General features: G+C 38.7%; 3 protein-coding genes across 10 annotated transcripts; 2 read left to right on the top strand and 1 right to left on the bottom strand.

Moving 5' to 3' along the window:
• Window positions 1–19,617: 19,617 nt before the first annotated feature.
• On the bottom strand, window positions 19,618–33,233 carry LOC306870440 (uncharacterized protein). Of its 8 annotated transcripts, none has more exons than XR_013784269.1 (20): window positions 33,120–33,233; window positions 29,678–29,704; window positions 29,255–29,563; window positions 28,814–28,878; window positions 27,991–28,051; window positions 27,587–27,847; window positions 26,988–27,188; window positions 26,687–26,880; window positions 26,564–26,600; window positions 26,429–26,451; window positions 26,238–26,304; window positions 25,330–25,527; window positions 25,007–25,200; window positions 24,871–24,907; window positions 24,679–24,722; window positions 24,510–24,543; window positions 21,317–21,535; window positions 20,821–21,005; window positions 19,837–20,703; window positions 19,618–19,716 (listed from the first exon to the last, which is right to left on the bottom strand). XR_013784269.1 is itself a non-coding variant. In XM_079417716.1 (19 exons), exons 2-19 carry the CDS (start codon window positions 29,694–29,696, stop codon window positions 20,689–20,691), a joined length of 2,163 nt encoding a protein of 720 aa, XP_079273842.1. In that variant the 5' UTR covers window positions 29,697–29,704; window positions 33,120–33,233; the 3' UTR covers window positions 19,626–20,688. The 8 variants fall into 8 exon arrangements, 4 of the variants coding, with proteins under 4 accessions (XP_079273842.1, XP_079273843.1, XP_079273841.1 ...); XR_013784270.1 differs by having other exon boundaries at window positions 27,991–28,102; window positions 33,120–33,226; XR_013784271.1 differs by lacking the exon at window positions 26,988–27,188 and having other exon boundaries at window positions 33,120–33,226.
• Window positions 33,234–37,195: 3,962 nt separating this feature from the next.
• On the top strand, window positions 37,196–40,800 carry LOC306869487 (uncharacterized protein; the record flags this gene model as incomplete). The annotated part of the gene is made up of 9 exons (XM_079416255.1): window positions 37,196–37,311; window positions 37,465–37,529; window positions 37,622–37,658; window positions 37,777–37,823; window positions 37,920–37,986; window positions 38,217–38,420; window positions 38,554–38,712; window positions 40,171–40,368; window positions 40,733–40,800. Exons 1-9 carry the CDS (start codon window positions 37,260–37,262, stop codon window positions 40,798–40,800), a joined length of 897 nt encoding a protein of 298 aa, XP_079272381.1. The 5' UTR covers window positions 37,196–37,259.
• An 11,317-nt stretch (window positions 40,801–52,117) lies between these two features.
• LOC306869753 (interferon-induced protein 44-like) lies at window positions 52,118–58,066 on the top strand. The gene is made up of 7 exons (XM_079416655.1): window positions 52,118–52,274; window positions 52,517–52,550; window positions 56,012–56,219; window positions 56,366–56,512; window positions 56,620–56,791; window positions 57,024–57,124; window positions 57,239–58,066. Exons 1-7 carry the CDS (start codon window positions 52,220–52,222, stop codon window positions 57,407–57,409), a joined length of 888 nt encoding a protein of 295 aa, XP_079272781.1. The 5' UTR covers window positions 52,118–52,219; the 3' UTR covers window positions 57,410–58,066.
• The last annotated feature ends 14,023 nt before the right edge of the window (window positions 58,067–72,089 follow it).

The raw sequence follows: 72,089 nt of genomic DNA, 5'->3' as shown, positions 1-72,089 counted from the left end.
GTTGAGTTCTGTGTTCTAAGTTAAGTTTTCCGCAAACTCCAGCTCCGACTGCACCCACTTCAAACTTCAACTAGCAACTGACTCCGAAACCATTCGTCAGCCAAAGACCAACCATTGGCTTCACAAGACATCACTTAAATGACTACTGAACTTCCAGCCAATCAGCAACTTGGGAAACCCCCTCTCTGCAAAGACCACAACAAAAGGGAATCCCTTAACGCAAAGGCAACGCAAGTACAAACTCCAGATTCTAGCTGAGCTGGTGCATTTAATATAAATTTTAGCCTCATTGAGAAACTCAATTTGAGGGTTAATTAAGTGATTGATGGTTGTTTAGGTCTATGCAATAGCACACATTGCTATAAACTTGGGATTTCACATTTTCATTCTCTTAAACTCATCCTCTCTTTCTGCAACTTGTGTGAATGTGTGCGTTCATGTGTTAGATTAGTTTACATGTCTTAGATTTATCCAATAAAGTCATATTTATATTGAAAAGAGAAGTATCTTGTGTTTTGTGCTTACAAGTTAATGTCTTAAACTGCCGATCTTGTTAAACTGCCGATCTTGTTACTGTGCTGTTACATACTGTTTTCACTATATTTTGGATTTAATATCCAGTGCAGAGTTGATGTTATACAGCTCGTTCAGTGAATCGCTAGCCGACTCAGTGATTAGCCGTAAAACAGTGATTCTGTCCAATTTCCTTATAAAATCATAAATGATTCCCTTTGAGCTAAATTGACCTGTTTACCTGACACAATGTAGGGTCAAATGCTTCAAATGTGCCCATCAAAATGTGCCTTTGTGAAACACACCATCCTAATCTAAAATGTTGCTGTGTAGTAATCTAATATTAATGTTAGAAAGCTAATGCACTTGGCAATCGTGATTTTTAAACAATTTTTTAAATGATGTTTATATCCATTAAAATCCCTTCTCACATTAATCGTGACTGAGGGGGCAGGATTGTTCGGTTGATGTGGTGCTGGCCCTGCATATAAATAACATAAAACTAAGAACTACAATATCTTTATCTCTCTTCTCCCTCTGCAGGCAGAGAAAATGAAGGAGGAACTGAACAAGCCACCTTCCACATCCTCTCTCCTCAGCAGGCAGATGTTCCCCCTCTCCTGTCTTGTGCCCAGCTCCTCTTCCTCATCTTCATCCTCCTCTCTCTTCCGTAACCCTCTTCAGGACTCACTTCTGGAGTCCAAGCCTGGGCTGGACCTCATGCACGCCACAGAACATACCATGGCGAACACGGTCGCTCAGCGACTCGGATCCACTCTGAACCCTTACTTGCCCATCATGAATGGCTCCTCATACCATGGGCTGAACCAGCCATCAGGGGGCGTGGCGGAGGGTCTTTCCTACCTTGGGCTAAAACAACAAGGTGTTTCAGGGTTGGATAATTCTAGCTATCAGGGGTTAAACCAACAAGTTGGTCTCTTGGGAGTGAACAGCTCCAGCTACACTGGACTAAACCAACAGGGTGTTTTAGGAGAAGACCGCTCCAGCTACCACAGCCTGAACCATTTAGGTGCTGTGGGGGTGGGATTGGAGCCCAAAATGGGATATGCTTGGCAGCACCTGAAAGCTGATTGCCTTCAGCCCAAAATCAACCACATTCACAAAGCTGTTCCACCTTTACTGGAGGCACACCGAGCACAGCTCGCCGGTAGAGCAGCAAACATGCCAGCTCCTCCTATGGGCCTGGACCCCTCCCTGGAAATGATCCATAGCCGGTTACAGAGAGACCCCCGCGGGAGCCGATCTGACCCGCAAATGGATCACTTGAGGCGGGAGAGAGAGTACCGGCTTGGCCGACAGACCTCCAGTGAGCAAGAGATCCAGGCACGACTTAACGAGCTCCCGCTGATCGTTAGGCAGGAACGCTACCGTCGAAGAATGGAGAGACAGTCGTCCAGTGAGCAGGAGGGCAGCGGTAAGCAGAGAGTACAGAAACATGACTCCAGCGATGCAGAATCTGGGAAAGAGCCATCTGACAAGAGATCATCTGGGTGAGTGTTTGTGTATGTGTATGTGTGTTTGCTTGGCTATATTTTGGGAACAAAACCTCCTTTCTGAGATGCCTTAAAAGTAAAAATTGGTTCTAAATTAGGTAAAGTAAATTTTATTCTAAAAACCAAAATGTTTGCTTTCAGGGGTACGCTTAGTGTACAGTGTTTGGGTAAGTGTTAAAGATCGACATGAGGAGAGTAAAACCTGAAATCAGCCAATAGTCTCAATGAAGCTTAATAAACAAAAGTAATGAAGTGTTGTTATTGTTAACTAAAACTTTTAACTAAAAGTGTTGCCGTTGCTTATTTAAAATGATAATATATAATTTTCATTAATTGAAATAAAGCTGGAAAAAAAATCTGAAAATTAGGGGAATGCTGCCGTGGCAACTAACTGAAATAAAATATGAAGTGCTAAAATTACAAAAACTAATTAAAAATAATAATAGCATATACAAACTAATAAAAAAAGTATAGAAAATAGAAATAGCCCAATATAAAAACATAGAAGTCAAAGTCCCCGACATGATAAAAAAACAAATGTGTGTGTGTGTGTGTGTTCTCATCTTTTTTGTTTTTTTTTAGGGAGAAGCGTTCCACTATGGCTGAGATTGTTGAGCAAGCGCAGGAGAGAGAAGCTTGTCAAGTATGTGTTGAGTCTGTACTGGAATTTAATATTTATCATAATTTAATTCACACCATGCATCATATTCCCCCTTACCATTTTAATGTATCATCTACACAATTAGTAATACTTTACTGCTCAAACGTTTTTTTTTTTTTTAGATTCAATTTTATTGTCATTGCACATGTAAGGTACAGGGCAACGAAATGCAGTAAAGTATTGGGGTCGGTATGATTTTTTAAAACGTTTGGGGTCGGTATGATTTTTTAAAAGGTTTTGAATGAATTTAACTCAATTCAATTCAACAATTGCATTTATTTAATCAAAAAACAGTAAAAACAGCAATAATAACTTTTAATAACATTTTTCTATTTAAATATATTTTGAAGAGCCACTACTCCAGTCACATGTTCCTTCAGAAATCATTCTAATATGCTAATTTAGTGCTTAAGAAAGTTAAGAAATATATATCTTTCTTTAAGATCTTAACTTTTTTTTTTTAAATAAACTTATTCATTTTCAAAAGAAAAGCAATCTTAATGACCCCAAACTTTTAAGCAAAAGTGTATGTTTAGGTGATTCTTGTTTTGAAGAAAATCAGTCCACACACCACTCAAGTTTAAAGGTTTTTTTTCTACCATTTGTGTCATGCAAAGAGAAATAAGAGTAGACTCACTGCAGGTACAGTGCCTCTGGAGTATCTTGGTTCGGTGTCTTGCTCAAGGGCACAATAGTGATAGAGCAGAATTGTGATCTCAGTATTTCTCCACTTTCTGGGTCACCTTGCATTCTCTGAAACTTGGGACTGATCCCCAAGCATTGTAGTCAGCAGCTCTGACTCTTAAGTATCTATGTACATTTTATTGTTAAGGTAAGACTGATCTTATGCAGACTTTGACTTTGCTGTATGCAGTTACAGTATTTATATACTTTTATTTGGAGATGGAAGATTTGACAATGTGATGTGCAACATGCTTAATTTCCATATACAACCATTTAGTATTTTTTTTATAGTTCACTTTTTTGTTTTCTTTAATGAACAATTCTGCTTCGTACATTCACAAAGAATATTTTTCAGGTGAGGGGAGAGGCGTACAGACCACCCAGCAGCCTCTCTGCCCCAGTGAGCCGTCTGGATCGTCCTCGAGCTCGAGACCGCCCCAAACCACGACGAAGACCTCGTCCAAAAGAGCCTGAGGAGCCACGGAGGTCCCGTTCTGCACCTGCTCAGAGCATCCCATCCACACCTCAGCCTCCTACCCACACTGTTCAACATGAGGGCTTTCTGTACAGGAAACACGAAGAGGAAGGGAAAGAGAGAAGCCCGAATAGGTGTGTTTCTTACCAACTGATAAAAAATTGCAATGTCCTGACATGATCTCTATTGACTTTTTTCCACGATTTTTCCGAAGTTCTTTTCGTCGCTGTTGATAATACACTAGAAATCCTGTTACCAAGCTAATAGCTAATTATGCTAATGTTAACACTGTGTTCAGAATAGCATGCATTGCTAGAAGATAATATATGTGACCCTGGACCACAAAACCAGTCTTAAGTCGCTGAGGTATATTTGTAGCAATAGCCAAAAATACAATGCATGTGTCAAAATGATTGATTTTTCTTTTATGCCAAAAATCATTAGGACATTAAAGAAAGATCATGTTCCATTAAGATATTTAGTAAATTTCTTACTGTAAATATATGAAAACTTAATTTTTGATAAGTAATATGCATTGCTAAGAACTTCATTTGGACAACTTTAAAGGCGATTTTCTCAATATTTAGATTTTTTTGCACCCTCAGATTCCAGATTTTCAAATAGTTGTCTCTCAGCCAAATATTGTCAGATCCTAACAAACCATACATCAATGGAAAGCTTATTTAATCAGCTTTCAGATCAGATGATGCACAGATCTCAATTTTGAAAAATTGACTGGTTTTGTTGTCCAGGGTCACATATGAACACAGTATGCAAGCATAAATTACATCAGTTGTTGTATATTAACTTGATGCTGCATGACCTACCCTGCCATTTTACAAGCTAGAGAAATATTACATTCTGTTAAAAGATTTAACTCGTGGTAAATAGCATGGTGAATAACCACTAACTTAAGAGGGATCTGGACATACTGAATTTATATTACATCCAGTATAGGGTTAGGCAGGGGCGGACTGGAACAAAATTTCAGGCCGGGAAATCTCACACTCATTCAGGCCATCCCATACACCCACAACAGATTTTGAAACCGGACAACAATATTTTGTATGGCCATCATCATTGCATAAAAAAAGTTTCAATTCCTAGGCTGGGGCCGTGCAAAATAATTAAAGGTTATCTTTTTAACGTCCATTTTCCTTTTTAGTCTCTTAATTTTCCCTGACATCTCTATGTCTCTCATGTGTATGTTTACTTTTTTCACTAATTTTCTTGCACCTGTCACTTTTCCATCAACACATCTCCATCTTTTTGCAAAACAGCCACCTCATTGTAATTAGTTTGCACATAGTATACATTTATTTTAGAAAACATTAAGTATTACATTATTGTTTATCTTGTCAAAATTAGCACAATAATAGCTACATCTTGAATATATCTTTATAGAAAAATCTTAAAATTGAATATGTTTTTGCATTATCATGGGTCATGTTTTGTCCTAAAGAAAATTAACCATATTATTAGACCTATGGTAAAAGTAACCATGTTTTTGGTGGATTTATTACTATTTGTATAACCAGAGTTTTCCACCATGGTGAAACTATATCGTGTAGCAAAACCATTATTAATTTGTGGTTACCATGGTCAGTGTTGGGGAGTAACTACATAATTTACGTAGGTAACTACGGAAGTACGTAATTTAATTACAAAATAAAAGTAATTGTAATTAGTTACAGTTACTAAGAAAAAATGTGTAATTAAATTACAGTTACTTATGAAAATGTTAAGGATTACAAAGGGGGTTACATCTGTTTTTTTTCACACACACTCCCACATACAGATTTAATTGATTTCTTTCATAAATTGTAGTGACTGCTCTAAAATATGAAACACCAGTGTTTCAGAAGTTTATAACATGCTTTATAACTCTTATTATTTCCTATATGGGTTTATGTATATGCTTTATTTTTTTAAGATTCTGTTTTTTCTAAGGCATTGTTAGATTCCAGTGTTTCCTGTCATAGCTATGCAAAGATTTGATAAAAAAAACATTATCATAGCTATTAAACTATTTCTTGTTATGATTTTAAATCTGTATTTAACCTCAGAATGATCTAAAAGTAAGTCTGATTTTGTGGTGGCTGTGCTTCAAAGGGGACATCGGATGCCCATTTTACACAAGTTGGTATGATTCTTTAGGGTCTTCTCGAAATGGTCTCAGTGGTCGTGAAAAACAACACCCTTTTTACCTTGTCAAAAACAGCTCTGTTCACAGCGACTCGTTTCGGTGCATATCTCTTTACATGCTAACGAGCTCTGCTCACCCCGCCCCTCTCTTCTGTGGAAGAGCAAATGCAAACAATGGGTACTGATCCATCCTTGAGTTTTAACTTTTTAACAAAACCTGCCTTGAATTGTCCCTCATTCAGAAAGCAGTCTGGAGTAAAATGATTTGCGCAGCCAGACATAAACGAATTTAGTGAAAGTGAAGTGAACTGACATGTGGCCAAGTATGGTGACACATACTCGGAATTTGTGCTCTGCATTTAACCCATCCAAGTGAACACACACAGTGCAGTGGGCAGCCATATTGCTGTGGCGCCCAGGGAACAGTTGGGGGTTCGGTTCTTGCTCAAGGGTCTCACCTCAGTCATGGTATTGAAGGTGGATATTCCACCTTCAATAACATGGTTATTCACTCCAAAATCAAAATGGCTTGATATTTGAGATTGTTTAGGTTTTTGGGTGGAGTGAATTTTTATCATTGTAGGGTGGTTGTGTCCACATACTGCTAAGACACATTTATATGCAAATGAAGATATTTTGCATCCAATGTCTCCTTCAAAATTAAAATATTATAATCTTAATTCAAGTGATAAGGGACTTTGAAAGTCTGACAGTTGTCAGTGTTGAGTACAACTGCAAGGTTAACTTGCCTGGTTTACATGTTTAAAAATGATTAACAGTTGAAAATATTAGAAATTTTAGAAAAGTAATCAAAAAGTAATCAAATGTAATCAGTTACATTACTTTAATAAAGTAATTGAAAAGTTACACTACTTATTACATTTTAAGTAGAGTAACTTGCAATCTGTAACCTATTACATTTCCAAAGTAGCCTTCCCAACACTGACCATGGTTTAACTATAACCATGGTTTCTGGTTTTATTTTTAGTAAAACCACGGTTAATGGTTAAAGGGGGGGGGAGAATTTAGGACAACTCTAAGGGCCCGACGAAGGGGGGGGGGTGATTTCTACCGAGGGGAACGCTAGAGCCCTGCATTTCAGCCCAGCCCCGACATTTTTACACCTCTAGGGCCAGGCTTCGGGGCAATTTTCACGTCATATTTATATAATTTAGACATCCATCAATTAGTGATGAAAAAAATTGGCGCGCTGGTGGAAACATCACGAGACCATGCCGCGACTGTCAAGAGCGGCTCGACTGTGTTTAAGGTCCCGCAGCAGCAGCGAGCCGTCAGCGCAGATGAAGAGTTCTGCGTTCAAATACACGCAATAGGCTGAAGCTTGCTGCAAAGCCCCAGCAAAAGTAATTACCATGAATGTGTGGGGGGGGGGAAATAGTAAAGAGATATTTGAATTATTTACTAATAAACTAGTGTCTGTGTGGATCCTGACTCACCATCACCCTAGCCACAACAATATTAAAAAATAATAATAATAAATAAAAAAAATGTAGGGCAGCGGGCCAAATTGGCTGGGAATTCTCCCGGTGCTCCCGATGGCCAGTCCGCCCCTGGGGTTAGGGTTGTATAGAGCATACTGAGGTTCATCGTTCAAATGAAATATGAATAGTCAAAGTTGTGGGAACAAATTAATCCATCATTTAAAAACATATTGTGATCAACAGTGTTGGGAGTGACGCGTTACAAAAGTAATGTATTACAGTTCTGCGTTCAAATACAAGCTTGCCGTAAAGCCCCAGCAAAAGTAATTACCATGAATGTGTCCTGGGGAAATAGTAAGGATTCGCCATCTCCTCTTTAGAAATGCATCTTCACGGATAATGATTATAGTAAAGAGTTTTTGTTTTCGTTTTTATTTATTTCTATAAATAAAGCTAATATAAAGCTTTCTATAGATATATTTATCATGTCTGTGAGGCATGTATTCGCTGTATTTCGGTTCATTTTTGTGAAGCGCTCCTGTTCAAGATAAAAGCACAACGTTTTGTTGATTATTGTGAGTGCACACAAATAAAAGTAGACCCTTTACATTTCCGAATGATGTATTACTCTTACCTTTATGAGCAAACATTATGGCGTAAGTTATTTCAATTGCAATTTTTTCAATGGATTGCGCTGGTGCCTCCATGTCCTGCGCTTTAGCTTCTCCGCACAAATGACTGGATGCAGCGCAAATTTATAGGTTTAATGTTTAAACATTGTTATATGCTTGAAATGTTTTAGTATATCTATATATCTTATTTTAGGCAAGTCATGATGATTTGTGAAGGCTGAATTGATCAAACATAAGCTATGATCAGCCTGCCGGTCTGCCGATGGCCGCTCGGTCGAAATATAAACACTTTGCCATTACATACAAAACTGAACTGTTTGAAAAAAACGGCCGTTTTGGGAGAAGGGGGGAAAAAATACCTGTAATTCTGATAAGCTGTCAGACACGGGCCGGGCTAGGGCCTAAATTTGAGGCCCGCAGGGCTCTAGTACATTTTGTCATTTTAGAATGTTAAGCTCTACTTCTGTAGTTATTTTGGTGAAAGTAACTCAAAAGTAATACAGGAGTCATGTAACGCATTACAATTCTGAGACTGTAATATTGTAAGGTAAGGAATTACTTTTAAATAACAGTAACAAGTAATCTATAATGTATTACAGTTTGGAAGTAACTTGCACAACACTGGTGATCAACCACTATTTTGAATATTGGAGGGAACTTGTCAGTTGTGGTCATGGCCCAATAATGTATTAGAAATGCCTTTATAAGTGTGTTTGCCTGCTAATAGCAATACTAAATGCCTTGGTGAGGGCTAATAACTCACAAAGTTATTCCTAACTTTCTAAACCTCTTGCAGTAAATCATGGGTAAATCTATTCTGCGTGCTCAATCAAGGGGAGATTGGTTTCTACAAGGATGCCCGACACAAAACCACACCCTACAACGATGAGCCACTTCTTAACTTGGCCATCTGCGAATTTGACACTACCAACGGATATAAAAAGAAGAAGAATGTCTTCATTCTCAGGTAAAATTAACTCCGTTTGATCTTTAATGACTACCATACTGCCTGCTAATCTACAAAAGCAATGACAAATAATCATGCAGGAATTGGATTTTAAGAAAAGACACCATTAAAATCCCTGTGCTTTTTGCAGTTTTAGTGTTAATTTATTTCCTATTGAAACAAAAAAGATATGGGGTAGGACATACTGAAGGATTGCCCTTTTCTTTCTTTAAAAAAAAAAAAAAATTGATTAAGCCTCTGGTTGTGTTCGGGTCAAATTGACCTGGAAAAGATATTATTTTTCCCAAAAATACTAGTTAACATTATCGCATTGGACTCAAACTTACTGACTTTGTTCACATAGGATATAAGTACTTATCATAATTTTTTTTTTAATTTTCGTAATTTTTTGTGGGTGTATTTCACCTAGTCACACTCGTGGTGTTCCCGCTCAAAAATGACCAGACTCCAAACAACTGCTTATAAATCTGTCATTATGCTATATTATCACTAAATATTGGATTCATTCTTTTTGTCAACTTGTTTTCTTTCATTTAGGACTGGTTTTGTGTTTCTATTTGCGTCTGATTAATCGTAGGCCTCATTTATCTGAGAGTAGGTGCCTTGTTTTTTTTGAGTGAAAAAAGAATTTTTTATTAATAATTTTCACAATATTAAACAAAAAATATAAAAATGTTATAAACTAATAAACTGTTTCTCACACTAGTGTGCTTTAATGTTTAATCAGGAAGTTTGCTTTTAAATGCTTTTATTTTGTACAAAATTGCAAAAAGTCACACTCGTGGTGTTCCTGGTCAAAAATGACCAGACTCTGATCAATTGCTTATAAATCTCTCATTATGCGATAGTATCACCAAATATTGGATTCAGTCTTTTTGTCAACTTGTTTTCTTTCATTTAGGACTGGTTTTGTGTTTCTATTTGCATCTGATTAATCGTGTTCAGGAGCATGTTGTGCTTGAAAACGTAAAGGCCTTGGACCAGTGCGTGTGTGGATGCATGTATACTCACGCTATCACCCCCCCCCCCCCCCCACACACACATCTATGCATACAAACTATTGTGAGTATTACACCTATTTCATCTTACCCTGAACTGCATGCAATATGCTTTTATGAATCTGATATTATAACTCTCTCTCTCTATCGCTCTCTCTCTCTCACACACACACACACGCTCAAACTGCCTTGTCTTCACCTGCATTGACTTCAAAAGAATCTTTTCTTTCACCACATATTCTAGACAAAACATCATGACAATAGGTTTTGAGGCTTTTATGTTCTCACAGAGTAGATGAAAGTTTAAAAAATAAATGCTTTCATCCAAATGCCTCACAGTGCCTTGCTTGTCATTCACACGAGGAAGGGACAACTGAAGATGAATTTTATAGTGAAGATGCATTGCAAGATATATTGGAAGAGGAAAACATCACTGAACAAGCTGAAAACCTTGCAACAACTGAAGAAGAGCAATCTTCTGATTTTGAGGGCCCAGCTGAAGTTGATGTAACGCTCTGGTCAAAGGATGGGAAAAAAGATTATTTTGAAGTCAATGCAGGCCAAAGAAAAGGCAGTTTGAGCACATGTGTTTGTGTGTGTGTGTGATAGCGTGAGTATACATGCATCCACACACGCACTGGTCCAAGGCGTTTATGTTTGCAAGCACAACATGCTCCTGAACACTAGTTGTTTCTCTTACTTTCATTCTTCCCCATTCCCTTTCAAAGGCCGTCCATTTTTGACAAGTGTGACTTTGTGCAATTTTGTACAAAATAAAAGCATTTAAAAGCAAACTTCCTGATTAAACATTAAAACACACTAGTGTGAGAAACAGTGCAAATTTTCACTATTTTTTATCTCATATCGTGAAAATTATTCATAAATGCTTTTTTCAATATAGCATAATGAAAGATTTATAAGCAATTGATCGGAGTCCGGTCATTTTTGACCAGGAACACCACGAGTGTGACTTTTTGCAATCTTGTACAAAATAAAAGCATTTAAAAGCAAAATTCCTGATTAAACATTAAAGCACACTAGTGTGAGAAACAGTGCACATTTTTTATAATTGTTTTGTTTAATATTGTGAAAATTATTCATTAAATTATTTTTTCACTCGAAAAACGAGGTACCTACTCTCAGATAAATGAGGCTTACGATTAATCAGAAGCAAATAGAAACACAAAACCAGTCCTAAATGAAAGAAAACAAGTTGACAAAAAGAATGAATCCAATATTTAGTGATAATATAATATAATGACAGATTTATAAGCAGTTGTTTGGAGTCCGGTCATTTGACTGGGAACACCACAAGTGTGACAGGAGTCCGAACACAACCAGAGGGTTAATTCAATTCAGCAAGCATGCGTTAAATTGATCAAATGTGACAGAAATCTTTGCAACATTGTTACTTTGTAACTATACATTTAACCCTCTACTGCATAGTGTTGCCCTCAGGTAACGGAATGTTTTTCTTATGCCCCATATTAAGTGCATGTTTTTTAAATGATTGCAACCAATTAAAATGTTTGAAAAGTATCAAAGAACAGTCCAATAAGGTGTGGGAGTCACTATCAAGCACCATTTGAAGGTAGGACGTCCTGTTCTGACACATGGTCACAGGAGCACATGGTGTGAGAAGGCGGCAAGATTATTAGCTTTAGTAATCTTATTTAAAATTACATGAACTGTACATAAAAAATTTGTGTGTGTATGAAGGTGTAGAGAAGACTTTTGTCAGGTTTTATGATTTTTATTTTATTTTGCATGTTCAGAAATTCAGTTTTTCTTTTCGTTGCCTCAGGGCAACATTGCGCAATAAGAGGTAAGGAAGCAGGGGTCCACAGCTCCCATCCCTAACCAGGATTTCCCATTATGTGTGACAAAAAAGAAAGATGCAAGGTTCCTGGGTGCAAAGGAACACCCAAAGTGATGTGCAAAAAGTGCAATGTGCACCTCTGTTTCACAGCAGAGAAGAAGTGCTTCTTGAAGTTTAACACAGAGTAAAATCTCATTCCATGAAGTACATTATATGACCCGACACACTACATCCGTGCTGGGAAACTTCGGTCCTGGAGGGCCACTGTCCTGCAGAGTTAGCTCCAACCCTAATCAAACACATCAGAACAAGCTAATGAATGCATTTTAAGATCACTAGAAAGTTTCAAGTGTTTTTCCAGTTTCATTTAATGATTTCTTGACATTTTTTGGGCAGATTTGTGATTTTGAATTGCTCTCTGAACTTTGTCTTATGATATGTGAATGGAGAATTTCCTCCGTAATTGTTGCGCAATGTTGCCCTGTGGCAACAAAAAAATATTTTGGGATCGGGGGGGTGAGGGGTGGTCAATTTTTTTTTTTAATCAATAAAATGTTCCCAAATAAACCAAAAACGATGTGGAATATTTTTTTATCATGTACCATCAAAATGCATGCAGTAGAGGGTTAAAATAACTGCCTTTTTAAACTTTCTATTCCTCGAAGAATCTTGAAAAAATGCATCACAGTTTGCACTAAAACTGGAATAATGGCTGCTGAAAATTCAGCCTTTCCATCACAGGAATAATTTACATTTTAAAATAAATTAAAATTGGAAATGTAATAATATTTCACAATATTACTGTTTTGCTGTAGTTTTAATTAAATGCAGAATCAGTAAGCATAAGAGACTTCTTTCAAAAACATTTGAATTGTAGCGTACTGTATGCCAAAGCCACAAGCACTTAATTCTGAATGATCTTTCCCTTCGAACACTTTACCACTTTTTATAAATGTATGTGTTTCTAATGTTTCTAAGGACCACTGCTGAAGGGGACTACATCTTCCTGGCTAAGGATGAGGTATGTCAGACAAAGCTCCACCTGAGTGAAAAAGTGAAAATATTCTGCCTATTATGGCCATATCACAAGTATGTGTTCTGTCTTACAGGAGGATCTGAAAGGTTGGGTCAACAGCATCAACGCTAGCCTGAAGGAGATCGAAGAAATCGCCAAGTGGGAGAAAGCCACAAACTCCTCCACCGATCCCGACAAATCAGAGCGCAAGGAGCGTTCTGAAGGGGCGGAGCCATCCGAGGGGGTGGAGAGATCAGAGAGGTCAGAGAAGTCTGAGCGTTCAGACCGATCGGATAAAATAGAGGCATCGGACAAAAGCTCAGAAAAGAGGGACACATCCGAGAAGGAGAGAGGAGATAGAGCTGAAAGAGGAGAGAGGGGAGAACGAGGGGAGAGAGAGAGGGGTGAACGAGGAGACCGGAGTTCCAGGGGCTCCAGCACTTCGGGAAAAAGCAAATGACTCATCTCTCCACACCTTTATTTACTCATCCATCCCTCCATCTTTCCAGAGAGAAGACAGGACTTGCATTTCTCTGTCTCTGTCGCTCTGTTTGTCCTGACAGCCTGATTTCAGGACCGACGTATTTGATGTTCCTTGAATGTGTCGATGTGTGTCTGTGTGCGTGTGCCAATGTGTTGAAGAGATTGTCTGTGAAAGAATATGAAATGACCAGTATAAGGCCGTATCCCAGCATCAGAGGGCCAGTTCAGCCGCCCTGCTCGACTCTCACAGAAAAGGCACTTTAGATTATTGAGGATGACTATAGCCCTTAATATTTTAGAAGCATTTTCTCGAAGCAATATACTGTATGTAGTAACCGATGCCGCTCGTTTTAGCTGCTCTGCTCTTCCAAGCGAGTGCGAGAGAGAGAGAGAGAGAGAGAGAGAGAGAGAGTGTGACAGAGAAGTCTTTCAGAGAGAAATCTGGTGCAGTAGTAGGGTAGTAGTAGTTCCTCCTGATCGACATCCTTGCACAGCCCCACACATGCATACGCACACACACACTCTGCATCATGGGAAAATGTTTGGTATGGAACACCATTCTCTCACCCGAGGCCGTACACGTCTTCCACCTGCTGCTTGTAGTAATGGTTTTAATCATGCGAGACGCTTCACAGTACTGTGGTCAGTCCAGATTACACTCGATGAAGAGTCTCGATCACAAAATGTGAATATAATGTGGCAGTGTGTGTGTGTGTGTGTGTGTGTGTGTGTGTGAATACAGCTCCATCCAGAAGGAGATCAAATGTACTATGTATAATCTCATTGATCGTATTTATTAGGTTATCACGATACAAATTAAAAAGTGTGAGGTTATTCTTCCCTGAGCTAAGAGGAAGTACGATCAAATACCCCGTACGTGTACAAATATGCTGCTTTTTTTATCATCTCTGCCCCTTACATCAATCTTTGATTGTAAAATGATTAGTACACATAAAATAGGATGTCTGTGACTTTGTCATGCTATAAAGAGAAAGATTGTGTGTGTATATATATATATATATATATATATATATATTTGTATATATACTAGTAAACAAGATTTACTTCTATGAACTGCAGCGTCTAATTATAAAAAATATCATTAAGTAAAAAAAGAGTTGTTTAAAGTGCCCCTGGCTGAATTCAGACAGTAAACAGGCGCGTTAGATGCCTTTTCCGGGATCTCTTGTATATGGAAATGCAACTTTTACTGTTTACGGTTTTGTTTTGGCCAGGGCAAAAGATCAGGATCCTTGTAAAAAGAAATCACCATTAAAACCCTCATCAGAGATTGTTTTGTGTTTAGTTAGAAAACTGTCTTTTGACAGCTGTTGCAATTCCTATGACTAAGACAATGATTTTCCCCGTAAAATATATAGGTGCAAATTATATTTACACAGATATGATACAAATAAAAAATATCAGAGCAAACCAGAATAATTAAGAAAAAAAAAACTCAAGTTTGTCTGTTTTTAAGGTGTTTTTCCACTTATTTGTAATGATGGTCCTAATGCTTTAATTTCCATTGTAAATCACATTGGTGAGGTCAAGCTTTTCCTATCTAGCTCTGTTTTCTCCGCACAAATGTGTTCTTCTGAGTTCAAACTCCAACTGGCCTCATTGTGTCTATGCAACAGCAAATATCAGCGCCATACTAAAACCAATTTCTGAAATTGAGATTAAACCATGTGGAAACTAGTCCTTACATAAATCTGTTTGTAATAATCCAACACAAGATCAGTAACATTAGGACTCGTCTAATGTGTCAGTTTTTTCTCACTGTGGGTGCCTTATGAATGCATGTTATAAGGACATGTGGACACCACCTCCATTATTGTATTCGGTATGTTCTGAATAAAACACTCATGACAAAAAACATTGCTTACAGACACACTTGACCCCTGATCAGCTCCAGTAAAACATGCAATTTTGATTGCATTTTAAAAGCTGAGCTAATTGTGTGCGCTTGCTTTCAGAAATAAGTGAGTTCCTGCTGTCACAGAACAAATACGCTATGATGACCGAAAACAGTCGCACACCCTTCAGTCAGGCTTAGGGTCAAATCTGCTACTGAGTGGATATGTATTTGGTCATGGTCATAGAAACTGCATAACTAGAGACTAAGCTTGTTTTGCACTGCGTATCTGTGTCTGATAAATGTGATTGAGGGTGAATGAATGTCTGTTACCAAATTGCTCCTGTGTATGTCTCTCTGTCTTGCTGAAGCAACCTCACTTCTAACGACTGGTTTACCAACTCTTCCCCCTCCCAAAGCATTTAATGACGATTTGGACTTATTTTACTTAACTTTTTGACTCTTCTACATATCCAACATTTGTTTCAGAGTGACCTTGACTATGGTCTGCCTGCAAAAAGCACAATTTTTCCCTGAACAACAATCTGGAGTATTAGAAAAGAGCATGATCCCTGCATTTCTTAAAGCTACCACATGAGTTCAGTGTTGCAAAGGCTAAAATAATTTTTATTTGAACTCTTCGATTTAACTTTTTTTAAACCCACATATGTGTCAGATTTTTTTAGACAATGTGGTCAGTTTTTGCTTTGTTTATCTCCAGCTTGACCTCACCAGTAAGTATTTACACTTCAATTCATTGCTGAAAGAATGGAGAAAAAAAGTCCTAAAATGTATGGAGTGTGTGGGTTGCCCTCCTTTATTTGAAGTCAGTTGTTTCACACATGAAATTAAAGAAAAAAATTAAGTTGCATGAAAGAGAATATAGAGGTGATTTCTATGCAACAGCTGTGCATGTTTATCAAAAGGGTTTCAATCTTCAGCAAAAGCACTAAGTTTGGATGATGATGATGATGGAGATGGAGAAATGAGTGGAATGAGCAGATCACTTGTATAGCTGAAATGAGACATTAAATCATTTATGTACTGATATCTGCACTAATTCATAAATACAGGTTGTATATATCAGTCTGCTGTGGAGTTTTGATTTTGGTTTCTGTTTGCTTTTGCAGGTTTGTTTTTTCATCTATAAAAATTGCACTGTTTGAACATATTTGATTATTCACTAATGAATATTTTACAGTCCACTTTTAATTACCTTTATATTTAAATAATAATCAACTGAGGATTTTTGGTAGTCTATAGACGTCTAAAGGTTTTGTTTAAACTTTTTTTACCGTTAATAAAGGTTTTGAGACACTAGATGGCGCCACCTACCTAAAGAGATTTTAACAGTACAATTGCTCAGACTTAAAAAGTGCACTACATTGTTCGTTATTTGCCACAATTTTTGTATTATATTCAGAAGACAGTCTGTATTCTTTTATCATAAATTTACCATGTGCACGTTCATCTAAGCAAGCATCTACAAAGATTCAAGATTTTTATCTTGTGCAGGTCAGTATGTTGTTGACATAAATAGTAATAAAGAGGAATGTGCAAAAAAGTTGTACAGGGTATTTAAAAAGCAGCAATATGAGGTAGAGAAAAATTATGAATAGCTTATTGATATAGTGATGTTAACGTGGAGTCAAGTGATGTTATGACACAGAGTTAGAGTTTAGGAGCCTGATGGCCTGGGGGAAGAAGCTCCTCCTAAGTCTCTCAGTTTTTGCCATCAGGCTACGGAAGCGCGGAAATGTGTGTAGTCCAAGTCAGGTTCTCAGAGATGTTTACACCGAGGTACTTGAAGCTACTCACCTTCTCCACAGGGGTCCTACTGATCATAAGAGGAGTGTAGGGCTGCTGCTGTCTCTTCCTAAAGTCCATGATCAGCTCTTTAGTTTTGCTCACATTCAGAGAGAGACAGTTGTCCTGGCACCATGATGTGAGTCTCTCTACCTCATCCAAGTATGCGGTCTCATCGTTGTTGGAGATGAGGCCCAGAACCACAGTGTCATCAGCGAATTTGATAATAGATGTGGAGCTGTGAGAGGACACGCAGTCATGCGTGTAGAGAGAGTAGAGCAGGGGACTCAGGACACAGGCTCCTACGTTCAGGGTGATGGAGTTTGAGGTGAACTGGCCAACTTTCACCACTTGAGGTCTGCCGGTGAGGAAGTCTTGAATCCAGTCACAGAGTAAGGAGTTTAGGCCGAGGTCTGTGAGTTTAGAAGCCAGCTTGATGGGGACTATAGTGTTGAAAGCTGAGCTATGTCAATGAATAGCAGCCTTACATAATTCCCATTGTTGCTGTCCAAGTGTGTGAGGGAAGAGTGGAGGACGTGAGAGATTGCATCGTCCGTAGATCTGATTGGGCGATAGGCAAACTGAAGAGGGTCCAAAGTATCAGGTATGGAGGAGCAAATGTGGCTCTTTACAAGTCTCTCAAAAACCTTCATGACTATAGATGTGAGGGCAACTGGGCGATAGTCATTCAGGCAAGAGGGTTTATTGTTCTTAGGCACAGGGATTATTACAGATTTTTTAAATGAGGTGGGAACCACAGAGGTGGCAAGGGACTCATTAAAGATAAACGTGAACAAACCAGCGAGCTGATCAGCGCAGGACCTCAGAACACGGCCGGTTATCCCATCAGGTCCGGCTGCTTTCATGACGTTCACTTTCTTTAGCGCCCTCCGAACCTCATCCTCTGACACGGTGATTACAGGATCATCGCTGTTCTACCTGCTGCTTCCTGACGTGCTGCTTCCTGCTGCCATTGCAATCGAAGCGGCCGAAGAAGATGTTTAACTCGTCGGCCAGCAACGGATCTGCTCTCACCTCCGCGGAGGATTTGTTTCCGAAGGCACAGATGGTCCTCAGTCCCTGCCACATCCGTCGAGAGTCATTGAGCTAGAAATGAGACTCAATTCTCTCTCTGTATCTGTGTTTAGCGGCTCTTACTGCGTGTCGGAGAGCATAGCACAATGCTTTGTACTCGCTCATATTCCCGGTCATAAGAGCCTCATTGTAAGCGGCAGTGCGTGTTAACCGCAGCACGGATTGTTCTGTCCACTCACGGTTTCTGATTGGAGAATATCCTTATCGTTATTGTTTCTGTAGCTTGCTCGGTTAGCGTGTTTACAAAGCTTAATGCTACATCCGTGAACTCGCTGACGTCAGAAGAACTCGCCCGGAACATGTCCCAGTCGACGTCATCAAGAGCCGCCTGCAGCATAGCCTCAGAGTGGGAGGACCAGCGCGTCACTACTCTCTGCACCGGAGGATCCTGAATGAGCCTTTGTTTGTATTCCGGTGTGAGAAAAATGGCGGCATGATCCGATTTACCAAAAGCCGGAAGTGAGCGGGCTTTGTAGGCATTCTTGAACTGAGTGTACCAATGATCCAGTGTATTTGGTCCTCTAGTTGGACAGGCTACATGTTGGTGAAAGTTCGGCATGACCCGTCTGAGGTTAGCTTTGTTAAAGTCCCCCGCGATGATAAAGGCAGCGTCAGGATGTTTGTTAATGTAGCCGCTGAGCACATCGTGAAGTTTAGACAAAGCCAAGCCGGTGTCCGTCTGTGGTGGAATGTACACAGCAGTAACAATGATCGATGAAAACTCCCGGGGCAGATAAAATGGGCAGCAAATAATGGAAAGATGTTCCAGATGAGGCGAGCAGGAACGCAACAGAATGGAGATATTCCTGGGATCACACCATTTCTTGTTAATCATGAAACACACACCTCCACCCCTGGATTTACCGGCCTCTGCTGTTCTGTCCGTCCGAAAAACAGAAAAGTTATCACTTGGCATTACAGCAGTGTCCGGGACCATGGATGAAAGCCACGTTTCTGAGAAACAAAGGATGTTACAGTCCCTTATGTCCCGTTGGAAACTAATCCTGGCTCTAAGATCGTCCATCTTATTCTCCAAGGATTAGACATTTGCGAGCAGAATGCTCAGAAGAGAAAGACTGTGAGCCCTTTTCCTGAGTCTATCTCGAATCCCAGCGCGTTTCCCACGCTGTTTCTTGATCCTTCGCCTCGGGGGGTTATTGTTCATCTCTGCGTTCCGAAGAATCTCCAGAGGCCATGCTGGATTCCTGGATAAAGTGTCCTGAAACAGGTTGGTGTAGCGTTTTCCAATGTCCAAAAGTGTTTCTTTGTTATAGGTGATCAGTGCCGACGTGAGATGTGTAAAAAGAGAAAGTAAAACTAAGTAAAAAAGTAGATAAAAGCACAATCTTAGCGGAGCGACCTGGACGGCATCCGAACAAAGCAGCGCCATCTTGGATCAAGATCCAAGCTGTATAGTTACTGTACAGCTATTCCTTCTAGACGGAAAAAATGAAATTAAAAGTGCAATAGTATAAATTAACAAACGGTAAGTCGGGAGAAAAAAAAAAGCATAGTGAGGGACCAATTTCATAGTAATGTTTTATATCCCTTTGTCTTCAGGCAGAGGTGCAGAAACAGATAAGTCATCAATAAACATGAAAGCTACAGAGTGCTTTACATATGAAACTGGTCACATGCTTAGAATAAATTGTATTATGCACAGTTCGTTAAGTTCTGCAGCAGTTCAGTCTGTGTCCTCTAGATATTTTTTTCAGATGCGCTCGTATCAAACTAGGCTAGCCCAATGTACGTATATCGATATCGATTACTTATTACTTCATACCGTATCGCTTATAAAAATTTATATCGATATATCGTACAAACTCGATATACCGCCCAGCCCTAGACTTTAGGTCTATAGTGATTATTAACATAAACCTTATTTAATAAAAGTTTTTTTCCAGTTAAACATAACACACAAACACACCAAATTTACTGTGATTTGTAATTCTAAGTATTTTTCTTATTACAGGCAATGATTTAGAGTAAAGGCACAGTAGCAGACAGAATGTATCAATACATCATGTAGATTAAATACAGTATAATTAATTAACACCAACACAGAAACAATTCACTGAAAATCTCTAATTAAATACACAGAAATTGAGTTAATTTGTTAAGTAGTTATACTTGCCTCTGCATTAACATAAGGCTGTAGACTTTGCAATGCAGCATGGAGAGTTTTACTGCTTTGTACACTCATTGTCAGGTTATTTATTTGCATACATTAGTAGCCAATAGGACTTTTCCGTATAATGCTTTGTAAATGCCTGTCAACATGCTAGGCTTCTGTAGGCTAAATACAATTCAAGCACATGCCATAAGGAAACAAAACAAAGACTTCTGAGACAAATGACATCTGTTTTTAGTTCACTGTGGCTGGAATAAACCGGATAATATTTAGACAGCTGATTACATTATTGCAAATATCTGCACTTGAAGCACTCATTAAAAACATCTGTATTTGATAGACACAAGCTAAAGTGGATCTCAACTGTGAAGAGTCCAGGTATGAGTCAAAGGATTTTTCTGAATGGTTGATGAGGTGATTTATTGATCCTCAGTGTCATTCTGCTCCCCATCCTTAGTGGTCTCTAAACTATACAAAAGACAGAATTGATTACTGTGACATATATTCAGTGATTACCTTTGAATCACCCCCTGCTTAAAGTCTGCAATAACTAATATTATAGTTAGAAAAAAAGAAAAGAGTTACCTTTTTTATCCAGTCTGTGACTGCAGAAATTGCTTCCCTATTTTTTTTGCAGTCAGGCAGTCCTTCACCATCACAGAAAATACAGTCCACCACTAAAACGGCCTGACTTTTCACATATCCACTGCTGTTTAGGACAGAGTCTGAATCCAGTGTCTTATGGAGAAAAATGACAACAGTAGGCTTGTCTGAAGAGAAAAAGAGAGAAAGATATTCTCAATAATCAGAAAAGTTGAAGAAAAAGCTAATTTCAAATTAAAGCAAATCTTTTACCTAACTAATATCAACCTGATCAATACTAAAGCTAATGAACACATTTATTCAAGATGAGAGTGAATAATAAAAATATTTATGGTGTCTTTGTTTTTCCAATTTTTACATTTCTAAAATTTTTTTGTTGTTGTTTGGAAATCTAGTTGGCATTTATTTATTTATTTTAAATAAAACATACTCAGAAAAAAAACAAGCCATTGTGTCAGTAAATGTTACTGTTCTTCACCTCTCTTGCAGTTTTGTAATGTTGCATTGACGTCAGATGATGAACAAACAGGACAGAAGAGCAGAATGATTTCACTCTCCTGCATTGTAGAAACATTCCTCAGAGGCACCAGTTTGTGTAAAGCATCTTTAAAGTCCTCATCACACTTGTATGTGTTGCTAGTCACATGGCTAAAATAATCAACTGGATGGGAGGAATTGCATGTCATCTCTCGCACATCTGAAAAAAAAAACATTTATAAAACCAGATCATGATATAAAGTCACATGAAGTACATATTTAACTCAAGTTAAAGAAATACTGACTGAATACAGTATAGGGTTTATGGAATAACACTTTCTAATATGTTTTGGCAAAAAAGCAAAAAAAAAAAGTTCTTCATGTAACATCTAAATTAACTCTTTTTTTTCAATTCAAAAGTATTTTATTCACTATTTGAAAAAAAAATGTATAAAAGCTGTCACTGAGCTGTCATTGCAAAATGTACACTTTTGTACCTTAAAGGTATCAATATGGACCCTTTAGGTACAAAGGTGTATTTTTTAAAAAGGTACTGTCCCAGTGAGAGCTTTTGTACCTTTTTTTCTGAGAGCATACACTCTTAAAGGTGCCGTAGAATGGAAAACTCTATTTACCTTGGCATAGTTGAATAATAAGAGTTCTTTACATGGAAATGACATACAGTGAGCCTCAAACACCATTGTTTCCTCCTTCTTATGTAAATCTCGTGAATGCAAAAGACCAAAAAATAGGCGAATCAGAACATAACACCAACTCTGACGTTACAGTCGGGATCACTAATAGCTACGCCGCCAACATTTGCATCGGCCGCCAGCCGACCAGCTGAATCATCAGAAGTTCTGCAGGTATTGTGAAGAAACAAGCGAGGACAACAGGATGACACCACGAAAATGGCAGATCATGGAAATAAATGTTATGTTCCAGGCTGTGCAGGGGATGTGAAGTGCAGAGATGGGTTGGTGTCTGTATTCAGAAAGGCACGGAAAGCGTTTTAATAAAATAACGGGAGCCACTAAAGGCACATGGTAGCTGCTTGCTAGCCTGTTACATTACAGTACATAAGATTTTACTTACCACATAAACAGAGTAAGGAGAGATGCCTGAGTATGATCGCGAATGATTTACAGATCCTGAGCACCACTGACAAGCATCTGATTTTGTAAAATGTGTGGTAAGTACTGCCGCTCCATAGTATAAACGGAGTAGGTGCGATCACGAATCTCGAAAGTGAAAGTGAAACTAAAAAGCGATCGTGCATTCGAAAGCAGTTTCAATGCCCCGTATATTAATAGCGGATCCCTGATGCCTGCATATTATTTACAGTATAATTACCCAACAATATAACTGCGCGAGAAAGTATTGAAATATATATTTTCCCTGTGTTTCCTTCCTGCTGTGTGAGCTACTAAAATGAGCCACGCTGTGAAACAGCAAATCAGAGCAGAGCTCATTATTATTCATGACCCTGCCAAATAAGGTAATACCAGACCATTTAATTCTAGGGACAAATCCTAAGTTTGTAAATGGACATGTAAAACTGTTTCTGGAGATTTTTTTGCCCTTACCTAAGCCACATACCTTCTATGTAGATATCAGAGAACAATTTAAAATATTGTATCAATGCATTCTATGGCACCTTTAAAAATAAAAGTGCTTAAAACGTTCTTCACAGCGATGCCATAGAAGCATTTTTGTTTCCACAAAGAATCATTCAGTCAAAGGTTCTTTAAAGAACCATCTCTTTCTTACCTTTTTATAATTTGAAGAACCTTCTTTCGCCACAAAGAACCTTTTGTGAATCAGAAAGGTTCTTCAGATATTAAAGGTTCTTTATGGAACCGTTTAGACAAAAAAAGGTTCTTCTATGGCATCATGAAGCACCTTTATTTTTAAGAGTGTATGACTGAATATGACTCACTATATTAGGTTACATTATGGCGCTTTCCACTGCGTGGTATGACTTGGCTCGGCACGGCTCAGAACAGCACGACACGGTTCGCGTTTCCACTGCAGTTTAGTACTGCTTTAGAGTGGGCGGGATTATTCACGTGTCGTTATAGTTGCTGCCGTGACTCCTGAAAAACGTTTTAATTCCGTGTCGGTCCATCAAGCTCTCGCTGGATCCGCTCCTCAGCTATCACGAGAGGATCCTCTGTACTTCCTCAACAGACAACGAAACAGCCATTTTTTTGGTTGTTTAAAAAAGGTGCGCTCATTCAAAACGGTTGCGTTCGATCCTTCGCTGGCTGTGCTGATTTAAATCTAGCGGGTCTGTGGTGTATCTCGTATCTGTATCTCGTGCCGAAAGTTCAATGATGCAGGCAGTGACGATTTTCTCCGGCCAATCAATGAACAGCAGAGTTTACACGTCATGTTTTGGTAACGGTACGGCTCGCTTGGAACCTCGGCCGAGGTGGTACTAAAAAAAGTACCAGGTAGGCCTACTGTACCCAGGCTCGCAGATGGCACTAGGGACGGGGGGGACATGACCCCCCCAGATTCATAGTGACCCAATCCGTCCCCCTCACTGTCTCTACGAAAGGCAACATCAGTATACGGAGGATAAATCAGGGTTTCCGCTATGTACATTAGCCTAAGTAGTGGCAGCCAGGCCACATGCACTAAGCCATTTTTGAAAAACACTTTTGACCGCAGTGTCTGACCTAGTCCCAAAACACGTGTAGCCAATCAGCAGTAAGTCTTGTACTGATAGGGAGAAGAGAGCGCTCTATTTGAGTGCACAGAAGTCAGGACGTATATTAGCAGATCGACTATAGATAGAGAGAGATGGCAGATAAAAAAAAGAGGAAAATATCATAGAAACAAAACATTAAAAAGAATGCCCCCCCCCCCGACAACTGGACTGCTGACAGCTTGGTCCCCCCCAGTTAAAAAAATCCCATCTGCGCCCCTGACTGTACCCAGTGGAAAACCCACCAAAAGTGAGCTGTACTGAACCGAACAGAGCTGTACCATGCAGTGGAAAAGCGCCATTAGTAATTTTAAGGGTCCAGATTCCAAAAAGAAAATTCCTTATTTCTAAGACATTATTTTCTAGCATATTTGGAAAACATATTTATATATTTGAGATATGATATATTTGATTTTAAGTTTAGTTTTGATTAAAATCATCATCATATCAAATGTAACCAAAGACAGTAATTTTAACCTACTGGATTTCTGTTTTGGAGGTCCCACTGTACATGCCTGTACAGAAAAATAATAATGAATCTGAATGGTCCTATTCAGTCGTTTTTTAATATAACTATAAAAATTATATATGTGAAATTTACATATATGTATTTTATAGAAAGTCAATTTCAGAAAAGTGTTTGTTCTTACCTTTGCCAAAGATGTCAATCTATTTTGCAAGCTAGATGATTTGTCTGTTTCAAAATAAGGGACAGTTTTAAAAATTAGAGTGTGTTACTGAGCATTAAGACATGCAAATGGAAAAACAAAACTAAAAATGATGTTTTATTTTCTTTAGATTAAAAATAGGCTTTATTTATTGATAAAGTAACTTTAACCTACGTTGACATGGTGATAATGTGATGCCTCTTTTTGCCCCCTGCAGAAAAATTGCAATAAGAGCTTAATTAGTAACGTATAATGTGTTCATTACATTTTAGAGCAGTGTTCATATTTTATGGAGCATCTTGTTAAATACCTGTTGTAGTAACCAGTTCACAACTTTGTCAGTTGAATCTGAATTCTTCTGACACTTCAGTAATCCTGTATCCTCATAGAACAGACAGTCCACTGTGAGTATGTCTGTCCTGTTGACATATCGGCTGCTGTCTGGGACCACTTTCTCTGGGTCAAACGTGGGATGAAGCACCACTAGAACAGTTAGCTTAGAACCTATTTAAGGACATAGACAAATTTAAGATAATTTTATCTGAAATTCTTGTACGTGTATCACTTTTAGGCAGAGTATTCTGTAAATTAAAAACTTTATTTAAATTAGTGTGAGAATGATAATCAAACAACCTGTAGAGTTAACAAAACTGTTCAGTGCTGCTTCAATGTTAGTTCCAGCTCGAGAAACAATAGGACAGAAAACTAAAATAATGTCACTCTCGTCCACTGTATGACCTTCCTTCAGATTCTCAATGCGGGTTCTCAGAATGGTGAAAAATCCCTCGTGACAGTTTTCTATCTTTCCAGCCAAAACGGAAAACACCTTTTCTGGAAAATAAATTGGGATTGAATAAGAACAACAGGGGAATGTACAAATATGACTAAAATGAATGCAAAGTAATAATACAGTTTTAAAAATGAATTTCTTTTTCTAGGCGGTAGGTGTCCAGGAAGATGAGTTATTCTGTTCTATAATAACTCTTGGCAAAAGTAAAAAATATTTCAAATGTGTGACTAAACAAGTAGTTATTGTGAGATCCCTCATGTGACGAGTGGGGCGGGGCCGAAACCCATGGGAACGGAGCGAGGCCGGTGGAGTTAATGATAATAAGCGACACCTGCACCACTCACCGGTCTGGAGTCCCACGGAGGAGCTCCGGAAGGATAAAAGGAGGAGTGATGACAATGCAAGACTAGAGAGGACCAGGCCTAGACTTTATTTTGTGTGTGGCAGTCGTCCGTGAGGGGCTGCCGCTTTTACTTTTGTGTTTGTTTATTTGTATTATTAAATTCTTTAAATGTTTGCCGGTTCCCGCTTCCTTCTTCCCGATCTACGAACTGTGTTACACCTCATAAGATACAGCCTTCCTGTAGCTCAAATAGTAGAGCATGGCGCTAGCAACGCCAAGGTCATGGGTTTGATCCCCAGGGAAAGCAAGAGCTGACAAAATGTAAAAACTGTAACTTGAATGCAATGTAAGTCGCTTTGGATAAAAGTGTCTGCTAAATGCACAAATGTAAATAAGATATAGACTTACTTGTACTAGGTTCGTTTTTTGCTGTTTTCCGCCTCTTTATATTAAATGGCAGAAATGGACCCTCTTTCTACAGACACAGAACTTATAGTGAAATTCAGTCACAGTATCTGGATAAACACTGTTTGGCATTTTAAACAGCAACTCAAGCACAACAATATAACATTTAGCTTATTAAATCTGCACAATCTTACACTTTCTTGATGTTGGATTTGTCCTGGGTTTGTTGTTAAATCAGTAGAAGTGAAGATAAAACAATGAGCAAAATATAAGTAATGTTACTTATTTACTGAGGTTATATTTAATGACAAAAAGTGACTTTAACCTACTTTGACGTGGACGTATTTTGACACCTGTTTGCCTCCCCTGTAGAGAATGATTACAACATGAGCTTATGAGTAAACAGTGACGTGTTTTTCAAATGAAATATTTTAGAGCATTTGGTAAAATACCTGTTGTAGTAACCAGTTCACAACTTTGTCAACTGCATCTGAATTCCTGTGACACTTCAGTAATCCTGTATCCTCATAGAACAGACAGTCCACTGTGAATATGTCTGTCCTCTTGACACAGCTGCTGCTGTCTGGGACCACTTTCTCTGGGTCAGTCGTATGATGAAGCACCACTAGAACAGCCAGCTTGGTTTCTGTTCAGGAAATAGACAAATCTAATGTCCTCAACATTAAAATATCCTGAATATTCTGAATTATAAAAAATATTTATTACTTAAATGTCACAATAAACTCGAACAACCTGTCTTGCTGTTGAATATTTCAAGTGCTTTGGCAATGTCAGTTCCAACTCGGGAAACAACAGGACAGAAAACCAGAATAATGTCACTCTGGTCCACTGATGGAACTTCTTTCAGATTCTCAATTCGGCTTTGTAGTATGTCAGTAAAATCCTTATCATGTTTTTTTGTTTTTCCAGTCCGAACGATGCACACATTAACATCTGGAAAATTCAACAGCATGGGAAAAAAACAAAACAAAACAAAACCAAAAAAAAAAAAAAAACAAGAGAGAGAGAGACAAGAAAATCTTTGGTTTTGGATATGCTCGTTCATATCCATTTTGACAAGTTTCTGTTCCTTCTCTTTCACATTAAAATTACATTATTTATAATCATATATTTTAACTAGCTAACCCGTGTCTGTTAACATGTCTTTCTATCATTCATTTTAATCACAGATAAGTTTCTATCGTTCTATTTGTTCTGAGGTCACTGAGATCTTGATCATGGCTGATCTTCATGAGAATATGTATGTTCAAGTGCAGATGAACTTTGGAATATACAAATATGATTCATTCAAATGTATCCTGACAAACTATAAATGTGACATAAACACTTACCATTGTCCAGTAATTTCTGACGTGAACATTGCGGATAGGAGATATTGTTTCCTGGGTTAGTTTCCTGTTCCTTCGGCTTACAGGTACTGGTTTCCATCTCTATCCCTGATAAACTCATGCTCTCATTCATAGCTCTGTTTATATTTTCCTCCTCAGTCTCATCCTGGTTCTCTTCAACGTTTAAGTCTGTCTGCGGCACAGTAGCATTGATGCCCTGAAGATCTTCCTTTCGCAGATCTGATTTTTCTAAACTATTGAAAACTTTACGAAATCAAGCATATTAAATTCTTAATAAATGTTTATATACATACACAATATAACCACATTTAATTTATTCTGTATTGAATAAATCAAGTTCTCTGTGTTCAAATTTAATTTACTGTAAGCATTCTAACAGAACTCACCTGCCAATAAAGCAGAATTAACCATTTTTATTTTCTCCTCATTAGTCCATATTTTTTCAAACTGTTGAGAAGAACATTGTCCATTACCCTTTCATGAAATTCCTGAAATATCCTATAAAATACTCAAGCAGTTCAAATACAATGGAGGGTTTCACCATTTGATTATAAATGCAATATGTTTATAATCATTTACTAAATTCTATAATTATGCTTAAAACCTGTTAACAGTGTCAGAACAAATAAACATCATTGGCTCCTATTGCACCCAGCTTTTGTTTCCATTTATATAACCTGATTCAGCTCATATATGTGCATATTATGCATAGAGGAGCAAGTGTTGTTGTATACAGTATAAGAAACAATTTCCACTGTTATCCATTTGATTTGATGATCCAACAGAAAAAAAGTGCTAAAATGAGTAGTACAATGGCTTGTACCTTTAAGGGTACTGCCCATGTGAAATCTTTGCACCTTATTTACCCAAATGTTCACTGTAGTAGCCTATCTTAAGGGTACACCACGCATCTTTTAGGGATAGATAAGGTACAAAGTTACCCCTTTAAGGGTACTGCTGTCTTAGTGACAAGCTGTGACTGCAAAATTGTACAGCAACAATGTTACCTACAGATGTAAAAATGATTTCTTTTGAATTAAAAAATGCAAATGATTTTTTGAAATGACAATTGGAAACTTAATGGTAACTTAAATGGTTCATTAAATCTAATTGGATCATAGAGACCTACAAAATATGCTTTCAGTTATTTACATTTGTTTCATAAATTAAAATCACACTGTATAGTAAGCTGTAGACTTTTTTTATTACCTGTTTAGTCCATAGTGTGGTTATTTGTTGAGACATTTCATTCTGATCTTCATGGGTCTTTATTGCTGTTGGGAAGCATGTTGTGTGAATCACAGGGAAATCACAGTAAAACAGTGAATATAAAAACAGTTAACTGTATACAGTATGTTAAAACAGAGTAATGCAAAAGTTTAACCAGTTAAAATGAGACTATGTGATAATCAGCAAATTGTGGGAATGAAACTTGGCACTCTTCAATATTTTTGTAAGGCTGGTGGGTTTGGATGGTTTGTTAATTTGTTACTCTAAGAACTGTTAAAATAGATTAGATCAGCACAGTAGGTCTCATTTCTCAGTTTACTGATTATACTCTGATCAAACACTTAACAATCCTCTGGATTTCAGTTCATTCTGAGGTTAGAGCTGGTGTAGAATGAAGCTACAAGTATATGAAACACTCACATTTCCTTATTGTTATCTCCGCTTTCCTGTCTCCTCTGGTGACCTGACACAGGTAATCACCAACATATGATTCTCTGACATCCTTCAGCTGTAAGGACACAACTCCACTCTCCAGCTCCTCAATGCATAGACTCATTATGCCTTTATAACTCTCCCCCTCTATCAACCGTCTGTTCTTATAGAAACACACGCAGTCTGTTTCCTTAAACCATCTGATCTCCATATCGACAGCACTGATTTCAGGAAATAGGTGACACCGAATGGTGGAGTCTGATTGAGATTCTTCAGAGAAAAATATCTGAAACTCATCTGTGTTGGAAAAAGAGAAAAATGTGGACTCAAACAAATTAATTTGATCTTTTATATGAAATCAATGGCATTTTGAGCATGAAGGAAAATAACAATTATTTTAACAGCACTTACTGTTGATTTCAGCCTCCATTTTCTCTCCTAAACAGGAACATAAGGCACAAAATTATGGAATCAATTTAATGCCATATATATGTGCAAGAGAATTAAAGCATCGCAAAAGAAAATAAAGGTTTGCAAACGAAAATGAAAGTATTGAGAAAAATAAATATGCTATTTGCAACCAAAAATAAAGAATTGCAAAATATAAATGAAACGGAGCAAAAGCAATGATTTTGCAGTACATATTTTCCATGGCCATATCTAATAATTTATTTATAACGCTGCTTTTATTTTGCGTTTCAGTCAAGTTTGAGCTTGGATACCGTTTTCCACTTTGCGCTTCACGTTTCTGCGCATCTCACTTTGTGGCACTGTTTTGACATGGGGGCGGAGTCAAGGGACGGGGGGCGTGTACAACAGGCCTGGACATGCCTCCCTGGAAGTGACGTCATCGGCCCGAGACGCAGATCACAACTGATCCAGTCATTGAGCAGAGGCATGCAGGTGGATCATTTCCTTTTATTCACTAGCTTTAAATCATGCATTTTTCATTTTATTAACTTTATTAACAAATGTATATATGTATTAGCAGCGTTTGCTCAAGTTAAAGAAGTTGTTAATATGAACATCTGCTGTTTATTTTTCAAAGTGTGCACACTTTTATAGCATTAAAATGTGTATTGTTTCATTTGGTTAACTAAATGTGTATTAACAGTACTTGTTTAAAATCTCTTCACCTGTGGGAGGATGCCAGCACACAGCGTTCTTTGTTTACATTAGTTCAGAGTTACTGCTAGTTTTAATGTAAAAGAATGCAATTAACTTCATAAACTATACATCATTAAAAAGGTCTAAGACACAAGCTTCATATCGATCTCGACTTCGTTTTTCATTAACATAACTCCTGGCATAAATTAAGAAATGACTGTCACTGGAAGATTTAAAAACCGAAGCTCGAGTCTTTTTGGTTTAGTTTAGTCGTGGCCACCAGATATTAATGGGTAAACCCGCGTGACCATAGCAACCTGGGATTATCAGAGATGTATTTATTAATATTTTATTTTGAACTAAGAAATTATACAATTATACTTCTCGGGCTAATGATGTCACTTCCAGGGAGGCATGCCCAGGCCTGTTGTACATGCCCCCCTTCCCTTGACTCCGCCCCCATGTCAAAACAGTGCCACAAAGTGAGACGTGCAGAAACGTGAAGTACAAAGTGGAAAACAGTTTGGCAAGCTCAAACTTGACTGAAATGCAAAATAAAAGCAACGTTGTAAATAAATTATTAGATAGGCCTATGGCCATGGGAAATATGTACTGCAAAATCATTGCTTTTGCTCCATTTCATTTATATTTTGCAATTCTTTATTTTTGGTTGCAAAACTTTATTTTCTTTCGCAATGCTTCAATTCTCTTGCACATATATATGGCATTAAATTGACTCCATACTAAATGGTCAACATTCCAAACTGTCACTTCACTATTCACTTTTAGCTATTTAATTGTAATTGCACTTAAGTAGGCTACATTTAAGTGATTCGATGTCTAGTTATTTCCATGGTTATTTTAAACGGTTAAAGCTGCACGTCAACAAGTTTACACCCTTGCTAAAAGCTGCAGTAAAATAGAGAGACTAGTGACACCCAGTACGCGAGGTAATTCGACAACTCAGTATTGACGGCTGGTTCACCCAATCAAATGAATGGTAATCGCTCGTAATAATTCAGTCCGAACTTGTTAATCAGACAAGTTTTGTGAATCGGTGAAATATGTAGCCGGGTCATTCTTCAGTTGGGGTGGCAAATGAGAGACAGAATTTGTAAAAATGCTTGTTGTTTTTTCTTCTTCTAATAAAATATATAGCTATGCATTTAAAATTAGTTTAATATGCTATATCCATTAAAATGAAAGCTTAAGAACATTTTGATTTTAAAATAATTTCAATCAAACACTGGTGACACAGCCACTTATTTCTATGTCATTTTGAAGTAACACCACAGACTTTATATTGCAGTTACTATAGGTTGAAAATAGGCTATAGGCTTTTCTATATACCAGAAAAGACAGTAACACCACAGACAAATCAGCCTCAATCCAGACTTTTCTAAAATGGAGGCTGCCATCATGATGATTTCAAGATCAATGGACATTTTGGAAATATTAATAATAGTATGTACTTAACTTTTGATTAAAATATGTCAGATCTGCAAGTTATCAACATAACACCACAGACACTAATAAAGTGACACATGAAATTGTCAGAAATTTAGCAAAATTTAAGAAAATTAATAAGACAGAATGTACTCCCCACGCACCCCTCAAATCAATCAGCACCTGCAGTGACCTTTACACACAGGAAGTAGTCCAAATAGAATTCCCCCTTTTCTTAAAGGGGTGACATCCATTGTGTATTTTTTAAAACATTTTAATAATTGTACATGTTAAATAAAATCTATATTCACAACATAACCACTTTATTTGTGTTAATAATGTTATATTGTTGCAATTACATTCCATGATACCTCTCTAAGGTATGGCGGGAACATGCATATTTTGTTACAAATGCAATCTCTAAAACTCAGTTAAATATGTATTAAAAAAAAAACTAATAACAGTGCACAAATTGTGTTTACCCTACAGAATACAAACATGCACACATTTCATGATTTATTGGTATTTAAAGTTTATTTCAACTGTTGTAAAGTAGAGGGACACCACTTACCACCCCAAATGAAAAATGATCCAGCCTATAGCGTAGGTCCCCCGAAACACCAGGGGCCCCCCTTGCTCTCAAAGATGTTTTAATTTTAGTTTCGTTTTTGAGTTTGGCCAGCAGTTATGAAAACATATGAACCGTTTCTCAAACAGAAGGCTGCATCCTCCGGAGGTCGCATTTGTAGGCTGCATATGTCATCAAGCCTTCAGTTAACTGAGCATTACATTCGCGAGTCAAAAAGCATATTACAACAATTCTCACTTAACTAAGAATAATGGTCAAATTTCTAACTCTTAATATATAAGATCTTCTTCCGGAGGATGCAGCCTTCCGTTTGAGAAACGGCCATTAACCCCCACTCCCCCAGTGACACAATTTTTTAGGTTTAGGATCGGCACTGAGCCCATAAACTGTTGATAGAGAGGGTTATCATACAAATCATAGAAACAAGCAGTCCATAATGTTTATTTTTGCGTTAATACATTCGATGTTCTTTGATCCGGTAGAGAAGCACGCCCTCTTTATATTATAAAAAAAATAAGTAAATTACGAAAAACAAAAATACAATATTGAGATTTTTACAGTCAGTCTGACGGACCCAGATGTATTTTAGTACGTATGTATGATGTATGTGTTGATGAAAGGCAAGGTCAATGAAAACAAGTAGGTCTAAATTTTACCTTAACTTACATTTTGTTTTTAGTTAGCATGAATGTTGTCATTGGCTTTACTTACCTTTTTCTTCAAATCTGCTGCTTGCTGTTCTCTGAAACAGATGAACTGAACAACTCGTTACACTGGTCAGATCAACACTGTAAAACTTCTTTCACTTTCATTTTCTTTGTAACTGCAGTTAACACCTCCCACGCGATTTCTTAAAATGCACTTGAATGCAGCATTAGATGAAATTATTTGAATGGATAAATAAATAAATAAATAAATAAATAAATAAATAAATAAATAAATAAACAAATTTGTTCGTTAAAGATGAGTTTTGAAGGACAAAATTATAGTGACTGCAGTGTGACTTTAAACTTTTTATTTGTCGAAAATCCAAAAACAGTGCGTAGAGGTGTTTAACTGTTTTTCTTTATTTACCCTCAAAAATTGGAAGTGAAGTGTGACAACATGCCCCTTAGGTGGGGTACATTGTAACATCTGAGGGGCACGTTGTAACATGACCATATGACACCCTAAACTGTTATCTGATCTCATGAAGAAAAAAAAATATAGCTACAAGACAAACTAAAATATTTTGTCAATAAAATCGAATAATTATTTATTTAAAACAAAATAATGGCGTTTTTTAAGAATGAAAAATAATCTGATTTTGGAGTTTGACAATGAACACATTGCAACCATGCTTGGGACGGCCCACATAAATAATAAAAATGTCTTGAAATAATAATTTCTGAACATTAAACATTGACTGTCAGTCTTTATTCACCTGTTTCTCGTTGTTTCTCATGATAATTTATTAAAGTAAATAGGGTGAATTACATCGCGAATGTCATAGAATAACACACAGGAGTGAACATACACCCGGAGCAGTGGGCAGCCAATGTTGCGGCGCCCGGGGAGCAGTTGGGGGTTTGATGCAGTTAACACCTCCCACGTGATTTCTTAAAACAGTGCTGTCAGGTGTTTTCTGTTAATGGACATGACAGCTCAGGCTGTTTTCGCCCAGTCAGCATGAAATGATTAACAAGGTCATTACCTCCATCTTATATTTCTTTAGCCGTAGCCTAAAAAGAATAATTCAAAACTAACAGCGTTTCTGCCAGAAAAGATGTGTAAAGACTTTTTCTGTTGCTGATTACCTGCCATCATTTGTTTGGATTTTACTCTGATTAGAGTCACACTCCCTATTTAATATGCATGATTTGCTTTGCAGTTTGTTTTTAATGGTCTGCATTCAGTAGGCTACAGTTTCCCAGTAGGGGGCTCTATTTGATTATGAGTGTCCTAGTCGGAAATTGGCCATATAAGGTCTCTCTAAGGCCGTTCATGTCCAATTTCCGACAAGGAAGCTCATATTTACAATAATTCCGATCGCACTTGAATGCAGCATTAGATGAAATGATTTGAATGGATAAATAAATAAACAAATTTGTTCGTTAAAGATGAGTTTTGAAGGACAAAATTATAGTGACTGCAGTGTGACTTTAAACTTTTTATTTGGCGAAAATCCAAACACTCCGGATAAAACAGTGCGTAGGTGTTTAACTGCAGTTAAAGAGAGACTGAAAGTGAAAGAATTTTTAATCTTATCTCAGACCAGTCTTTTGTGTTGTTAAGGTCATATTTCAGTTCTGCGAGCCGAGACAGGATAGTTAAAATAGAAAGGTAGGCTAAGTAAAGTCCATGCAAACATACATCCTAACTTTTATAATGCAACAGCAACCGGATGATTGTGCTTTATCTTGTAGCCTACCTAGGCTACATATGAGCCAAACCACACACGGGGGCTATCTCTACCCTACTTTGTTTCTCCAAGCTTGATAATGTAATGTTATCAGTGTTGGTGTGTAAATAGTTAGGCTACATGTAACTGTAACATTCTGCTCTGTTTTAGTTGTGTTTTTCCATGGCTTCTGTTGACCCAGTTTCCCTGATTAGTTAATTAGCCCCTCACCTGTTTCTGTTTTCGTATGATTATGACCTGCCTTTATAAGCCTGTTTTTGTTTTTACCCATTTTCCATTGCCCGGCTTCCTACTACTCCATGCCCGCCTCCTGAACCCCCACCCTCCCTCCTCTGTTGGCTTATATTTTTCCGCGCAAGGATGCGCCGTTCCGGGAGGGGGCGAACTGTAACATTCTGCTCTGTTTTAGTTGTGTTTTTCCATGGCTTCTGTTGACCCAGGCTGTGTCCAAATTCAGGGTCTGCATCCTTCAGTACTCATTTGAAGGATGTTACGTCACAGCGCCGCGACGAAGGCTGTCCAAATTCGTAGGATCCTTCAAATGCGGCCCACAAATACGTCCTCCTTTTCCCCGAATTGGAAGGATGGGTGTGGTGGATCCTTTCCCGTCCTACCTATCCCATAATTCTTTTCGGCAGAGCGTAATGGCGGACGAAGCGAGCGGTAGCGGAGTGGGAGAGGAGTTTCTCTGACAAAACAAGCTAAAGTTTATGCTTCGGCTCAATGAATTTGTAGGAGAAATTAGTAGAATACTTAAAAACAAATAAAAATAGGCTATAATGGCTTACCTGGATGTGACTGTCTTGTAGTCTGATATAAAAAACTCTCCGACAACGAGCAAAGAACGTATTTAATTTATTTAATTGCTTTATTTCTTCCAAAATAATTAAAATGAGAATTAAAATGAGGAGAATAACTCTTTGTTTGTCCATTTTCCCGCTTCTTGCTTGGTGCTGTCACGGTTGCTAGGCGACAGGTTATGAGCAATGGGTAAGGGAGGGAACTGAAAGAAGGGTAGGCTGTCCAAATTCACAAACACCGACTTCCGGGTTTTGCGGACGTCGGAGGATCCCTCCTCCTTCAACAGGGTAGGAAGGATCCTAAGGAGGATGCAGACCCTGAATTTGGACACAGCCCCAGTTTCCCTGATTAGTTAATTAGCCCCTCACCTGTTTCTGTTTTCGTATGATTATGACCTGCCTTTATAAGCCTGAGTTCTCCCCAGTTGAGTTTGTCTGCTATTGGTTATGTTACGTTTTTCGAGTTCAGTATTATTAAAAGATTATTGTTTTGAGATATTCCTGCCTGCCTGCCTCGTCTTATCTGTCTGCCTGGGGAAACTGTAACAGTAACGGAATTACGTAATTTAATTACAAAATAAATATAACTGTAATCTGTTGCAGTTACAGAGATAAAAAATATGTAATTAAATTACAGTTACTCATGAAAATGTTAACGATTACAAAGGGGGTTACATCTGAATATTTTCACACATATACAGATTTGATTTGATTTATTTCCCAAATTGCATTGACTGCTTTAAAATACGAAACACCAATGTTTCAGGAGTTTAGGAGACAGTAGGACAAATACTTAGACTATTCGATAAACGTTTTATTTCCTATTTGGGTTTATGTATATGGGAGAGCGGGGCACAAAGTAACACTTTTTTGACTTTCTCAAATTGTGTAAATCCACATGGGGTTCAGAGTATAATTTTTTTATCCACAATAATTTCACACTTGTTTAGTATATCGCCTTATTTCATTATTACAGTGTATACGTTTTTCTTTATTTACCCTCAAAAATTGGAAGTGAAGTGTGACAACATGCCCCTTAGGTGGGGTACATTGTAACATCTGAGGGGCACGTTGTAACATGACCATATGGCACCCTAAACTGTTATCTGATCTCATGAAGAAGAAAAAAAATATATATACAAGACAAACTAAAATATTTTGTCAATAAAATAGAATAATTATTTATTTAAAATAAAATAATGGCGTTTTTTAAGAATAATCTGATTTTGGAGTTTGACAATGAACACATTGCAACCATGCTTGGGACGGCCCACATAAATAAGCCAAATGCTTTACATGTCTTGAAATAATAATTTCTGAACATTAAACATTGACTGTCAGTCTTTATTCACCTGTTTCTCGTTGTTTCTCATGATAATTTATTAAAGTAAATAGGGTGAATTACATCGCGAATGTCATAGAATAACACACAGGAGTGAACATACACCCGGAGCAGTGGGCAGCCAATGTTGCGGCGCCCGGGGAGCAGTTGGGGGTTCGGTGCCTTGCTCAAGGGTCTCACCTCAGTCGTGGTATTGAGGGTGGAGAGAGTGTTGGTTATTCACTCCCCCACCTACAATCCCTGCCGGACCTGAGACTCGAACCCACGACCTTCGGGTTACAAGTCCAACTCTCTATCCATTGGACTATATGCAAAATAGCACAAACACAATATACAAAATATACAATTCAGTATGTACAGGTATGTTAGGTGCACATTTGAAATGTAATAGGTATGTGTGTTAAATAAAAAATAAAAAGTATGATAGTGTCGTGTGTTTCATGTTAAGAGTTCAAATGTTTGTCAACAGGACAGACATACTCACAGTGGACTGTCTGTTCTATGATGATACAGGATTACTGAATTGTCAGAAGAATTCAGATTCAACTGACAAAGTTGTGAACTGGTTACTACAACAGGTATTTAACAAGATGCTCCATAAAATATGGAAACCGATCTAAAATGTATAAGACATGTCACTGTTATCTTATGCTGTAATCATTCTTTACAGGGGAGAAAAGCAGGTGCCAAAGTTTGTCCAAATCAAAGTAAGTTAAATAGTTTTTTTTTTCTTTTTCTTCAGGAAATATGACATGTTGAAGCTATATTATTTAAATATACATGATTGTTTATCTTCATTTCTACCGAACACAAAATATTTTACAGACACAGAACAAGTGCAGGGTCAAGGAAAGTCACACAAATCAAAAAAGGTAAATTCAATATTGTTACATTTAAGTTGTTTATTTATTTATTTTTTAATCCAGATACTGTGACTGAATTTCACCACAACTGTTGTGTGTCTGCAGGATAAAAGTGAATCTAAATCAGCGCAGAAAGAAAGGGTGAAAATGACGGATAACAAACCTAAGACAAGTGAGTCTGTGTCTTATGAGAGGTCTCACACAATAACTCTTGTTTAGTCAGGGATATTAAATGATTGATTCTTGTGAGTTATCAGATAAGAATAAGGCATCTTTCAGGACACCATGCTGGAGAATGGAATTGATTTTCAAAACTGTTATTTTATAATTATCTTGGATCCAGTTTTGTATAAATATTTGAACTTTTTCGTTGTACTTATTCCATCCCAATTCATTTTCCAGAGGGGGTCAAAATGTTCTCCATATTGGCTGGAAATGTGAATAACTGTGACCAGAAATTTATTGACATTCTAGAAAACCGAATTAAAAATCTGAGGAACGTTCGCACAGTGGACGAGAGTGACATTATTTTGGTTTTCTGTCCCATTGTTTCTCGAGCTGGAAATGACATTGAAGCAGCACTGAACACGTTAAAAAGCTGTACAGGTTGTTTGATTAATCATCACACCATTTTATATATATATATATATATATATATATATATATATATATTAATTTTCAGAATGCTCTGACTCAACTGATACATTTCAGAAATAATATCTTAAATTTCGTTGAACAGACTCTGAACAGACTCTGTACCTGAAGCCGACTGCTGTAGTGGTGCTTCATCACACGTTTGAACCAGAGAAAGTGGTCCCAGACAGCAGCCGATGGGTCAAGAGGACAGACATACTCACAGTGGACTGTCTGTTCTATGAGGATACAGGATTACTGAAGTGTCAGAAGAATTCAGATGCTGTTGATAAAGTTGTGAACTGGTTAATACAGCAGGTATTTAACAAGTAAAATAAAAACACTAAAACTAAAACTGCTTTGTAATTTATTAAACACAATGCTGTTTACTAATTATTATTAAAATAATGATCCACGAAAAAACACAAGTCCAGGGGAAATGCAGAATTATAGGCTTACTATAGGTCCTGGGGACCCTGCTCTATATATTTCTATGTTTCCCTTACCTGACACACTCAGTTCAGTTCATGGAGCTCTCTCCTAAAGAGGTGATGATCAGAATCAGGTGTGCTAAATAAGAGAGACATGCAAAACGCGCAGAGCAGAGGTCCCCAGGACCAGGATTAAGAACCACTGCTATGGGACATAATTACTGTCAAGCATGATACTGTACAAACGTGTGTTTTGTCACTGCAGAAATGACAAAACAAGGACCAGACAATGTGGTTTCTCTATAATGTTGCAAAGGGCACTTCTGTTATGATGGAGTGATGTCTTAAATAGATGATATAGAACTTCCAGTAATACTGATGCTTTACAAATTGAATCATATGTTTTATTGTTATCATTAGTACTAAACTAAAGCTTCTAAAAGTTTGGCAGCATATTCAAGCTCTCAAATGCAAAAGTGTTAGCAGATGTACTGTGTCTGAGGAAGCAAAAGGAAAGCTCCATTTGCACATAATGGACTTAGAAATGGTGTTAACTTAACTTAAAACAACAAGTTGAGAACTCAAAAATCTGCTGAAGCTGGTTGCCTTAAAATTTTAAGTTGGCTCAACTTTTTTTTTTTTTTTACGGTGTACTTAGAAAACGTTGTTTTTGTGAAGAGATTAGTATGCGCTAAGATTGTACTTAATGAAAACCTGACCTAGCCAGTATTCGCCAGTACAGTGTTAACCAACAACAGGAGCTGTGTGAGGAGAGTAGGTTTTTATATTGTGATGAATTACACCAGTGGAAAAAGTTTGGTAGATTGTCACAAAGATTAGGTAAATTTATATAGCTCAGATTAATATTGCAGGGAGCTGATACATCAGTGTCATTGAATCATGAGTGTTTGGGATCTTCACTGATGATGAAGGATGGTTCATCTTATTCTTTGGGAAACAATGAATAATTAAGTAAAAGCAATTACTTGAAACAAATTTTAGTGAGTATTGGTGTTGGTTGGCAGAGTAAAGACTAAATGAGTCATCTGTGTGTTTGACTATTGTGCTCTTCAAAACAAAAAGGATCATTAGCAATCTCACATTTAATGATATCATTCATTTCTACTGGAGAAGAAACAGGAAACTTCAGGAGACAGTAGGTTAAAATTACATTTGATGTGCAGTTTGAAAATGACTTTTAATAAATAAATATATAAATAACGCTTCATATTTGTCATATTACCACATGGAGCATTTTTGATCTGGTTTTATAATTGAGTTGTTTTGTTCAGATATGCAGCAGATGACTTCTACTAACTCCTGTCCAGTGAATTATTTTGTGAGTGTGACTGGAGATGCAGAGGAGCATCATAAGTACTTCATAAATGCTCTACAGAAAGAGATGAATCTGAGGAAGGTTTCTACAGTACAGGAGAGTGATGTCATTCTGCTCTTCTCTCCTGACATCAGTGAATATGGCAAGAGAATAGGTGAAGAAAGAACAATTTTACTAGTACATCATTCATCTAGTACACAACTGATGAATGAATGCATGAATTTGTCTTTGGTTTGTCTTGTTTCCGAGATAAAAAAAAAAGAAAAAGGAAAATAGGATATTGAAAAAATTTAAAAATAAATTAAGTACTAATAAATAAATAAATTACTTAAAATAAATTAAGTTTATGATTTTATTATTGACTTTTATCTTGAATAAATGTGTTCATCACCTTTGATATTAGTGTTGTAAATGATCTGCTGTAATAGAAACAAAGCTTCTTCAGCTATTCTATACTGCAAATTAATTTTCTCATGTAACATATGGGTATTGACAATATCTTTCTCTCTTCTCTTTAGAAAAGCCTGTTGTTCTCATTTCTCTCCATCATACAGTGGATCCAGAGAGTGTCCTAAAAATCAGTTAACTTAAGTATAGACAAAACATTTTCCCGGTGGAATGTATTTTCCTTCAGGGTAAAGGACTGCTGGACTGCCCAATAAACAGAGAGGAAATTTCTGCAGTCTTAAGCTTCCAAAAAAAAAAAAAAAAACCTAAGGTGACTGCTTTTTTATTGAATAATCCTTACCTAATGCAGACTTTGAACATTGCGTGTTTCAAAGGTTATGATTGAGCACACATCACAATATCAAATTCTGTGCTTTGTGTGTTTTAGTGATCATTGAGGATGGGGAATAGGATGACACTGAGGATCAATACACACCCGTCGCTCTAAAAACAGCTTTTTGACTGAAAGGATTTTTTAAAATCCAGAGTTTGAGTCCTGGCTCGCAGACCTTTCCTGATCCCATGTCCTCTCTCTCACCCACTTCACTTCCTGTCGCCCTACTTGTCCTGTCTAAATAAAAAAGGCATAAAATGACAACAATAAATCTTTAAAATAAATAACTTGTATAAGTGTGATTGATAAGTATAAGGTGTAAAAGTTTGTTGAGTGAGAATGATTGGTAACACTTTACAATAAGGTGTCATTTGTTAACATTAGTTAATGTATTAACTAACATGAACAAACAATGAACAATACATTTATTACACTATTTATTAATCTTTGTTAATGTTAGTTAATAAAAATAGAGTTGTTCATTGTTTGCTCATGTTAGTTCACAGTGCATTAACTAATGTTAAAGCACAACTTGTGATTTTAATAATGCATTAATAAATGCTGAAACTAACATGAACTAAGATTAATAAATGCTGTAGAAGTATTGTTTATTCTTAGTTCATGTTAACTAGTTAACTAATGTGAACTAATGAACCTTATTGTAAGCATTGTATCCTTTATAAATGATTTTTCCAACATTAATAGGCATTAGTAAGCAGTTTATAAATACAGCTATACATGTTTTATTCTTGAGCATATCTATAATGTTTAATAATTGTATTTTCATACTTTATTAATGATCATTTGATCATTTCTAAATGATTACGTTATTTACAAACCAATTATTTAGTAGCTGTCAGTGGTTCATAAGATCATTTAGAAAGTGTAAGTAAATTATTAATAAACTATTTAAAATGTACATTTCTAAATCTTATTATTTAGACACGAAAATAGTTGCTCTGTGTTAATAAATGCTTTATTAACACATTCCTGCTGTAATTAATGATTATGTCACATAGTTATAAAACATTTAGTAGTTGCCAGCCATATATTTTTGTGAGCTCATCTAAAGTGAGGACTATTCATACCTTGTAAAGCATTTACAAAGGAGATTTAAAGGCTTAGTTATCTTCCAAACAGAAAAGTTAAACACAACACAGAGGGATACAGAACACAGAAATATTTATTTCAAGATGCATAAAATGAAACTGTACAACTGTACACTTGATAAAAAAAAGAAAAATAGACCTCTGCGATTTCATAGAAAAAAAACTAAATAAAACTTCAAGTTTCATTTTTTGCATCTTAAAATAAATATTTCTGAGTTCTGTATCCCTCTGTGTTGTTTTTGTTTATTTTTTCTGTTAGGAAGATAACTAAGCCTTTAAATCTCCTTTGTAATAGATATGCTTATAAATGAAGAACAAGGCATTTATAGCTGTATTTATAAACTGCTTAGTAATGCCTAGTAATGTTGGGACAATGCTTTATAAAAGATGAAATGACTATTTTTGCAAAATTGCATTTTTACCAGTAATGATTCAGCTTGAGGGTGCTACAATTGAATTGCCATGTCAATTGTTGTCATGTTTTACACTCAAACTTGCAATGTCTAAAACTGCACTTAACTCTCTAGGTCTATATACCCCCCTCCCCCCAAAGAATTTTGAATGAATTTGATGAATGTTACAGAAGAAGGACAGAGAGATGGATGAATAACCAGATGTTTATTGTCAACAGGTGAGCAGTGATGCGTGAAACAGGTGAGTATAGTACTTGGAGGTTTTCGGTAAACGGCAGAATGGTAACTTGATAATCTTCTTACAACAGAGTGCTGGAAACTGGAGTCGACACACACCTCGCACTGATTGCAGACTTGGAAGGAGCACGGGAGAACACACTTGGGAGGAAACACTGCGGGTAAGTAGACAAGGAGGTAAGTAGCAGGCATAGAACTGTGAAGCTATAGCAGTCCTCTTCGCAAGAACGAGACGGACACTGAGTGCTTAGAGGTGTGTGTCTTTATGGCTTGGTTGATGAGTGACATGATTCAGTGCAGGTGCGTGTGATCAGTATTCAGGTGAGGGAGTGTGTTGTGATTGGCTGGTGACAGAGCCTGGCAGATCTGTGACATTACGCCCCTCTCCACGGCCCGCTCCCGAGGGGCGAGGATCCCGACGTCGTGGTGGTCTACCCCTCCCTCTGGGTGCTGGTCGTTCCGGATGGCTAGCATGGAATTCCTCAAGCAAGACAGGATCAAGGACATCATCTCTGGGAACCCATGATCTCTCTTCTGGGCCGTAGCCCTCCCAGTCAACAAGGTACTCAAGTTGACCACCAAGGCGCCGGGAGTCCAATATCTCTTTGACTTGGTATATCAATGGGAGAGGGGGTTCCTCTGTCGTGCCAGGCTCTGTGGGGGGAGAAACAGGAGAGTGGTAAGGTTTTAACAGTGAGACGTGAAACGTGAGGTGAATCCTGTACTGAGGGGAGCTGGAGCTGGTAAGTGACCGGGTTGACTTGTTTGACAATGGTGAAGGGACCAACAAATCTGGGACTCCGCTTCTTAGTCGTCGTCGTCGTGGCGTATTGTCAAGTATGGTGACCCATACTCGAAATTGGTGCTCTGCGTTTAACCCATCCAAGTGCACACACACAGCAGTGAGTAGTGAACAAATGCACACACACACACACACACACACCCAGAGCAGTGGGCAGCCATGCCCGGGGAGCAGTTGGTCTGGGGTTCGGTGCCTTGCTCAAGGGCACCTCAGTCGTGGTATTGAGGGTGGAGAGAGCGCTGTACATTCACTCCCCCCACCTACAATCCCTGCCGGCCGGGGACTCGAACCCGCAACCTTTCGATTACGAGTCCGACTCTCTAACCATTAGGCCACGACTTTCCCCCACGATTTCCCCCACGACTTTTCTTGCAGGGTAGGCGCATCCGGATGTCCTTGGTTGACAGCCAGACCTTCTGTCCAGGTTGGTACATGGGAGCTTTGGACCTACGAAGGTTGGCTGTTATTTTGTGCCTACGCACTGCTCGCTGGAGATGGTGGTGAGCAGCGTCCCAGACCCTCTCGTTCTCTCGGAACCAGTGATCCACTGATGGTACATCCGCTGGTTCCGCAGACCAGGGGAACATGGGTGGCTGGTAACTGAGTACGCACTGGAACGGAGCTGGCTGGCGCAGTTAATTCTGGGCGTACTCGGCCCAGCCAATGAACTGGTTCCAAGAGTTCTGATGGCCATGGCAGAAGGTTCGAAGAAATCAAGCTACCTCCTGAATCTTCCTTTCGGTCTGGCCGTTCGTCTGGGGATGGTATCCACAGGACAGACTGATGGTCACACCTAGGAGCTTGAAGAAGGCTTTCCATATTCTTGATATGAATTGGGGTCCCCGGTCAGAGACTATATCCTCTGGAATCCCAAAGTATCGGAAGACGTGGTTGAACATTAACTCGGCAGTCTCCATTGCAGTGGGCAAACCTTTGAGAGGAAGCAGACGACATGACTTAGAAAATCGATCAACCACCACTAGAATGCATGTGTTACCATCGGAGGACGAAATCAACTCCTAGGTGTGACCAGGGCCAATTGAGAACGGACAGAGGAAGTAGCTTGCCTGCTGGTAAGTGGTGTGGACTCTTAGACATGGCACAGTCTACACATCCCTGGACGAACCTTCTGACATCTTCGGCCATATTGGGCCACCAGAAGTGGTCTCTCAGCAGCGAGAGGGTGTTGTTGGCCCCTGGGTGGCCAGTGCCCAGAGATGAGTGCACGGATTGGATGAGTTGTGTGCGTTGAGCCCTGGGGATATACTGCAAGCCGGGTGGACAGGCCAGCGGAGTGGCTGTGGAAGCATTGGTGGAGGAGAATGGACTCGAGTTCCACTGAATGGTACTTACGATTATTCTTTCGGGAATGATGGACTCGGGTTCTTCGTTGGTTTCTTCTTGGGAATCATAGAGGCGAGACAGGGCATCGGCTTTGACATTCTTGGGGCCTGGACGGTAAGAAATCGGGAAGTTAAAGCGTGTGAAAAAGAGGGCTCATCGGGCTTGACGAGGGTTCAGTCTCTTGGCCTGTCTAAGATACTGCAGGTTCTTATGGTCTGTAAGAACTGTAATTCTGGATGAAGCGGCTATAAAAGTTGGCAACGCTGAAGCTCTTTGATGGAGTCAGGAGTGGGCCATTTACGTATAACTTTCACCATCCCCTCGTCCATCTGGATGCCACTGCTGCTGAAGTTATACCCAAGGAACTGCACTGAGGACTGGTGGAAAGAGCACTTCTCAGCCTTGAGGAATAGCTGGAAGTCTCTCAGGCGTTGCAGGACCTCTGCAACGTGGCGGCTATGTTCGGCCATGCTCCGGGAGTAGATGAGGATGTCATCTATATAGACCTACACAAATTTGTGGAGATACGAACGAGAATGAGAATCAACTTGAACAAAATAGTATTTAATAATCAGGGCCCATATGTATAACATTTCTAAGAAATGCTCTTAAGAATAGTCTTATGCTTTGACTTAAGTGTCAAAAAATTCTTAGTAAAAAGCAGGACTTTTCTAAGAGTAGGAGACTTTTATAAAGAAGCTTTGAGAAGTTTGAGATCTGCTAGTGAGCGACGCCTTGTGGTACCATCACGAGCTCAAAATCACTCTCCAGAACATTTTCGTTCACCATTCCTGGCTGGTGGAATAATCTTCCCACCCCTATCCGGAACGCCGGATTCCTGGCAACCTTCAAGCAACAACTGAAAACTCATCTCTTTCGGCAGTACTTGACTTCATCATAAACTCAAAAAAAAAAAAAACTTTCCCTCTATCTTTCTCTCCACCTACTAGCTTGTACTTATTTGAACAATGACTGAGACTTGGTGTTACGAGCACTTCCTCTGTCTGATCGCCTCTTCAAGATTAATCGCTTTTTGTATTCCCCAATTGTAAGTCGCTTTGGATAAAAGCGTCTGCCAAATGACTAAATGTATATGTAATGTAAATGTAAGATAAAATCAACTTTCAGTAAAGTCTAAGACTGATTCTTAAGTGTTGACTGAGGTGACACTAAAGTGTTGTGAACTAAGAACTACAATGATGTCAACACAAAATGGCTGACCTCGACCTCTGAATCAGCCAATAGTGAGCCTGATCATGTGAAGTCACAGGAGCACAACACCAATCATTTAATGTAACTATAATAAAATCGTTTAATTAAGGCACTGAAATTTTTAATATTTAAATGATTTTTTTTTTTATGTTTTGCATTGTGCAAAATTATCACAAATTATTACTGATGCTTCGTTTTCTATTGGTATGTCTCCTCGTTTACAGTTGGAGCAATGATGTGAACATGAGTTCCATCAAAGGCTCCAACAACTCCAAGAAAGCCCACAAACCTCATAAAAGTGGCTTGTTTTTGCAATATGATTTGGCGGTCAGTTGGAAAGTCAATAAACTGCCATATAGTAGTGGCCAAAAGTAATGTCCGGCCTAGGTAATTGGACACCTTCACCCTTAATAAAAAAAAAAAAAAGTGCAAGATTTTGTAAGCATATTGCATAGTTGCTTAGAGTCGGTTGTTTTATTTGTGATAATAATGCAATGAAACATGCCTAATTGCGCGATCATAATTTTTGGCCATGCTGTCACAAAGAAATTATGAACACATGCAAAAACAAGAGGACCAATGAAATATTAATAACTTATGTTGTAGTCAATGTGCCAATGTTGCCAATTTAGTTATTTTGTCGCTAGATTTAATGTCTTCCTCACCCCTTTAGAGACATTTTTTCAAAAGCCTAGCAACAAAGTCAATTTCTTGGAAAAAGCTTGTCTACATTACAAAACTCTACCATGATGCCATAAAGGTGAGTTAATATTTTACATAAATATAGATCAGTGAACTCACCTTAATGAGGTCATATAGCAACATTAAGTGACCAGTTTTAGCTACTTTCAATTGTAAGCAGTTGGCAACACTGGTCAGTGTTTCTTTGTCCTTTGTATTTTGATGGTTTAAATGAAATGTGGGGTCATAAAAAAAAAAATCCACATATCTCTTTTGACCACGGTTGTGTTTGGTGGGGTTAGTCTTACAATATGCAAGACCCTGCTTACAGTTTTATCACCGGTGCATTCCAGTATTTTTCCAATTTTCCAGCCAAATACAATTTAATTTATTAACATTTCTGCAGTTAGAGCATTGACTTGTTGTGTGGAAGAGGTTATTACATTTCTTACATTGTCAGTTGCAAAAAAAAGACTTTTTGATCTTGACAATCAAGTTTGTATCATTTTATCAACTCCATATCGTCACATAACTCCAATATGTCATATCTTCGCTGGAAAGTGTTTGTCTCCTCTTTGCTGCCATCTTGTTACTCCTAACTAGGTTAGGAGACCTCTCCAGCTCTCTTAAATAATTTAGGAGCTGAGACCTAGTCTTAACTCTTAGGAACTTTTATGAATCACTCTTATTCTTAAATCTAGGAATAAGAGTAAAATTATGTAATTCTTTGAATTTTGACACACTTAGGACTAAAATTTTACTCTGAGTGGCTTTATACATATGGCCCCAGGGCCCGTATGTATACAACTTCTCAGAAATGCTCTTAAGAATAGTCTTAAGCTTTGACTTAAGTGTCAAAAAATTCTTAGTAAAAAGTATGACTTTTCTAAGAGTAGGAGACTTTAATAAAGAAGCTAAAAGCAACTTTCAGTAAAGTCTAAGACTGATTCTTAAGTGTTGACTGAGGTGACACTTAAGTGTTGTGAACTAAGGACTACAATGGTGTCAACACAAAATGGCTGACCTCGACCTCTGAATCAGCCAATAGTGAGCCTGATCATGTGAAGTCACAGCAGCACAAGACAAGGCAAGGCAAAGCAAGTTTATTTGTATAGCACATTTCATACACAGTGGTAATTCAAAGTGCTTTACATAGAAGAAAGTGAAATAGTCATTACAAATAATAGCCACAGCAATAAAAACAAGGAATTAAAAATAATAATAAAAACAAGGAATTTTAAAATGATATATAAATTGATTTAAAATTTATTTAAAACAGTTAAGAGAAAATGATTATACACAAAATACAGTGCAGTCAGTTTGGACATAGCACAGTGCTCATTCAACAAATGCACAGCTAAACAGACGAGTTTTGAGTCTGGATTTAAATGTGGCTAATTTTTTAGCACATCTGATCTCTTCTGGAAGCTGGTTCCAACTGTGGGCGGCTTAATAGCTAAAAGCGGACTCCCCTTGTTTTGTGTGAACCCTTGGTATTTCTAACTGACTCGATCCTAATGATCTGAGTGGTCTGCTAGGTTTATATTCAGTGAGCATATCAGCAATGTATTTTGGTCCTAGGCCATTGAGTGACTTATAAAGAAGTAAAAGCACTTTAAAATCAATCCTAGATGTAACTGGAAGCCAGTGTAAGGACCTGAGGACTGGTGTGATATGCTCAGATTTTCTGCTTCTAGTCAGAATCCTGGCAGCAGCGTTCTGGATGAGCTGCAGCTGTCTAATGGTCTTCTTTGGAAGGCCGGTGAGGAGACCATTACAATAATCCACCCTGCTGGTGACAAAGGCATGAACAAATGACTGGAAACAAAACATCTAATTCTTGAAAAGTTTTTGAGATGATAGTATGCTGATTTAGTTATTGCTTTGGCATGACTACTAAAACTAAGGTCTGTCTCCAGAATCAGATTTTTGACTTGATTTTTAGTTGCTTGACCGCTAGAGTCAAGGTATGCATTCACCTTGAGAACTTCATCTTTGTATCCAAATGCAGTGACTTCAGTTTTCTCCTTGTTTAACTGAAGAAAGTTTTGGCACATCCAACTGTTAATTTCATCAATGCATTGGCAGAGGGAGTCAATGGGGCTATAGTCATTTGGAGATAAGGCTAGGTAGATCTGGGTATCATCAGCATAGCTGTGATAGGGAATTTGGTTCTTTCAATTTGGTCCCCTATAGCCCCCCAAAAAAATTCCTTGGGGAAAATTAGTGGTCTACCGGCCAGGATGGGTTCTAGAGGAGCGGGCACAGGGGGGCTCTCTCAGGCTGGAGCCGGCACTGGAGGGTGCTCTGGTGCTGGAGGCCACAGTCTCCTCCTCCGCATTCTCCTCTTGTGGGCTGAGGAGAAGGAGGAGGCCGGCAGGCTTGAGTAAGGGTTAGGAGACGAGGATCAACTTGAACAAAATAGTCTTTAATAATCCAATAGAACAGAGACTTTACGAACACAGGAGACCAAACACGGAATAACGTATAACAGCGGACACTAGACACAGGAAAACACAGGGCTTAAGTAATGAGGGAGAAAACGAGGGGATCGGGGAAACACAGCTGACATAGATGGAACATAATGGGAACAGGAAACAGGAAGGACCAAATAAGGGCATAAGGAAATACATGGGAGAAACTAGGGCATGGAGAGCACATAGGGAGTACAATGGGTGTGACACAAAAAACAGTCCAATGGGTGTGACACATAGTTCTTAAAACATCTAATGTTTTTTATAACACATGTAAAGTACAATGAATATCAATTCATTCAAAGAAAGGCAAAACTCAGTGACGAGAAACATTGCCAGCTTTTTTCCCTGAATGACAGTATCATTTGGAAACCTGAATGATTAACAGCATTCTTAATAAATGAATATGCACATTCAAATAAAGAAACTTAACAAAATTGAATAGTTTCTGAACCACATGCTAACCTTGTGCGTGCATGTTCAGCTGACTTCATCTAAACTTAATCTAATTGAGTAAATTACTCAAAATGTATATTGAGTAATTGAGATAAGCGCCCCCATAGAGGTAATCATAATATTACACCAAATACACCTCAGGGTCTTTGTGGTATACAAATCAAAAGGAGATACAAAATTACTTTTCTATGACAGAATGTCAATGCACAATTAAATGGGGTTACACTGACAATTAAAACGGGTTACAGAACATTGTTTAACAGTGCTGTAAGACTGTAAATTGAAATTACACTACTGTTATTTAATTGTTATATAGGATAATTGGTGCATTCTATAAATGTTTTTTTTACAGAATACATGCAGTTTAATGTGTGACAAAGATCATACAGTCTGTAGCACTGATAAATAAAAAAGTGGTATCAGATGTAAATATATTGTTAGCATATCATTGAACATAAGTTCATTGGTTTATAGTCCACAGCTATCTATTTTGCAATCAAATCTGTCTGATGCAGTTCACACAGAATGCGTTTGTAAAAGATAAGATCCGTCCTTTCTGCTGCACCCTATTTGAAAGAATAAAGCCTGTGGAGACTTCCCCTCCCTTATACTGTCCCTTTAAACTATCCCAGTGGATCAAAGACTCTACTCACATCCAGGGCCATACACTGGATCTTGTTCTCGCCTATGGATTCTACTACACCTGTAACTCTGTCTCGGTACTACTCTCCTCAGTTTAGCTCAAACTTCAATTTGTGCTTTGCTGAATTTTGCTCAGGGTTGCTCTTGATCAACCATTATTTGACTTGGATGCTGATCAACATCTTAGCCTTTTAAATTCTGCCTGGCTCAAGGTAGCAAATGCGACTGCCCCCCTTAAGCCTCACAAAGCACAAGACAAAATCTGAACCATGGCACAACTCTGATACCCATCTTCTAAGACAAAACTGTAGAAAGGCAGAACGCAAATGGAAGAAGGTCAGGCTACATATCTCTTTCCAAATGTTTAAAGACTCTCTTACATCTTACCAAACTGCTGTTAAGTCTGCTAAAGCTGCATACTTTTCCAATCTAATTGAAACTAATCACTCTAAACCTAAGGTTTTGTTTTTAATTATTCAATCTGTTGCAAATCCTTCTGTTAACTCCTTACCTGATGCCTCTGATGCTCTCTGTGAAAGCTTCTTGAGATATTTCAGTGACACAATTACTAACTTGAGACTTAGTGTCTGCCCCACTTTAACTGTCTCTTCTACCCTGTCATCGGCCTTTGCCTTTTGGGATGCTTTCGTTCCTATCAATTTCCAGTCATTGAAGGATGTGATTGATAAGCTCAAACCCTCATTTTGTTCTAATGATATTATTCACCCAAGATTCTTAAAATTAATAATTGACTCAATTGGATCTGGTTTGGTGTCTCTTATCAATAAGTGTCTCCAAACTGGCTCTGTCCCTGCCAATCTTAAAGTGGCTACGGTCACTCCCCTACTCAAGAAGCCTTCACTGGATTCTGCTGTTCTAAATTTTTTTTAGGCCTATCTCTGTTTTACCCTTCATTTCTAAGGTTTTGGAGAAAATTGCGCTGGATCAACTTCAACATTTTCTGACAAGTAATTGTATTTATGAGATTTTTCAATCTGGTTTTAAGTCTGTCTACAGCACTGAGTCCGCCCTTTTGAGAGTGCAAAATTATATTGTTTAAAAGCTACCGTTCTAAATTGGTTTCAGTCATACCTGTTGGACAGAAAGTTTATAGTGAAGCTAGGTAATTTTACCTCTTCCCCTGCACCTCTATCCTGTGGACTTCCGCAAGGTTCTATCTTATCTCCTTCTCTATTTTCTCTCTACATGCTACCTCTGGGCTCTATTCTACATAAACATGGTATTTTGAACTCCTCTCTGAACTCCTTCATTTATACACTCCATCTAGAAGCCTAAGATCTTGCGACCAGGCTTTGTTTTGTTTTTGTTTGTTTGTTAGACTTAAGCGTAGAGGGGAGCGTGCATTTGTGGTGGCAGGGTCACGACTTTGGAATACCTTGCCTTTAGAGATTAGAATGGCCCCTTCCCTGTCTGTTTTTAAGTCCCTGCTAAAAACCTACTTGTTTTCCTTGGTGTATTGATTGCTGTCTTACTGTAATTTCAAAATGGGTTGTTCTTTTTAGCTGGCTTGTTTTCTGTGTATGTTTTTATAATTTTCTCTCCTGTAAAGCACTTTGGTCAGCCGAGTGGCTGTTGTAAATGTGCTATACAAAAAAAGAAAAAAAAAAAAAAAAGTGCCCAACAGATCGAACAAACAATAAGAACAAGAATGTCCTCATTTTTGCATGCGAGCTTGCAAAAATGAAAGTGAAATTAAAGCCAATATATGTATAAAGGTTCCTGCACACGTCTGATTTCATTTGCTTTCATTTGTCTAAGGGTGAGTACAAGTCAGCTGTGTCCCAGGATAGAGCTGATATAGATATATATCAAAAGGAAAAATAAATAAACACAATGGGAGGATCAGACTCAAAACCAGTGCAACAACAACCACCACCATCAAATCCAGGTGAGAGGGTCCTTCTTCCATATAATTATATATATATATATATATATATATATATATATATATATACACACACATATACATGTGTATATATACAGTATATATCCTATACACACGAACACAAATTATAGGTTTATACATATGTAGTTAGAGATAGCTCAGATTGATGCTACCACATTGATTACTATTCAAGATTTTTTATTCGTCACATACACAATTATTAAGACCTATATGTTTTTCCATAGAACTGGATAAGCCGTGGAGAAAATTTGACTGGAGGTAAGCTACATGTAAACTGCTCTGTCTATGCTGACCAGTAGCTATGTATTTATGTGCAGGCTGTATCTTTGTGAAGTCAAAACACTGATTAGTTCAGTTAAAAGTGCAAATATGCTAAGAATTTTATTTCCCTATAGGCCTAAAATAATATTGGTATTCCTATGAATATGACTATCTACAATTAGCCTACTAGTTTCTTCAGAAGACCACAGTGCATGACAATATTTCTGAAGTAGCCTAATATCCGGACGGGACTACAGTTTTCTAAACAACGCTCGAGTTCTTATCCCCCGAAGTTTGTGTTTTAATGTAGGCTACCGATTTAGGGGCCGTTCACATATCGCGCCTGAAAACTCGTGGAAAACACTAGGCGCGTCGCTTTCTCCTTTTTTCCAAGCGCGGCGGTTGCGCTCGGGAGGCGTCTGTCGTTGCTAAGCAACCATCAGCTGCGCTCTCCTTTACCAGTTACCAGTTATTCCAAGCTCCAAGCCTATGCCTCTCCATGCATTGTTCCTCTTATTGGAGTTAAAATAATGAGGGTTTGACAAGTCATAAAGTTCAGGAAATCCCTGGACCGCAATGATGAGCTGCTCCTCCATTTTTTTTGCTGAGGTTTCAAAGTAACGGAAAAGGTGAGGAAGCTGACTGGTTGGCTCTTGTCACATGACCCGCGGTGCTCTTGCAGCATTCTGAAAAGTTGAGACGTTTTTATCTCGATGCGGCGCGGACGCGCCTGGAAAAAACGAGCGCGTCGCTTCCATTATGAGCGCGCATACCGCGCGTCTACATTTGGAATAACGAACTTGAGCGCGCAAAAGACGCGATGTGTGAACGCCCCCTTAGACGGGACTAGCATTTCCGTCTTTATTCAGATAGGCTATTCACCTTATTTTTCATGTAAACGCGGACGCCGCCATTTTCGAACTATAATGTGTCAGATTTCCGGTAAAGCACTTCCGCTAATATTAGTTGTATTGTGATTACGTAGTTTTGCGTCGACTGTGTAGATTTTACAGGCTAGTTAACTTTTAATATGGACTACAGAAAGACTGGCGTACTTTGCGCAGTTAGGGGGTGTCATAATAGCTGGTTCAAACGTAAAAAATACCTGCAAGACATTTGCTTTGATCATAATCCACGCACAAGAGCTGAATGTGGATGTGGGGCACCCTATGATTTGCACGCACCTCCGAAGGGTGAAGAAGCTATTTTCAAGATCTTATATCACTTTTTTCTCCCTGTATATGCACACACACAAACACAAATCATATTGTCAAGATGCAATTTATTGTGATCCCCCCCCCCCCCCCCCCCCCCCCTCCAACATACACTGAAAATGATACAGTTTAGCAGTGCTAGGTAAATAAACACCAATTGGTCACTTTTTCAAAACTCATGGAACAAAAGGAAACACATATTTAAGTTATTTTATAACTTATTTTGGATGCTATTAATCCGACCTAATGCTGCACAGCACAGTAATCAGTTTACGGATAAGGACCAAAAAATTTAATTACTAATTTAAAACTATCAACAAGTGCTTTCACAGATGAAAGAGATAAAACATGTCATCATTTACTCATCATTTACTGATATTTACTCACATCATTCCAATACTTTGAATACTTTCCTCAGTGGAACAAAAAAGGAGACATTATTCAGAATGTTAGCCACAGTCACCATTCACTTTCATTGCATATTTCACTGCATATTTTGTCCATGAAATGAATGGTGAATGAAGCTAACATTCTGAATGCACATTTGCGCCACTTTGACTTGCATTCACGTCTGCTTTTAAAAACACGAAATCGCTGTCTATTTCATGTACCAGCACTCGACCGACTTTTCCGCTGTGCAGGTAACGTAGCTACTGATATGCCTCCGTGCTTTTATAATTCCGCATCGAAGACTCGTCTACTCCGAGCGACAACACAAAACAATTTAAAATGTCCTCATAAGTTATGGCAGGCCACTTTTTCATTTCATCCTCCCACTGTGTTATACACCGCGGGTGTGGTAAATATTTACCATCACGGCGTTTAACAGTGTTCTCTGTGTGTTCTCCCCACATCGCTCCTTACCTACAAGGTAGCGAAACGGAAGTCTAACACATTATAAGGAAGTACGTCATCGTATTTACTTCCGCTTTGCAAAATAAGGTGAATAGGAGTGTAGAGTTTAGAAGGTATGTGATGTGATGTGGTTGCGTGTATAGGGTTACCAACCGTCCCGTACTTGGGCATAATTTGTGTGTCCCGTACGTGAGCTTCCTTGTCCCGTTTCTGCTAACCACTGACTGATACAACAGCAGGAGTGCTGATCACTTGAAAATGATCCCCGATACTTGTCATCATCCAGTCACAGCCACTCTCACGCAGAATACTTAAGTAAATCAGAAATCGTGAACATAACTGTTCAAGTAAGGCTGCGGAATCCTCTGCCAGCAAAGCAAGCGGCGCTCGCGCTAATTCACACAACGCTTGACTGAGGACGTGTCTAATGGTGCGTTCACATCAGACCAGAAGGAAGCATTAATCGCGAGTGATTTATATGTTAAGTCAATGCAAAGACGCAAATAGACATACTGCGGCGCGATTCGCGCGAATGAGGAATTATTTTTCACAAGTCCAACATCCAGCCGCGCAAGAGACGTGATCAGTAAGGGAAGTAGTCGTTCAATGTTGTTAAACAGAGGGAAACATTTTAAATTTTTCTTGAAACACAAAATGACCAGTTAAAAAAAAAAGTGTCAAGCACCAAAAGCAGCTCATATTAAATCTATAAGCGGTCTTTAATTGAAAAATACGCATTTTCATATATACGAATGTATATAGGCTATATTATGCTGTGTTGTCAATTATTGTTATTTTATGGCAAGAATTTGCATCACTTCCAGCCGTAGCTGTATCCGGTCTAGCCACATCCGTGCAGCGCCGTTTCAGATCGAACACACCAAATAAAATTGGAGTGTTCAACTTGAAGCAGCGCTGCACAGATCGTCGTTGTGTGACAAAGTACCACAAAAATTATTTGATGTTGTACAACGATCGGTCTGCGCATCGCCCATCAGGTTGAACACATAAGTCCAGCGCTACTCTAAAACCTGCCCTTAGCACTCCTCTCTAAAGCAAACACAACCCAACCATTTCTCCACGGAAAATGAATGAAAACAGAAGCAGACATTTTGTTCTTAGCCCTACATAAAGACTTAAACACACCAGCATTGACATTTTATATACCAATGATTTACAATAAAAAAAAAATTACAGTGTCAATAATTTATTAATTTGTTTCAGTGGTGCACATAATTTATGCTATATCAAACATATTGATATTTATCATTATTTCACATAAAAAGAGAACACGTGTTAAGTCACAGGTTTTATTTGTGATCACAGGAATGCACCAAACTGCTTTCATTGAAATTCGATAGTGGACAAAATTGTGTTTTGTTTTGATAGTAAGAAAGAAGCTCTACAAAAAAAGCTGGAAAACTTTTCACCCACTAATCCAGATGTAAAAGCCATCAAGATCCTGGTAGCTGGACAAATTGGAGCAGGAAAGTCCAGCTTCATTAACTCCCTCAATAGTGCCTTTCAAGGACGGATCTCCGCTAGAGCTCTAGTTAGTGCATCTATTGGTGCTGACAGTCGTAGTTTCACACAAAAAGTAGGTATCTGTTACCTATAGTTGCATGTTTTTTCTAAAATACCCAGAAATGCCCAGTTGACCCACTCTTGAGCATTGTAAGCAATTTGGCTAATCATATGAGGATTTTAATTGTTCACAAATAAATTTGGTGATGATTTGTATAGCTCAGAGGATTCACCATCAAAAGTGGGAAGAAATCTTTGCCCTTCGTCTTCAAGGACATCATGGGCTTAGAACCTGAAGTATTGACTGGGTCACAACCAGATGACATCGTCAAAGCAGTGTTTGGCTATGTCAAGGATGGCTATAAGGTAATAAATCACTAAATTAACTGTGAAAATAACATTTTAAGATCATCAGATTTATGTGTATGCAATATGCCTGACATTTCACATATTTTGCTGAATTTGCAATATAGTTCGATGAGAAGCAACCACTCACACAAGAGGATAAGCATTATACCAGTGACCCCGAGCTCTCAGACCAGTCTTTCTGCCTGGTTTACATCATAGCTGCAGATACAGTCCAGTTTGCAGATGATCGAGTCATTGACAAGCTGACGATCATCCGCCAGAGAATCAGTAATATGGGTAAAACTGACCCCTGAATGTTTATGATTTTCATTCATGAGCTCACATACATTACAGTTTTTTTTTCATTTTGATTATGGTCAGTATATAAAAACCCACAGAATTTGATGTGGGTCAGTTATGTAGATATGTATATACCTTTCAATAAATGCTGCCACAAATTTGCTCAATTTTGATGGGGAAGAAATAAACATGTTATTGAACCTTTACTTTGCCTCTGCATTTGCTTTAGGGATTCCTCAAGTGATTATCATGACTAAAGTGGATGAAGCATGTCCACTGGTCAAAAATGATATAAGGAAGCTATACACTAGCAAGAAGATCAAAGAGAAGGTATGTGATATCCAAAAGACATACATGTTTCACGTTTACATATTGCACACATTGCTCTGATTTTGTCTAATAGACATGTTTAATTTCCTGACCTCACATTCTGTCCCTGTCCAGATGGATTGGTGCCATATCAAAACTGGTGTGCCAATGACAAACATCTTCCCAGTGAAGAACTACCATGATGAGATTGAAACAGAGGACGACATTGATGTTCTGATACTAAAGGCACTTGAACAGATTGTTCAGATTGCTGATGATAGATTGAATGATAGTGAAATGTACTGAAAAAAAAAAGAAAAAAAAAGTGAATACTGTAATTGACCAATTCTATTTAGTCTTGAATTGTTTGTTTTTCTCAACATGCACGTATTCAGCCTTACAGTGAGTGTATTAGTGAATCTGGAGCATTATGTACAACCAGAATAACAGAAAGTGTCATAACCAACTTTCTTAAGTCATATTGAAATTGATTCTTATTTTTTGCATTTCACCTTTGCTGTAGCTCTTTTCCCTGTCTAGTATTCGAATAAACCTGGCTTCCTTCACTATGAATATTTTTAGTTCTGTCACAAATTGCTTATATTCCTTTGATGCAAGATGCATTGTATAAACGTTTGCTAAGTGTATAGATGTAAAATGCAATTTATTGATGATGTTGTCATTGTAAAGGTACAGTGCAGAGATGCAAACAATAAGGGGGAAAAAAGGTGAGAACATTGCACGGATCAGGGGCATGCTCCATACGGAATTCCTTTTAAAGATATTTGCTTTACATGCTCATTCGCACTTTAAGGTATTTAAAATAAAATATGGTTGCAACATTTTAGAAAAAGCAAGATTAAATGTATTTGGTCAAAATCCCATGTTATAACAGATGAAGTGCTATGCGAGCTATTAAAGACAATATTGGCTGATAAGACAGCAATGTTGACCTAAAATGCTAAATGTTTGCACACTGTCATTTAACTTCTGCTGCTTGAGTAAGGATCATTATGAAAATAATATTATCCACAGAAGAAGTGCAGATTTTGCAATAAATAAATAAATATAAAAAAAAAATTGACTGCAGCAACTGACATTTTGTCAGAACCTCTAGTAAACGACATGCTATTTTGTTTAGTCGTCTGTTCAGAATTATGATCTCTATTTGAAAAAAAAAAAAAAATCGGGATTCTCAATCATTTCAGAAGTGAAGGGGACAGAAATGTCTTATTTTTAATGTGTTTTTTTTGTCTAATTGACAGGTTTTATTAGGATTATTATTATTATTTATTAATTATTACCTCTCGCATTTAGTTGGCTGAGAAAAAATACACTGCTGAACAATAACCAATAATTTATAATAATTTCCCTATATTTTCCTAATGACAAATTTATGATTTGTTTATCCTGTAGGCTATACAAAATTTTTTCCCGACTTTTAATCACAGAATAAGGCAGAAGATATATTTTATAGTCTAGTAGCCTATCTATTGCCAAGTGTAATGAATGCTATCAATTAGCACTGCATTATTCACAATCAGATGAATGAAAGATGGAGATGACTTGAAAAACACACATAAACCCATTGTCGCAATCATGTGTCCACATTGTCGCAATCATGTGTTTACTGTCTTCACGTTTCTTTTTATTCAGCTTAGCTACAGTAGAGATAGCTTTGACTACAGCAATAGCTGGATTCTTGCATGTCGTTACCAAGCGGCAGCCTCCGCTCCCTCTCTTGAAACCAACACGGAAGTGACTAAAACTGCAATTCATCGAACGGCCTCTAGAGGCTGGCTCCAAAAGGGAGTCAGTCCCATAGACCTCCTGTGTTAAAATGCCCAACTTTACAGCAGAAAAAAAAAAAAAAAAAAAAAAAAAATGTCTACAGCCTGGTACAAAAAGTGGTTTTGGTCTATATAGCTAATTTTGCCCTTCGTGACAACTGTGAGGGGGGTCAATTATCCGTTTAAATTATATTAAGCCTTAAAGTTCTGCATAATTAAGGGCGTGGCCACTTGAGTGACAGGTGGATTGCCGCTCTGCTCCAGACTGTGAAACTTAAGCCCGGCTCACACTGTGCGATTTTGGCCACGATTTGGTCGTTTGAGACAAATTTTGAAAATCCTAAAATATTCCTATAATCCTAGGCTAAAATCGGTTGTCTAGATCGCTGGTTTGACATGTTCACCGACAGCCGATTAATGGCCGTTGCGATCAATTTTTTCCTCCGATTAAATTCTGGCAGTGTCAGAAGATTTCAGACACTTTCCTGCAGTGTGACATCTCCTACGACGACCGTCAAACCAAGAACCAATAGGAGCACTGAACTTGATGACGCAATTAGCGCGACAACTTCAAACCATTCATTATTTGTAAAAACAATATGTACAACGTAAAGTTTACTTAAAGTTTATTTATTAAGGGGCAGGATGTTTAAACTCGAATAACAAAATTACCTCAAGTTCGCCCTGTAGAACTGGAAGTCCATAAAGTCCTCTTTTGCCCGGCCATGACTTGCTCCACACACGTCGTCTTTTTCGTTTTTTTTTTTTTTTTAACATCAAGGCATGTAATTAATAAAACTAACACTACACGTTGCTGTTGTTTGCTAGCTACCATTATAGCGAGAGAACGCGGGTCACGTATTGATGACGTAAAACTCCGGACAAGTCTTCTTGAGTACGTCCGTTTTTATCGCGTCTTGACTGTCGTACAGTCTGACATTAAGACAACTGAGATCCTACAGTCTGACATGGGGATCATGTTCGTACAGTGTGACAAGCAGCAATCGCAAAAGATTATTAAAAATCGCACAGTGTGAGCCCAGCTTTAGAAAACTGGCTTTAAAGATTTTTATTTGTACAGAAAAAAAAAAAAAAAAGATAGGTAGGACACTGGAAATCTGGCACAGAGGTGTAAAGTACTTGAGTAAATGTAACTAATTACTGTACTTAAGTATCTTTTCGGGCACTCTGTAGTTACTGAGTGTCAAAGATATGAGCAACTTTCACTCTCTACTTCACTACATTTTTGAATGAGTATCTGTACTCTTTACTCAACTACATTTGAAGTGTTGCAGTTACACATATTTTGCATGGCACCTAGCTTTTCTGCAGCAGTTTATTTATGCTACAAAAGATGTCATATTGCCAACTACAGGGCACTGAAAGTACTATATCTTGTGCATTTTGCCCTTACTCACCCAAACTTGTCAACAGGCTACTTTACATGAATGTGAGTTTCTTAGACAGTAGTTGTGAATCACAGGTGTTTTATAAATGAGATGAGGACATGACTGCAGCTGCCAATGAGGCTGAAACCAGCACATCCAGTGCAAGAAGACTTTGACTTTTTAATTTTACTTAACATTATTTTATTTATCCGTTACACTGAAGAGACCTTTTTGAAGGTTATTGTTTTTGCAATTTTGAGGTGTTCAGTTTTATTTTGGTTTAAGAAATTAAGTGTGATTGCTCTCCTCACAAATCAGCTCTCTAGTTTTTGTGTTGCATTTTCTGTGCCTTGTCTTGGACTTTTATGTCACTTCCTGTCTCCCGGGGTGCTTGTAGTCAGTTTGTATCTTATGTTCAGCTTGTTAGCCTCCTGTATATACAGCCCTGGTGTTTCTTTAGTTCTTTGTGAGTTGTTGAATGTAATGGTTGTCTGTGGCTTTACTGTGTTCTAGTTTTTCCATAAAATATCTGCACACAGATCCTTGCTTCTGCCTGTTTCCCCAGCTTCTCCACAACGTTACAGTTTTTGACTGGCATGTCTCTTTGACTTGTGTATATTTGAGCCTATATTTAGCGCAAGTAAAATACTTAAGTACTGTTAAAATCAGTTACTCTAATGCTTTTACTCAAGCTGTTTTGGAATTAGTGACTTGTAACGGAGTAATTTTCACTGTAAGGTATCTGTACTTTTACTCAAGTATGGTTTTCAGGTACTCTTTACACCTCTGATCTGGCAATTGATGTTTTAATGAAAGTGAAATTTCATTTTTACCGCTATACTGATATTGTAGGCTACTCTGCTTTAGTAGACTACCCCACACTTCACTGCCATATAAAACAATTGGTTCAATTATAGATTTGAAAAGTTTGAGCCAGATTTGGATTGGGATGTCGATTTTAATGAATCTTTTCATGGCATAGAAAGCCCTTTGAGCTTTCTCTTTGAGTTCATTCACAGCCAAAGTAAAGTTACTGGTTGGAGTTATTTTCAGGCCGAGGTAAGTGTATGTTTTTGTGGTTTCAATGGTTCTGTGTGATAGCGTGAATGTGTGTGTTGGTCCCTGAGATCTGGAGCATTTCTGGAACATCATTACTGTAGTTTTTTGGAGGTTGACCGTCAGGGCCCAGGTCTGACAGTAATCCTCCAGCAGATTCAGGCTGTCCTGAAGCACTCTTCAGAGGGCGACAGGAGGACCAGGTCATCTGTGTAGAGAAGACACTTTATCTCTGTGTCGTGTAGAGTGAGACCTTGAAAGGGAGCGTGTTCTAAAATGTTGGCCAATTGGTTGATGTAAATGTTGAAGAGGGTGGGGCTTAAACTGCATCCCTGTCTCACTCCACACCCCTGGGGGAAGAATTTGGTTCTTTGGTCTCCAATTTTAACCACACAATGGCTGGTTGTGAACATTGATTTGATCAAATCATAGAATTTTCCCCCTATTCCACTGTCGATAAGTTTTAGGTATAATCCTTCATGCCAGATTGAACTCGAATGCTTTCTTGAAATCAACGAAACAAGCAAAACTTTTTCCTTTGTTTTGATGTACATATTTGTCAATTAGTGTTTGTAATGTAAAAATGTGATCGGTGCGACATTTTGGAAGAAAGCCAGTTTGGCTAGTTTATCTCCATTCTTGTGAATGGGGCTGATAAGGCCCTTGTTCCAAATCTCAGGGAAGAACCCGACACACAGAACATCATTGAACAGTTTTAGCATGGCCAGTTTGAAGCTTTGGTCTGTGTGTTTCAGCATCTCGTTCAGGATGCTGTCGACACTACAGGCTTTCTAGGGCTCAAGGACCCGTAATTTGTCTTCCAATTCTTTCATTGTTATGGGGAAATCTAAGGGGTTTTGATTCGCTTTAATCGATCTTTCTAAATTGTCTAGTTTATTAATTATTTCATTTTGATTTAAATTTCGGTTGGGCTATATAATTCTTGGAAATGTCTTTTACACTTTCCATTTATCCCAAAATTTGTGTGAATTTATAGTTTTTTCAATTTCTTCAAACTGGTTTTGCAAAAACTGTGCTTTTTTCCGCCGGAGTGTGGCTTTATATTGTTTTAGTGCCTCACAGTAATGAAGGCGGAGGTCCGGATTATCTGGTTGTCTGTGTTTTTGATTTGATAGATTTCTGAGGTTTTTCTCAGAGCCTTACAGTCCAAAAAATTTTAAAAAAAATTTACCACTGTCCACTGTGTGTGAGTAAGTGAGAGCAGATGATACTCAGCATGTGTTGGATGTTATGGAGTTCAGCGTTAGCTCGGCTCGCTCCTCCGCTGACAGCTCGTTCTGTCTGGCTGGGCCGGGCTCTGCTGTGGATGGGCTTCAGCCGCTGGGGGGTTGGAGCTGTTATAGGACAGTCTCTGTCCGTACGGATCCGCTCTGGGCGCTGAAGCTCTGTGTGGACCCCTGGCAGGTGAAGCTCTGGGCGGTGCTCCGGTCGGGGCTCTAGATGAGGTGTTGGCTGGGATGTAGTTTTCTGAAGTGTGTCTCGTTGGGTTGGCTGGGTTAGGGCTCGCTCTGCTTGTCTGGTTGGTCCTGTTTAGAGTGACATCTTTGAGCTTCTTTGCAAAAATATGTACCAGGTTCTTATAAAGGTGGACATGGTCATATAGGCAGTCTGGATGGTGGGCCAAGTGTACGTTGGGCAGGGGGGTGTCACAGTGTCTGGAGATGCTAGAGTTTATTTTATTAATTGTTTTGGGATGGACATCTTTCCTCTGGAGTAGAGTGGACAGGGTGATTTTTGAGTTGGGGAAGGTTTTTCTAGCTTTTTCCACGATGGCTCTGAGGGAGTCAGACACTCTGTCCTGTTGGCTCCGCAGGTCGTTTGTGCCCTGTGTATTATGATGGGGCTGGGCAGGTTTGGTGCAGGTGTGTACCTGACCCTGGGGTGACAGTGGAGGAAATGCTCCTGATCATTGGAGAAAAAATGGATTTTGAGAACATCGTTTCCACCTCGCTGATGAACAAGGCTGTGGTTGTGTTTTTAAAATCCGAGCCGCTGGTTAATGAGTTGTCTGTGAGCGGAATATGGGTGAAATAAATGTTTGTTCCGGTAACCCTGCTAGCTGCTCCAGCAATGAAAGTTACCATCTCTAATGTCCCACTTTTTGCAAGTAATGAGGCCATTCTAAAATAACTACAGAGATTTGGTAAGATTGCAAGCCCTGTAAAAACGATTCCCCTTGGATGTAAAAATGCTGCGCTAAAACATGTTCTATCTTTTAGATGCCAGACTCAAATCACCCTGGTAACCGACTATTCACTTTGCTTCCATCTGGTAAGCGCTTCCGTAGCCTGATGGCAAAAACTGAGCGACTTAGGAGGAGCTCCCCCAGGCCATCAGGCTCCTAAACTCTAACTCTGTGTCATAACAGCACTTGACTCCATGTAAATATCACCATATCAATAAGCTACTCATAATTTTTCTCTACCTCATATTGCTGCTATTTAAATACCCTGTACAACTTTTTTGCACATTCCTTTGCACATTCCTCTTTATTACTATTTAAGTCAACAACATACTGACCTGCACATTTATATTTATATTTTTTAATCTTTTATTTTATTTTATTCTTTTATTTTTTTCTACTTTTCTTTTTCTTAATATTTGTATTCTATATAATTGCACTGTCCTTGGAGTGGACCTGACCTACATTTCACTGCTGGTTATACTCTGTATAATTGTGCATGTGACAAATAAAAATCTTGAATCTTGAATATATGCCAGCACTGACAGCATGAGATGTTTCGAATGCGGAGATTTGGGCCATAAGCACTTCACATGCCCACATAAAAATGAACAACGTGCGTCCACATCTCGATCCAAGACGGATGACACAGAAACACAGAGATCTCAAGAGTGGGTAAAAAGAGTCACAGATGAAGTGAGAGGGCAGCAGGAGGTGAGTGAGCTTAATGTTAATATTGGTGATGTGCAAAAACCTAGCTGCAGTACTGCTGTTGACAAAGATGTGAGTGTATGTGATGATGTTGATGAACATGAAGCTCAAAGTGATACTGAAGATGTGTGTGGGGGTGTTGCAGGAGAGGCAGGTGCTTCAGAAGGAAATATGGTTGATGAAATAGAGGATTTGTCACAGTGTACTGATGATGGTTTAAGAGATGATGCTGAGCAATGGTCTGATGCTGCAAAAATGGTTGATAAGGATTTATACACTCTAGATAAAATACATTTTTTTCTTGATGAATCTAAAGGAAAAGCTGGTGTTGAGAAGTGATTTTTTTCCCGATATTGAAAAGTTTGTTTCCTCTGTCATGGTGGTTAGGAGAACAAGTAACTACGATGAACGGTCTCAACAGAAACGGTTTCGTCTTAAGAAGCACTTAACTGCCATAAGATCAGGTAAAAAGTCAGGTAAAGCAAGAAAAATCTAAATAATTATGATGTTTAAGAACTCATTTTTCTTTCTTTGTTTTCCTCTTTCTATCTCTCTTCTTGATGGAAACCTTGAGGGTGGGATCCTTAAACCTAAATGGATTGAGGGATGAGAAAAAGAGAAGCTTATTGCTATAATTCATAAGAGTAAAGTATCTAAGTATTATTTTTTTTGCAAGAGACCCATAGCAATTTTAGTAATGAAGTTGACTGGGGCTTGTGGTGGGAAGGGGAGAAAGTGCTTAGTCATGTGACTAATCTTAGTGCTGGGGTGGCGGTGCTTTTCTCTCCTGCTCTTAAAGTTAAAATTCTGAGGAAAACTGAAATAGAGTCAGGAAGACTGGTAGCTGTTAGGGCTGAAATTAGTAACCTCTCTTTCCTATTTGTCAATATTTACACTCCCAACAGTGGAGCAGATAGATTACAACTTTTTGTTAAACTAGAGCAATTTTTAAAGCAGCAGAAGCAGGATGGGGAATTTATTATATTAGGTGGTGATTGGAACTGCACTTTAGATTTCACACGTGATAGGAATGGTGAAGAACCTCACATGCAGTCAGCTTCTCGTCTGGTTAGTGTTATGAAAAATCTAGGGGTTTCAGATGTGTGGAGAGAACATAATCCTTCAACAAAGCAGTATACTTGGGTGAAGATGAATAATGGTAGGGTTTTTGGTGCACGGTTAGACAGGATTTATGTATCACATAATGTGAAAAATAGGGTGGTGCATACAGGTATCATTCCTACATCTTTGTCCGACCATAAATTTATCAACTGTACATTGGTGAACAGGATTCATAACTGGCATTTTAACAATAAGCTACTGGAAGATAAACATTTCTGTGAGAACTTGAAATGCTTCTGGGAAACTTGGAAGAATGAAAAGTGCCTGTATGAAAGTGCTATTCAATGATGGGAAATCGTAAAAGTACATATAAGAACAGTCTGTCAGCAACATGCAACCCATACTTCATCTGTTCTAAAAAAGACATTACTGTACTGTTCAAAGAGTTACTGGAAAGAGAAATAAATGACATTGAGAAGAGTATGACTGTCAATGATGCTGCAAACCTACAAGAGCTGTGGACTGAGAAAAAGAACCAGCTGAGTTTTATTTTAAATGAAAAAATTAAAAGGGGCTCTTGTAAGGAGTCGTTTTTTAACATTAAAAGACATGGACGGTCCGACATCTTTTTTTTTTTTTTTAACCTGGAGTGTAAATCAGGACAAGAAAAACTGATGTATGTTTTGAAGGATAATGATGGTCAAGATACTTCAGATCCTGTGGTGATGCGTAGGCCCACTGTGGATTTTTATTCTAATTTATTTTCTGCTGAAGCCATTGATGAGCAAAGTAGAATTGAACTGCTACAGGATATTCCTTCTTTAACTGAAAGGGAATAAAAAACTTTTGGAGGTTGATCTTAATTTTGAAGAGGTTACTGCTGCTGTAAAGGTCTCTCTTCAGGAAGAGTACCAGGGATCGATGGACTGTCTTTTGATTTAAAAAAAAAATGTTGGACTATAATAGGACTTGATTATTTTGAAGTGCTCAAAGAATGCATCAGTAAGGGTGTTCTCCCAGTGAGCTGTCAACGGGCTTTCCTAACTCTGTTACCAAAAAAGTGTGATTTAACCCTGTTAAAAAACTGGAGGCCGGTAGCAATTTTGTGTTTCGAGTATAAAATTTTTAACTAAATGTTTGTCAAATAGACTAAACAAAGTGTTACATTCTCCATAAAGATCAATCATACTGTGTACAAGGAAGATCTATTTTAGATAATTTACATTTAGTGAGGGATATTTATGATTTTGCTTTTAACAAAAATATTAACCTTGGTTTTTTTGTCATTGGACCAAGAAAAGGCTTTTGACCGAGTTGACCACAATGTTCTTTTTGAAACCTTAAAAGCTTTTGGTTTTGGAGACAATTTTTATTTATATGATCAAGCTTCTCTATAATGAGGCCACATGTATGATAAAAATTGTTGGTGGTCTCAGTGTTCCTGTTAAAGTCCATTGAGGGATCAGGCAAGGTTGCCCTCTTTCAGGTCAACTCTACAGCATAGTCATTGAGCCTCTGTTATGTAAACTAAGAAACCAGTTAACAGGTTTAAGGGTTGCTGAACCAGACTTTAAAGAGTCTATTAAGATTTCTGCATATGCTGATGATGTCACAATTTTAGTCAGAGGCCATGCTGATGTTCACTTCTTAAAAGATGCTCTAGCATGTTATGGTAGAGCATCCTCAGCCAAGGTGAACTGGAGTAAAAGCAGTGCTCTGTGGTGTGGTCAGAAATCTAATGGCCCTATGCTTCCAGGTGGTTTGCAGTGGGGGAGAACGGGTTTCAAATATCTAGGGGTTTTTTTAGGCACAGATGAATTTAGGAAACAAAACTGGGAGGGCCTTGTGGAGAAAGTGTGTGCAAGGTTGTCTTGCTGGAAATGGTTGCTACCCCCAGCTGTCCTACAGGGGGAGAGTCCTGATCTGTAATAACTTGGTGGCCTCTTCTCTCTGGCATAAAATGAGGATTTTAGAGCCTCAGAAGGACCTGGTGGCGAGGATCCAGAAGCAGATGGTGGACTTTTTCTGGTCAGGGCAGCACTGGTTGAGGGCACCGGTTCTGTATTTGCCCATTCAGGAAGGAGGACAAGGACTTGTCGACATCGGATCCAGAGTTAAAGCCTTTAGACTTCAGACAGCTCAGAAACTGCTTGACGGGCGGGATGTAAGATGGGCTGGAACAGCCTGTGCCCTCCTGAGGAGAGCAGGCAGAATGGAGCTATTTTTAAATCCGATTCTCTCAGTAAAGCTTTGTGGTCTGCAAAGATCACTAAAATTGGATTTAATTCATGAGGGAGGATGGATATCTGCTGAGGCTTTGGCCTTGAGGATGGGCATGAGGTCAGTTCGAGTGGCAGAGAGACTGTTAACTCAAATGAGATTCTACCAGCGGAATATAGATTGGATTTAGAGGCTTCGGACATGGATACTTCTGCATTTCAGTTGATACAGAAGAGCGGCTAATTTCTTAATTGCACTACAACCGTTTTTTCATCAGTTAGAAGGATACTATCAAATTCTGGGGGATTTTCTTTTACGCCTATGCTTTTTATTTATGGAGCTATATACAGGAAAGTATTGACAAAAATAAATATGCTTTTTGTAAACAAAAATAAAGAATTGCAAAAGAAAATGAAGTATTGCAAGAAGAAAATAAGTTAAGAATATTTATTTTTCTCAATACTTTCATTTTCGTTTGCAAACCTTTATTTTCTTTTGCAATGCCTCAATTCTCTTTTAAATATATATGGCATTAAATTGATTCCATAATCTCTATTTTTATAAATAAAAACCACTGATCAGACAATACTTCTCAACTTTTATTGTCCAAACAGACTGTGTGTGTGTGTGTGTGTGTGTTTGTCTAGTGAACCTTTTGTAAAAAAATGTCATGTTCTGACTTTCACCCGTTGCTGCAGATAGATGGCTGGTGTAGTCCTGTAATTATGAAATCCCTTGGCTGGCCTTGCCGGGTGGATTGCCTCGGACCTGCACGGCATCTACCTGTCTTTGACATTGTCACGGTACGCCCCGGGTAAAGGCGTGAACAGACGTAGACAGGGTCCAAATGCAGGTAAGGTATTTATTAATATAAATAAAGGCCAACACGGCACAACAAACACTTCAAAACAATGGTAGACGACATGGCAAGACAAATAATGAACCCAGACAGAGTAGTGGGAGAGGGGATACTAAATAGTCAGAGACAAATGGGAAACAGCTGTGGGTGTCATGATGATGCGGCAGGTGTGTGTTATGTGGCAGGTGTAAGTGATATGGGAGATGAGTCCGAGAGAACGGGAGATGGCGGCCTCCTGTGGCGCCAGGGAGGAGTGCAGGACCCGGACTCGTGACACTACCCCTCCCTAAAGGAACGGCTTCCAGACGTTCCATCAACCGCAAAAGTCTGGAGGGAGGTGGAACAGGGGGATGGTGAAACAGGGGGAGGGATGGCGGGCCAGGTCCGTGTAGAGGTAGAGGGCCTGGAGACAGAGGCCGAGCAGGAGACCGGGGCGGATTCGGAGGGTTGGACCAGGGAGACTCCAGCCAGACAGGAACTCCAGCGAACGGCCAGGGTAGGACCGGAGGAACAAACCAGGCAGGCACCGCCGCCTCGGGAGCGCTGAGAGCGAGACCAGCTGTCTCGGGAGCTTCGTGAGCGAACGCCACGCTCTCGGGAGGAACGGGAGCGATCACAGCGGTCTCGGGAGTTTCGTGAGCGAACGCCGCACTCTCGGGAGGTACGGAAGCGAGCACAGCTGTCTCGGGAGGAACGTGAGCGAGCACAGCTGTCTCGGGAGCTTCGTAAGCGAACGCCGCGCTCTCGGGAGGAACGGGAGCGAGCACAGCTGTCTCGGGAGCTTCGTGAGCGAACGCCGCGCTCTCGGGAGGGTCTGAAGTGAGCTCCGCTGCCTCGGGGATAACATCAGCGGGCGCTGCCGCTTTGAAGAAGCCTGAAGTGAGCTCCGCTGCCTCGGGGACAACATCAGCGGGCGCCGCCGCTTTGAAGAAGCCTGAAGTGAGCTCCGCTGCCTCGGAGACAACATCAGCGGACGCCGCCGCTTTGAAGAAGCCTGAAGTGAGCTCCGCTGCCTCGGGGACAACATCAGCGGGCGCCGCCGCTTTGAAGAAGCCTGAAGTGAGCTCCGCTGCCTCGGAGACAACATCAGCGGGCGCCGCCGCTTTGAAGAAGCCTGAAGTGAGCTCCGCTGCCTCGGGGACAACATCAGCGGGCGCCGCCGCTTTGAAGAAGCCTGAAGTGAGCTCCGCTGCCTCGGGGACAACATCAGCGGGCGTCGCCGCTTTGAAGAGGCCTGAAGTGAGCTCCGCTGCCTCGGGGACAACATCCACGGGCGCCGCCGCTAACTCTACCCTGAGGCCCGAGCCGCTCATCCACAGAGCCAAGTTAATGTAACTCTCCAGCGACTCCTCGGGGTCCCAGTAGGGCATCAGGGTCTTGAAGGGCTCGGCCAGGCCTCCGTGAAAGAAGACCATGAGGCAGGTCTTCTCCAACGCCGTCTGCCGAGCCAATCCTCTGAAGTCCCTGACGTAATCCTCAATGCTCCGGTCTCCCTGGCGGATGCCAAGCAACCTTCCTGCTGGACCCATGACAGCTGGGTTCATTCTGTCACGGTACGCCCCGGGTAAAGGCGTGAACAGACGTAGACAGGATCCAAATGCAGGTAAGGTATTTATTAATATAAATAAAGGCCAACACGGCACAACAAACACTTCAAAACAATGGTAGACGACATGGCAAGACAAATAATGAACCCAGGCAGAGTAGTGGGAGAGGGGATACTAAATAGTCAGAGACAAATGGGAAACAGCTGTGGGTGTCCTGAGTGTCATGATGATGCGGCAGGTGTGTGTTATGTGGCAGGTGTAAGTGATATGGGAGATGAGTCCGAGAGAACGGGAGATGGCGGCCTCCTGTGGCGCCAGGGAGGAGTGCAGGACCCGGACTCGTGACAGACATGGTTTCTTCTCGAAGAAACCTTGAATGTATTGCTGCTGTCGTCCCCTTTTCAGTTTTGTACACACAATTCTGTCTAAAAAACAAACAAACTCTAACTTAATCATCAAAATAGTATATTTAATAGCCATATTCTCATCTGATTAAAGACAAAATCATTTAAATGTGAAGTTCTTGGACATTGCAAACGAAAATAAAAAATACAAGACTACCACGGTATCACGCAAAAACGTTTGTTTATTCAGTACAAACAGTTTTTTTTTTTTTTTTTACTATTCTTCATCTTAAATTTCCAAGTGTCAGAACGCTAGCATTATTAAACCCCACATTTTAGCGTTTACCACGTTACTGCATACTATTTGGGAAAGTGATTTTGCCTTTAATCTTTGAAACAACAGGAAGAAACGTAACATAACGATTTCTGTTTTAAGCAGTGCAGGTGCATCGCGGCAACACAAAGTACAAACACTTATATATATATATATATATATATATATATATATATATATATATACATAGGCCTATAATTATAATTGAATTTTTACAATGAACAGATAAGTGGTCTGCAGACTGCGAAATCGCGCTTCTCCTGTTTGAGCTTTGCAATTGACAGCATCCAATGGTGTTGAGCATTGTGAAATTGACAGCACTCTAACTCAATGGCATCTTATACGGGAAATAATTGGCAGCGAACCAGACAGCGAATAGGTGTGTTCTACTTTAAGGGGCGCTATGGTGCAGATTAGTGTATGACATCAGCGGTTGCGCGTGAGATTTTAAATGCACCCAAACTGCTCCCGCACCATATTTGTTATTCAGTGCTTAGGTGCAGAACTAATACATAATACATACATAGTTCATAAACATACATAGCATAACATATAGGCTATAAACAGTACTAATGGTTTTAGTTAGATGCCAGATGTTAGTCTATGTATTTTTATGCCATGATTCTCCCGCGATTCTGAAAACAAACATTAGACAACCAAACAGTGTCTAAATGTATTTAATGTTATAAATGAGACTATTTATAAATGTCTAAAATGTTATAAATGAATCTATTTAAAATACATATTAATTTAAATGAATTTATTAGGCTATGTAAAAAATCATTTGAAAAAAAATGAAGACGTTGTTTTTGAACGAATCTCTTGAATGATTCAAGCATCAAATACATTTAACAGTCACTGTTTGCCACCTTCTGGCGTAATGTAACACTTTTTTTTTTAAAGCTTATCTATCAGGTGTCTGTTTCCTTTCAGTTCTGTTTTGCCCTTATTTGGTAGTTCCTGTCCTTGTTTAGTTAATGATTCATCCGATTCACCTGTCTTGTGTTAATTATCTTGTTTGCTCCTATTGTTTATAAGCCTTGAGTTCCTTAATTAGTCTGAGTTGTCATATCTTAAAGTAAAGTTTCGTTATTGTTGTGATCTGTGAAATTTAAGTTTATTCCATTAAAGGTTCTGTTTTCCATGAACGACGTTTCATTACAGTAGGCTACCATTAGTTCCAGAGGTTAATTACTATTTTTGATCGCGGCTGCTGCAAATTTGAGTCTATCAGGATTAAAAACTTTCGTCCCAATACTTTAGTTATTATTTAATGTTTGAAACACAGAAGTGTAGCCTACTGTATAAGTAGACTGTTTGTGAAGCTGTTTCAAACATAAAGCATATGATGAGCGCTGCTCTCTCTGGAAAGCAGGTTTAAATATTCCGATGCGATTGTGATTTCAAAGGTTTAATTGACATAGCGCAATCATCATTTAGGAATAAGATCGCGTGTGTTTGAATCGAGATTG

This window comes from Barbus barbus, assembly GCF_936440315.1.
Source record: "Barbus barbus genome assembly, chromosome: 5".
Taxonomy (NCBI): Eukaryota; Metazoa; Chordata; class Actinopteri; order Cypriniformes; family Cyprinidae; genus Barbus; species Barbus barbus.
Note: the sequence above shows the minus strand (reverse complement) of the source record. Positions and strands in the feature narration are given on the sequence as shown.

Coding starts and splice junctions, on each gene's coding strand:
- LOC306869753 (XM_079416655.1), top strand. CDS start 52,220: ATGGGAGGATCAGACTCAAAACCAGTGCAACAACAACCACCACCATCA. Junction 56,792..57,023: donor CCAGAGAATCAGTAATATGG/GTAAAACTGACC, acceptor CATTTGCTTTAG/GGATTCCTCAAGTGATTATC. Junction 57,125..57,238: donor GCAAGAAGATCAAAGAGAAG/GTATGTGATATC, acceptor GTCCCTGTCCAG/ATGGATTGGTGCCATATCAA.
- LOC306870440 (XM_079417715.1), bottom strand. Junction 26,305..26,428: donor AAATCCAACATCAAGAAAGT/GTAAGATTGTGC, acceptor CTGTGTCTGTAG/AAAGAGGGTCCATTTCTGCC. Junction 24,723..24,870: donor CACATTATCACCATGTCAAC/GTAGGTTAAAGT, acceptor ATTTTGAAACAG/ACAAATCATCTAGCTTGCAA.